Genomic DNA, 70,390 nt, shown 5'->3' on the forward strand with positions numbered 1-70,390 from the left:
ACAAATCGATGTAACGGCGAGCTGTGCAAACAGGTTTCGTCGCTTGTGGCGCGCGCAAGTCACCGGCTGGAAATGGGGAGAATGGAGCGCCCTTTCCACCCCCACCTCCCCTCCACCCCCTTCCCGCTTTTCCCACTCACCCCTTTCTGCGAATGAGTTGATGCTGGTCGAAAGGGATTCGATTCGCTTCGATTCAGCCGCCAAACGGGCGCTTGGTTTGGGTGAGTTTTTTTTTGTTGCCACCCCAAGGGGGGCTAGGTGGGGGTATTGAACCAGTTACACGCTTCCGCCTCTCACCCCGCCCCCCCCCTCTGCAGGTGGAGGGGTAGGTGTTGCTGGCGTACTGCCACAGTTCCTGTTCCCGCTTGCGCTCGCCTTGCCTTTTAAAGTGTGCAATCGAGCGTTTTATTGCTGAAAGGCCTTGATCTCGTACCACCGCCGGTGCTGCTACCTTCTCCCTGCTCTGCTTGGCGATTGACCACTCCTTACTCCCCTCTCTCTTGTCTGCTGTCCAGGTGCAACTGAAACTGAAAGTGTAGAACGGCCGTTTGAGGTCGTTTACGGTTGGTTCGTTTCCTTGTTTGCGCTGCGGGCGCTGGTTTTCGGGCGATTGGTACGAAACCCGTCCGCAAGGGGACCACACTCAGTGACGATGGGGAGTCGTTGGCGAGGCGTGCGGGGTTTTTCGGTGGTAGGGAAAATAATTTTTTAATAAAGGGCACACAGAAAGAGGTTTTTTGGGATAGTACGTATTCGTTTCTATTTCGCGAAATTTTAGATCAGATATTTTTGTATGTTTGTTTTTTTTTTCTTTTTGCATCCTTCTCTCTCTTTCTCTCTCTCTCTATCAACTCGATCACACCGCGGAACCACCGCACACGGGTCGGCCTCCAATGCTCTGCCGGTGTAGCACGTCACGTGTGTGCGTCGGGAAATGCGTCGCTGCTTCCCGGTGCCGGGGTGGCGGGGTGGTGGGCCGGGGACAGGAAACGGGAAGTGGCGGGTGGAGTAGGGAGGACATCTACATCTTACACAACGCTTACATATCACAAACAGGCAACGTAACGCTTACTAACGGCTAACTAACGCACCCGCTACCGGAACAAGGGAACAAGCTGGACGTGAGGGACCAGGAGGCTAAGGGTGGGTGTTGTTGTGGGGAAAGGCGGGGGGAGGGGCTAGGACCTTTAGACCTTGTTGAAGGTGTAGCTGTAGCCATCGGGGGTTCGGTTCAGCTGCAGCTTGCCCGGAGGCTGGAAACGATGCGGCGCGGGCGTCGTAGTCCAGGCCGGAGCAGGCTGAGGAGCTGGCTGGGCGTAGTGGGGCTGAGGGTTGTACTGGGGCGCGGGGGCAACTGGAGCCGGGGCAGCATGGTAGTTGTGGACCGGGGCGGGTGCTGGAGCAGGTGCCGGGGCAGAGTACTGGTTCTGGCTGAAGTTGGGGTCGTTCCAGCGAGGATCGTACTGACCGTCATCGTCGTAGCTACGGCCTGAGTTGTACTGCGGCTGAGGCTGGTACTGCGGCTGAGGCTGGTACTGCGGCTGTGGGGCGGGTTGTGGGGGGGCTGGCGGGGCTACTGGCAGATGGTCGCCAGAGGCCTGGAACCTACAGGGACAGGAACAGGCATGGTGTGGTTGAGTGTTGGCTCGGAAAATGCTGAGATGCTCCAGAGGTATCATAGACCCTCCGAGATTCCAGAGACTCCCCAGAGACTCCCCAGAGACTCCCCAGCGAAAGGGTTCTAGAGGTTCCAAAGACCCCAGAAACGGAGTACCTACCCATTCTTGCCGGCGACGTACGAGATAGTGCGTCGTTGGCCAGTTGGGTCGACGTAGCTGTACGAGCCGCGTCGGTTACCGTCAGCGTCCGTTTCCTCCTTGAAGTCGGTGCCATCCTCCTGCGTGTAGGCAGCCCCGAACTTGCCATCCCCAGACAGATACCGCTGCTCGCTCAGAATGGCGGCCGTCTTCGGGTCACGGTGGTAGCCTCCGTTGTACTGGGCCGTCGCGGCGACCAGCAACGTTGATAGGAGAACCTGCCCCGCACGATGCGTGGTAGAAGAGAAGGGGATGTTACAAGGATGTTTGACATGCTGGCGCCTACCTCCCCCGGACGAGAGTATGATTGATCGAGGACATCCGGAGGGTGACGCCCTGCGAAGCGGTGGTTTGCGAAACTCACGAATCGGAACATGGTTGGAAACAAGGCACACTTGGCTCGGTCACTTGCACGGGCTCTCTTCAAGGGGTAAACTGCGGCTACTTTTGGGCGCCTTTACACACTCACAGCACACGCACAATGTTCACGAACTCGAAGGGATAGCTGGTGACCTGATCCGTTCACGCGGTTTGCGGAAGCGATCAGAGTCGATTGAACGCGAAGAAAGAACTGACTCTACCGGGCTGGGCTCGGTAGCTTATATACCGGCCTCGTGCTGCGTGTGGTGGGCGGTGGGGAGGAAGGGAGTAGACAGTGGTGGTGGTGGTGGCCAAGGAGTGGAGGTGGAACCACCCCACGACAATGGCACCATGAAGCAAAGCTCGCAAAAGCTCCCGAGAGACGGAGACGGAGCACAACGGCGTTCGATGGTTCACCTTCGCAGGGCAGGTACCTCTACGCTCTCTACCAAACTCCGTTGACTCCTTCCGTGAGGGTAGAGCAAGTGTACAGCTACGAGGTGGAGCACGCGGTGCAGACCCATCCACTTATCGCGTGCTCCAATCGGGACTCATTTCGGGCAAACCCCGCAGCCAGAACGCGCGACTACTCATCGATCAACGCGCGCCAGAACCTGAAGCAGGAAGCAAAATGGAAAGTACATCTTGCAAGGCACGGGTCGGGTTTCAGGTGGCTGCTCCCCAGGGAACGGCGAGAAGCCTCCACAAGGTCGTCTGCACGCGCCTGCTAAATGTCAGGTCGGCGGGCGTACCTGCGAAAGGATCGAAAGGCGAACGTCCAGAAGTCGTCTGAAGGTCACCCACCGGGGACTGCAGTTTTTGGGGGTTAGTTCTCGCGAGTAAGAGCCACGAAAACCGCGCCTCATTGCGTCACCGGGCGAGACCCTCCCGGCAGACGAGCAGCGAGGTTGCATCACGAAAAATCACGAAAAAACGCAAGAAGTGGCTTTCTTACGCATCCCCGGCAGCAGGAAGTCACGGTGCGTTGCCCAACACGAACCCTTCGCGGTATCATTCCGCCCCGATCGATCGACGATGGGGTTCTCGCGAATCTGGGACACCCGATCGGACCCAACCGAAAGGGAACGGTAACCGTCGGGCGGTTCCGTGTTCCAACCCAAGCCAGGTGGGCGAAAACGGGGCCACCAAACATTGCGACACTACCGTGAAGGTGGCCCTTTCGCGTGCACTGGCAGCGAAGTACCTTCACCAGGCTGAAGGGCTCGACGTCGCGCCAACTCATGCATGCCATTTGCTCGTTTTGCTCATTGGCTCGTGGGCGTATCGCACCGAAACCCTCCGGACTCGAGCACTCGCGGTTTGGAACGCATCCCTACGGTCACTAATTAGCGTGATTGGCGCGATCGCCGCTAGATGGCGCTATCGTGACGCAACGCAGTGGACCTCGCCCAGTTGATCCAGTTTCCGTTCCGGGTGACCTTGACGCAAAACCGGCCAGTCCTTTCCCGAAAACGACCGTAAGACCGGTCCCCAGCCATAGACCGGACACGATCGAAGCCTTGGGCGTCGACAACCGGGCCCCGGGTTGTCACGGAAGTTTGCAGCCCCCCATTCCGAGCGCTTGGTGACCTTCAACCTTGTAGGGCGGTGTGGGCACACGAACGATGCGATGCGCCAAAATCACAACCACAACGCCCTCACACCGACCATTTTGCTTGCGTTCAACCCACCCAAATCGACAGCTGCGCTTGCTTTCGCTCGATCTGCGCCATTATTCACTCAGTCAGTCAGTCAGTCACGCAGTCAGCCGAGGTTCATTATCCTGCCGCTAGGGCTGCTAGGGCTGGTAGGGCTGCCAGGGCGCCAGGGGCCCAGTCGCATCAATGGCAGCCGTTAATCCGACCGTTGCCAATAATGGGTGCCTCGCACGGGCATATGCTTCGGGGCGGAAGCGCAAAGCGCAACCCCTAATGGCGGCCCCGAGGGGTGACAATCGCGAGATTGTCTTCCTAGCTTTTCCGGCACCCCTTTTCATTCCGTTGCGGCTCTGTGTGTGTGTGTATGTCGTCCGGTCCGAAGGGTGCCGGGATTTTTTTTTTGCTGTTTTTTCGTATAGAAAGCATTGCTAGCATTGATTTTCCCCCTCTCGGTTTGCAGAACAACAACGGCAGAAGTCAGCAAACATGCGAGGCGCTGCGCCAGAACGACGCAGCCGACGCGGAAAGATAATCCTCCGGGCTGCGAGCTCGAGGGAAAACCGGCTGCGAGTCGGCAGTGATACGGATGCGATCCGGGCTCATCGCCGCCCATTGGCATATATATATATGTATATGCGAAGGGTGCGCCGGTGAAAGGTTTCGGCAGTCGGTTAGTTAATTTTGCGATTGCCCAAGGGCACCCGGAGCGGTTTTGGTCGCGTTGAGAGATTGCCGCATTAATCGACGTGCCTGGGCTGCTGCTTCTGTTTCATTCTGTCGGATCTCTCGCTTGCACGCGCTTTAGTGCTTCTAAAGCGCACGGTCGGCTACTCGGTGTCCTTTGTTTGCGTACACACCGTCGCCATATTGGCGCTCCTTTTCGCACACTCGTTTGTCAGTGGACACGATGGCGATGGCGATGGTGTACTCGCGACTTCACAAACATTTCCTGTAAGACATTTTTGCTTCTTCTGCTCCCGACCCAGAACATGCCACACCAGGCAAAGCGGCGAAAGTCAGCCGTAAAGGCACATTTTGGCAACTTAACGTTGCCATCGAACCGGCACGGCAATATCCTGCCCCGAACCGAAGCCAGGACCATGCCAAAATCCGGTACCAACACACGCACAGCTCGCCGAAACCCCCTGGGCATAGAGATCCTCCTCGACAGCTGCTCCTCCCGCCAGCGAACGAGGGTCGAGGATGGTCTGCTATTTGCCGAACTTATTACACGCCGAAATAGACTGCGCGCACCGCATCATTGCAGCTCAACTGAATCGTCCCGTAACTCAAGTGGCTGCCGACGTTATCCTGGTACGTCGGTACGCATCAACCAGCCTCGCCAGGGTACCGTGACGCAGCGAACAGAGCTTCCCATCGGCATAGGGTGTTCGAGGCACATCCCGACGGTTGGTCTGTGATTGCGCTCACAATCTTTCCGGCGAGCAAGAGCGCGTTCCTGCTCGAGCTCGCTACCTGCATTAAGGCCTCCCGACAAGCTCCACTGCTCGTCAATGGCTTGCTAATCCCCTGGCCGGTGAAACTCAGACCCGCCAGAGTTCCATGAGGCTCGCTGTCTTTGGGTTTCGGTGGCTTTTTACACTCGATCGCGCTTCGTGCACGGCCAAATTGCGTCCCAGTGGTGTACGAAAAGGAAACTCAACAACGCCACGCCACACACAAGGGGTGGGAAAATTGAGCCAAGCTTTGCCAGCTGTGCCAGCTTTCCCGCAGGACTACGCGAGGAGGTGCGAGACTTCCCGACCGATCGCGCTCAGGACACTGTTTTCTGGGTGCTGATCAATATCGGACCGGCACCAGCTGGTCACTGAGGTGGCCTAAAAAAACATGTCAAGTGCGGGATGCAAGCTGAGGAGTTGACACATCCCGAGTGCGGCTGTCACAACACCGACCGGGTGACACCTCGGGGCAACCGTCCGTCACGCGTATGTCGACTCTACTTCGGCACCTGTTTCGACGCGACGCCTTGCCGACGTTCACGCTCGTGCTCCACATTTTCAGGGTTCACCAGTCGCTTTCGAATTTGGATTTTCCAAATAGCGCAACGCCCTTTAAGGCACGCTAATAGCGCCGCGGGTTCCGCATTGCTTTGAAGCGTTCGTCACGCCTTGCCAAACATCGACTTCGTGGGGGCTGTGTGCGTCGACTCCTCCACCATGGGCGCGTTTCGAGGAAATGAAGTTATTAATGAGCCGTTCGGGGCTGTAGCCGTTATGCCACGTTGGTTCGTGTCTGCCCAGGTTGTGGCTCGCGTGTAGAGACCTCGCTTCTCGACAACCGATTGCCCACTCAAGCGGGCTTGGGCAACTACTGGCCGTCTGTAAGCGACCGTCTGGTAGATCTTGGTTTCGATTTCGCCGCAGACTCTGGGATGGCCAACACCACCTCCAGAATGCGCGCGCACACAAACAACACCTCGGGAAAGGGAAAGTCAGACGAATGGCGCGTTGCTCCATGCGATGTTCGAGAAATGGGCCACAGCATGCAATAGGCCGCTGGTTTTGGCGTAGAGCGCGTTTCCAAACGGCACGAATTTTTGTTTTTTCGTCGTTAGTCCCACTCAGGCGTGGGAGCAAACATTGGTTTGTCGTTCGAGCATTCCCTCTTTGAATTCCCGTTGGGAATCGCGCTATTCTGGAAGGGCGCGGCCACTATGCTGCTATGTGGTGATGATGCAGTACTCGACAGGAAGGTATTGCTCATTCCCATACACTCCCGCACGTCCGGATCCAATTCCCAGCGTGCTCCTAAAAGGGGCCCGTACGGTGAACTCGGGGAAAAACGAACGGTGGAAAAAAAACTGCTACAAAACACACGAATTTCCCCCTATTATTGCCGACGGTGGTGTACCGGAAGGATGACCGCTGATGTTGCAGCTTCGACACCGCGTTAGGGCGCAACCCCGTGAAGGGCTAACTGGCTCGCAAACAGATCGATAACGTGGAGGCGTAGACTCAAGCACGTAACCACCGGGTGCCGGGCTTCGACTTTCCGGTGTTCCGTCAGGTGCCGTCAGGAGGTCAATTAAAACCAAATGCCATCCGATTGACGACCATTTCGACGTGGCCGGAAGCGCGTTTTCCATTCACCGAACGCGATCGTCCAACTCCGATAGATGCGAGGGTGAGTGACCTCTAGTTGACCCCTCGGTGGCATCCTTCGGTGGTTTGGTTGTGGGAAAAAAAAAAACCCCGTCCGATCGCTGCCCAGAAACATTTGGTGTTGCGACAGCAGGTGAAGATCGCACGGGGTTGCATCTCTAGAGCGGGGGAAAAAATCGGTAACGGAAAAATAGGGGGATGCGTGATCACGAGATACCGCGATGGAGACCCTTTCAGGGGATTCACACGTAGGGCACTTACAATTGCTTCGTCATTTGTATGTGCGTGTTGTTTTTTTTGTTACTTTTAATCGTGCTTCAAATTCCACCCTCGACTTCAACGCAACAGCATTCCAATATTCGCACGAAATTGTCGACCAAAGGGAACGTAAGAATAGCATGCATTCAACACCGGAAAACGGGTGGGAATGTCCTCACACATACGCGCACAAGCAGACAAACACTCGGAGCGGTGTAATTAGCAAAACCTTACGCCCAATTAGTGATCCTTTTGCTTTGGGTGTGTGTTTTTTTTTTCGTTCTTTTTTTCACTCTCGCTTTATCGCTCTTTCTCAGTTTGGAAGGGCCCAGGTTCGAGACCAGCATCCAGCCGAAAGTCTTAAAGGCAATTTTCGCTCTCATTAGACCGGCCTAGGCCAGCGGCTAAGCCGGGCTCAAGCGCTTCCCCGGAATGCTAGAGGCATAGGTAATGAGAAAAACCGTTCAAGCCTCGGAGGATCGATCGCGACCCGAACCGGCTGCAACTGAGCCGGAAAATGGGCCCATCCCTTAATGGGGCCGCCCTTAGGCTACGCGCGGGATCGCCAAGCTCTTGAACCGATTAATTGCGCCTCTTGTCCTCGATCGAGAGCCGCAAAGGGGCACAAAATGCAAGATGTTCGAGCGAGATCCTGACGTCCAGCGAATGACGGCTTCTCCGCAGGACGCTCTTCTTCGTAAAGCACCTCAAGATGCGCTCCAAACTTGACACTTTGCACCGCTCGCGAGTTGCGGTGAGAAAAACCGTCTTGAGACGAATCGAGCCCGCACACGGTTTTCGAGCTGGTTCAGGACGAGTGCGATTTCACGGGGATTTTCACGGGGAAAACCCAAACCGCGTCTTTAGGGCTGTGGGTCGCCGCACAGCGGGATTCGCGTCGCGAAGGGCACTAGGCGTCGATGGTTTGCGAAGTGCCGTCCAAGAGGTCCATTATTAACGAGCTCCTTGAACCTTTGGGCCGCAAGAACTACAATGTCGGAGTGCTCTAATGTTGCTGGTTATTATTTGATCCTTGGGAATCACACGCCAGAGTTGCGAAGTTCGTGGTACCGATGCTGCGCAAGTATTCATCCCATCAACATCACTCAAATGTGTGTTTCTCACCAGATTCATCGCGCATCTCCCAGACCACCCGGGGTTGAGCGTGAGTAATCCTGGCAGCCCGTTTGCGTCAACGGGATATTGTCAGGCCGGTTGCCGATTGTTCCTCGTATGTGCATCCGCCCGTCTTGCTTGAGACTTCGCTAGCAACCCGGTGTTGTCATCGGTTTATGGAATGTGATAGCGCTGCGGGTCGTCCCTTAAGCCAGCGACGTCGATCAACGGCTTCGTGGTGGGTGTCCTGGCCAACCCTGATTCGGTATAGATCCCGCATGAGAAACTGGTGGTCAAATGTTCGGTTGCTTGGAGCACGAATGCAAGGAAGCAATGTCTCACGTAAAATAACACCACAGCCGTTTATGCGTCCAGGTATATCATAGACTGACAACTAGTTACTATTCGTACACATATAAAAACAGGTTCTTATTTATGTATTATTAACTATTGTTAGGATGCGAGATACTTTAAAGAGACCTAGTAACTCCGTTACGTTAAAATACGTATACATGAATGTCTTATCGGCAATGGGAATTCATCGGCCATCTGGGATTCCATTAATTTTTTTAATTGATCTAGGAACGGAAAGACCAAATTTAAGGGAATCTATTAAATTTATCGTGTAATTTCATTGAACTCAACAGAGCCATGCTTCGTAGAAATTTTCGTGGATAATGAAATATTACGTCTACAAGATAACCTACCGGATGTGGAGGATATGGGTAACATATGCTGCGCAGAGATATCTTATTTACATCTAGGCACACTATGTTATTCACTATTCACACACCCAGAACCATCTCGCACAAATGCTTTAATCCTTGTCATGTTCTCTGTAGTAAATGCGTCGCTTGAATACGGTCGAGAAATAAACCTTAAATGACTTGACTTAAATGATCAAAATAGCGAATGACTTGAGTGTCACGCAACGTAACCACGTAAATGAATTTGTGCATGTACAGTGTTATTTCGATGTAAACGAATCGAATTGTTTAGCTAACAGTGCAAATATAGTGCAAAGCTTCGTTGGTCCTAGTCAAGTTACCCAAAGTAAATGTGGCATAAAAATACGTTTACATGAATGTCTTATCGGCAATGGGATTTCATCGGCCATCTGGGATTCCATTAATTTTTGTATTGATTTAGGAACGGAAAGACCAAATTTAAGGGAATCTATTAAATTTATCGTGAAATTTCATTGAACTCAACAGAGCCATGCTTCGTAGAAATTTGCGTGGATAATGAAATATTACGTCTACAAGATAACCTACCGGATGTGGAGGATATGGGTAACATATGCTGCGCAGAGATATCTTAATTACATCTATTCAACCTATGTTATTCACTATTCACTCACCCAAAACCATCTCGCACAAATTCTTTAATCCTTGTCATGTTCTCTGTAGTAAATGCGTCGTTTGAATACGGTCGAGAAATAAACTTTAAATGACTTGACTTAAATGATCAAAATAGCGAATGACTTGAGTGTCACGCAACGTAACCACGTAAATGAATTTGTGCATGTACAGTGTTATTTCGATGTAAACGAATCGAATTGTTTAGCTAACAGTGCAAATATAGTGCAAAGCTTCGTTGGTCCTAGTCAAGTTACCCAAAGTAAATGTGGCATAAAAATACGTTTACATGAATGTCTTATCGGCAATGGGAATTCATCGGCCATCTGGGATTCCATTAATTTTTGTATTGATTTAGGAACGGAAAGACCAAATTTAAGGGAATCTATTAAATTTATCGTGAAATTTCATTGAACTCAACAGAGCCATGCTTCGTAGAAATTTGCGTGGATAATGAAATATTACGTCTACAAGATAACCTACCGGATGTGGAGGATATGGGTAACGTATGCTGCGCAGAGATATCTTATTTACATCTTTGCAGCCTATGTTATTCACTATTCACACACCCAGAACCATCTCGCACAAATGCTTTAATCCTTGTCATGTTCTCTGTAGTAAATGCGTCGCTTGAATACGGTCGAGAAATAAACCTTAAATGACTTGACTTAAATGATCAAAATAGCGAATGACTTGAGTGTCACGCAACGTAACCACGTAAATGAATTTGTGCATGTACAGTGTTATTTCGATGTAAACGAATCGAATTGTTTAGCTAACAGTGCAAATATAGTGCAAAGCTTCGTTGGTCCTAGTCAAGTTACCCAAAGTAAATGTGGCATAAAAATACGTTTACATGAATGTCTTATCGGCAATGGGAATTCATCGGCCATCTGGGATTCCATTAATTTTTGTATTGATTTAGGAACGGAAAGACCAAATTTAAGGGAATCTATTAAATTTATCGTGAAATTTCATTGAACTCAACAGAGCCATGCTTCGTAGAAATTTGCGTGGATAATGAAATATTACGTCTACAAGATAACCTACCGGATGTGGAGGATATGGGTAACGTATGCTGCGCAGAGATATCTTATTTACATCTTTGCAGCCTATGTTATTCACTATTCACACACCCAGAACCATCTCGCACAAATGCTTTAATCCTTGTCATGTTCTCTGTAGTAAATGCGTCGCTTGAATACGGTCGAGAAATAAACCTTAAATGACTTGACTTAAATGATCAAAATAGCGAATGACTTGAGTGTCACGCAACGTAACCACGTAAATGAATTTGTGCATGTACAGTGTTATTTCGATGTAAACGAATCGAATTGTTTAGCTAACAGTGCAAATATAGTGCAAAGCTTCGTTGGTCCTAGTCAAGTTACCCAAAGTAAATGTGGCATAAAAATACGTTTACATGAATGTCTTATCGGCAATGGGAATTCATCGGCCATCTGGGATTCCATTAATTTTTGTATTGATTTAGGAACGGAAAGACCAAATTTAAGGGAATCTATTAAATTTATCGTGAAATTTCATTGAACTCAACAGAGCCATGCTTCGTAGAAATTTTCTTGGATAATGAAATATTACGTCTACAAGATAACCTACCGGATGTGGAGGATATGGGTAACATATGCTGCGCAGAGATATCTTAATTACATCTATTCAACCTATGTTATTCACTATTCACTCACCCAAAACCATCTCGCACAAATTCTTTAATCCTTGTCTTGTCTCTGTAGTAAATGCGTCGTTTGAATACGGTCGAGAAATAAACCTTAAATGACTTGACTTAAATGATCAAAATAGCGAATGACTTGAGTGTCACGCAACGTAACCACGTAAATGAATTTGTGCATGTACAGTGTTATTTCGATGTAAACGAATCGAATTGTTTAGCTAACAGTGCAAATATAGTGCAAAGCTTCGTTGGTCCTAGTCAAGTTACCCAAAGTAAATGTGGCATAAAAATACGTTTACATGAATGTCTTATCGGCAATGGGAATTCATCGGCCATCTGGGATTCCATTAATTTTTGTATTGATTTAGGAACGGAAAGACCAAATTTAAGGGAATCTATTAAATTTATCGTGAAATTTCATTGAACTCAACAGAGCCATGCTTCGTAGAAATTTGCGTGGATAATGAAATATTACGTCTACAAGATAACCTACCGGATGTGGAGGATATGGGTAACGTATGCTGCGCAGAGATATCTTATTTACATCTTAGCAGCCTATGTTATTCACTATTCACTCACCCAAAACCATCTCGCACAAATTCGTTAATCCTTGTCATGTTCTCCGTAGTAAATGCGTCGTTTGAATACGGTCGAGAAATAAACCTTAAATGACTTGACTTAAAGGATCTGAATGGCGAATGGCTTGTGGTAGTGCATATGCAGTGTTGTTTTCATGCATTCTCCATTGTCGTTGCATCGATGTGCAGAGCAGCTTTTATTGGACAGCCGATTTGAAAATGAATTGTTAACTTGTACTTTGAACAAATATTTAGGAGTGCACTTTCTGGACAGATATCAAATGCTTACTCTAATGTGTCGATAATCTGTGACAATTGGGCCCATTGAGGGTCAGAGAAAATGAAGATGCACCACCATCGGCATAAAGATAGCTTCCTGAACCACTGCGCAAATCGAGCTCTACGACGATCGATACGGACGCATTTTCCCACGGCCATTTATGGGCCCACCCTTCAAACCACCCTTTTTTGTCGAAATGCGAGTCGAAGGTGTTGAAAACGCGCGCAACACAGGATCGACCGAACCGTTTCTTTACGCGCTCCTTCGCGTCAGTATTATTGCATGAACATCGCTGAGACACAAACAAATCCATGCACCGGTTACACGGCTGCCTCAACCTTCATCAGTGCGTTGACACCGACTTGTCTCTCGCCGGTAAACCCGACACTGTCCTGGCGAAAGTATCACGTTTCCGCCTCGCCTACAGCAGCATCACCAGCATCCCACGACACAATAGCGCATCCTGCGGCAGGAGCACCCGCGTGAAATGATGCCAGATTCGCAACTTCGTGACGAGCCAAGATGGAAAGCCGGGAAGCCGTCGCCGTTCACGGCGGCTTGGCGATTCCAATGTTCGATTTTTGAGAGTGTGCATGCGTCGTGCCCGAAGGGACGTTATTGCGCTTTTCCCTCCAATCAGAGTTGAGGTGATTTGGACAGGTACAATTCCTAAGCAACGAATCTCAGCGCAAGCGTCAAGGTGATCGTACCACCGTCTATAGCAGTGTCGGCAAGGCTAGGTCTACGAACGATTATCTCATTCTGTAGCAAGGAATCAAGGCAACCCTGCTCGAAACGGACTTTTCAACAGCAAAGCATCCTTGATCATTTTTCATGACTCACTTGATGAAACTTGATGAAAGCTGTGTGAAATATTTCATGAAACATTTCACACAAAAGCTTTCACGAAACATTTCACGAAATGTCCTACGAGGTTTGAAGAGAGCTTTACGTGTCATCATTGTGACAAAAGAAAAGATACAGAAAAGAACATCCCATTCATTTCGTGTTTTAGTACGATTAGAAATTATCCTAGGACTTCGAAAGCTTACAGGTAGCAAAAACGTAAATTTTATAACACTGCTGAAAATAAAATCGGGAACTACATCAACAATAAACAATCGGATATGAAATGTTATCAAAGAGGAAAGAAAAACAGCAATGTATTTTTACACAGAATTTATTACTTAAACAGATATAGTTGTTTTCCAACAATTCCAAGTACACGACCATGCATCATTCGCTCTGCCCGCTTGCCACGCGCCTACCGTTAGCTAAGTCCATGGATTCTGGTTTATTATTACGTTCAAAATTTGCTTTCTGTTAGATCCCAAAGGGCCGACGGCATTTGCCGATCGGACAAAGATGTCCTGTCTCTGGGGCGGCTCAGGCGGCCCAGGCGACAGCGGATACAAGTAGATAATGGATATAAATACGTCTGGTTCTGCCAGCTAAGCAGGGTACAAAGTAACGCCGATCGAAAGCAGGCCGATAGGCTTGTGCTATATATCTTGCAGTTCTGTGTCTTTCGTCTCCATGGCGCTGTAAGATAAGCCATACCACTACAGAAACCGATACGAGGCTAGGTTGTTGTAAAGCAGTCGATCTTGTCGTAGAGATCTTGACGAAATACGGAAACTAAAGACGACACCCATAGTGCGGTAACGTTGAATAGAGTGAATTGATACATTGTACATTATTTGTGCTACAATCAACCTCGATCCGTTGATCTGTTTCTGAAAGGTATTGCGATCGCTTCATATGAAATACTGATGATGAGTGGTTAAAAGAAAAAGCGCTATGGGCGTTCTTCCTTCCTTACACCATCATCAGTAGCTAAATTTTAAGTAGGCCTTTCCTCGAAGTTGACGCATCGTGTTTCCGTCTAGCTATTTATTCGCATTCATTAGAAATGTGATTCATAACGTAAAATTTTGAAAGCAATGTCATACATTCGGCCAGAGCCTAGCTCGCATGGAAGAAGCTAACCCCATGTTTTGCTTCGTACTTTCTATCTCAATATGATATTATAATTGATTTATAATGAATAGGTAATAACACCATCGGCTGCCTTATGGGCATACAACAGAAAGAGGTGAAACATTTTGTAAAGAGACATTGATACACATCTGCTGTAAGTTGTTTGGATTATTTCATGTTTTAAGTATTTTGATATCACGAACCGTGGACGACAAGCGTGGGAACGATCCATTCTTAATTCAACTGGGCCATCGGGAGCCAGAGCACAGCATTTAGGTTGACATTGATTCTAGCTCAGGGTAAGAGCCGTTACAGAATTGGCCATGTTCTAGAGTTTGGGAAACCCGATCCTAGGCCTTTTATATTTATTCCACATGATGTTCACTTCTATCTTCCCTCGCCTAATGCGGTTGTTAGGAATAGCAGTCTATCTTTGGATGAGACACACATACTCTCTCCCTTTATGTATATATACCTCTCTTTTCATCAATCTCCTACGGAGCCTGGATCTAATGCATGAGATCAATACAATGCTCTTCATTCGCCCGGCGTAGTACATAAGAATCTGCGCTTCTCATCCACATTTGTATCGGCACACAGTTTAATTGGATACGTGTACTTCTGGACTCACTAGTAAATGCCAGTAGTGGGCAACTATTGCCGGGCTCGATGTGACAAGCGACCTGACAGTAGGTTTCATGTGTATATTCGTTGTGTATTTCATACTCTTATATATACTATGCCCTTCCAGCGCTACCGCAGCAATCAGCTTTACAACTCCAAATGACGTCAAACGCACGGATGGACTTAGTCGTATAATTTGCACATTTTAATTGGACCTTAGTTGCAGTGCTCGTGCGCCTTCGCGCTCTACCGCGCCTTAGTGACATTTAGTTTTATGTAAACAGCAAGTAGAACATGCGATTCCGTTCCTTTCGGAATCCGTGGAACAATTTTTGAACTGCTCAAGCAGACAGGTGTAAATAAACACAAACAGCGTTCGTTAAATGTTTTCATTTGTTTGCATTACATTCTCATTCATATACTTCAACAAGTAGTGGTATATAGTTATATTTCGTTGCCTATTTTCTTTAAGATTTGGTGAAACCGATCATTTCTGTGAGCATCTCCAGTCGATTTAAGCTCTGCGCTTGTTCTCTTATTGACTATAGTAAGATGTGTTGTTTCCTCTCCTACCGTGTTGATTGATTTAAATCAATTTTCAAGTGCACATTTGAAACACATTGATTATTTTTAGTTGGCTTGTTTGCCCAGTAACTATGCTAATGTGTTTATTTTAGTTATGTACATCAACAGTGCAGCGAACTGCGGCCTTCCTTCAGAGGCGTTCGCATACGGACCAATACCGCGCAGTGGTCCTGCTTGTGTGTTGCACATTCAAGTAAATCTACCATACCTCAAACACTAAAAATCATTAGCTTCGTTTCTTAGCGAATCACAAAATCGAATTTAAAAGTTATGTAACGCTTAGACAAGTTCGCTATTTGTAACATTAAGATTTAGTTGCACACGACAATAACTAAACATTGTTTCTCTTGCCTAAGATTATAAGTTTTAGCTTCTGTTTCGACGTTTGTATTACTCTTTTTAAATGTGTTGCGTTTATCATATCCCCCGTGCTTGCCTCAGACACCTGCAACGGTCCAACTTATGCAAATAAATGTACAGCAGTTGAGGAAGCTGTCTTTTGTTCAACGTATTGTATGGCACAGTGTTGGTTCTCTCTTTTAGCTTTCGAGTGCCTCGACATTTGGCAAATATTCATAAACTGATTCGTTGAACTTCACCTGTGGCTTGAATGTGTGTTACCTCTAGTAGAACAATTGGATCTTCTTCTTTACTGGCCCGCTTTCAATTGACCACGTCGTAACGACATGTCCTACCTTGCTATGCTTAGCCAAGACTTTCATGACTTTTTAATTACTCGTAGCTGGATAGTCAGTCCTGCGTACGGGGGGGCACAGACGAAATTCGATACCGATACTATCGTGTGTCTGTGCTGCACAATTGGACAAGAACAATTGGATGCATTCAAAATATGACAAGAATAGCGTTAAAAGATATCGTATGTGTGTACAAGTTCCAATAAAAGCACAAAATTCTGTAAAAAGATAAAAAGTTATCTGCATACATAAACTTATGTATGCAAGTAAAAAGGGCACGGAAACTTGCACAATGCGATTCTGATTCACTCTTGTTCTATTTTACAATACTCTGTATTTAAAATAGGTTACAAAACCTTATTAATCAAGGATAGAAGGTTGTCAAAACCTATCTTCCTTTAAAGCCAGAAATATTACAATTTAAATATAAAAACAAACACAAGGTAGAAACTCGTATTGACTATCAATGTAAGAACTGAGAACACCAAACACAAAAACAAGAAAGAACACCAACCAATATTGCACAAGTTTGAAGAGAAAAAAATACTGCTATTGCAATAGTACGAATTGCATAATCCAAGGATAAACGGCAGCAGATAAAGCCGTCAAACGTTTTTGTGTTCATATTCAAACGCAGTCAGAGCAAACGAGAGTGTAAAACACCATAGCTCAGGAGACCCTCTCACAGTACTGCTCCTGTGAACCCGCGCGACGGAGGATATGATCACGACCACGAAACAGAAGCGACAGTTAAGCTGGTTTCAAGTGGGCGCCGGACGTTCCGGTGCCTAACTAGCAGTAGCTTACACACTAGCGATGTCTTATCTACGATCTGCACGATCTGTCTCAATCATCAAAATGCTGCTGCAGAGGGGAAGGCGATAACTCATAGCTTCCTAAGCGCCGATTTCGCGGGGCGAAACATCGCGGCTGGTCCGGATACGGATCTACGGACACCGGCGTTCAGGCACGGCTTCACGTTGTGGGCTGATACTCAGTACTGCGATGAAAACATGCCGATGTTCTCGAGCTCAAAGTCGGCCACTTGTCCGTAGTTGGGCTGGCCGTAACTGCACGCCAGCAGGCATAGTTCCATCAATTCAGGGCAGGGGGTGATGATTCAATTCCCGGACCAACGATACGCACGGGATTACGCATTGTGAAGCGCACAATCAGGTGTAGAGGGGGAAGGTTTTGTATTGTATGTGGAAATGGGCCAAGTGTCGTTGTAGAGTTTCGTGATGTAACGAGTGGTTTCAAAACAGCAGGAAAGATAAAGTATAAAACATTAAAATGATTCACCGTCATATAAATTATGGCATCAACAGAAGAAAAAGCCAGATAAGAGAATAAAAAAAGATATAAAAATAATACAGATAGGAAAACTAAACTAATGAATATGTAAACTATACGCTTCGTGACGGCGCATGTCGTGAACCGAACATAAGACATCTACAAATCGTGTTGGTGTATGATGTAGCAAGAGCCGTGAATGTTAGTGGTGTGATTAGTAAATTTGCATCAAGTATATACGTCCCACGACTCGTCAAACCGCTGCAGAGAGATGCACATTCAAGTGAGATTACGAAAAACGACGGCCTACAGTAGCGCTACGCGCCTAGAAAGCGAATCGTTTCTGTGTTTAGGAATCCCGGAATTAGAACCTCGTGCTATACTACACTAAAATCCGCCTCTACGAATGTCTTGCCTCCTGTTGGCTCATGTAATCTATCTGTTTTAAGTCTCCCGACACAGTGCGCTGTCTCCTGCCATCGGTTCAGCGCACTATATCACTTACATTAAAATCGCTAACTTACTATTTGTACGAAAGTACTCTTTTATATCATCGGTACGGTATGATGGGTCACATACACGGTGACAGTTCCTCACATTAAAAAGCCACCACTAGGCTCTCCTGCCACCATGGACACTTATGGTTAAATTCGATAACAGTCATTTTCAAACTTCTCCACGATATAAGGTACGTTGAAGGACGAAAGCTCTCTCACATCCGTTGATATAAACATCACAATAAAGTTTTTTGCCTCCGGTTTGTCTTCGGGGTGTTGTTTTTGTTTGTTTGTTCGAGTTTCCGGTACATGGAGGATACATTATTTGCTAACAGCATTTTGCGCCGGGTAAGGCGAAGAGAGAATTGGTTGCATATTTAGTATCAACGGGTTACATGCTTCCTTTTACACTCAATTGGGTACAGCAAATAACGGGTTTTGGGGAAAATGGGGCTCCGGATAGGGAAAGCTTACAGTTCTAAACATTACTATCAAATGGTAACAGTGTTACATTGCACTAGGATCGCTTATCATATAGATTACGGCTCATCTGCACGTTCAACGTATTCTGGTACTTTTGGATCATCGAACAGTTATGGAAGAAACACCAGAAACATTTTTTGTTGCTACAGTTTCACGATGGATGTACACCATGTCGCATGTGCTATATGAAGGAAAATTATCTTTGTGATGGGGTGTTCCAGATCGTGATGATTAGACGGCTATGGAAACACGTGATAGGACAGATATAGTATATTTGTTCATGGCTTCATCCTAGCATATCAGTTATCAGATGATCCGACCCGAAATTGGCTCCATCGACCAATTGTAGTACACATAGCGACTAATGGACCTAGACTAGTAGCAATCCGATGTAACCAACTATGGTTGTTTTTTTTTTAAGTCTACCGTTTAACAGTTTAAATTCATATATAACACGAAGCAGACATCAACAATACAACTAATGTAGAATTTGTGTATTCGACTTCCTAACAGAAGCCTTTCCACCGAACAAGGGACAGCAGTGCGTTAGCGAGCGTTCTTGTACTTGTGCGCGCGTACGAGCGTATGTGTAATCGCTACATCTGCCTGAGTGGGTGTTAGACCATCCGATAATGGATTCGAATCTGGTGTTCTGCCATCGAGAGCATTTCTGTTTCTTTCCATTCGATTTACATCGGTTTCTGCGGCACATGTTACTTGCCGCGTACATGTTATCGATGGGAGCCTCGAGCCTACTAAAACGGGACCCAAACCTTGGTGTCCTTGGGAAGGACATGCCGCCAAAACTTTTCCAAAATCTTGAAATGAAGTGCGCAATCTCGGGCGCGTTTGGTACACTCTAGCAACCATGCAATTTATTCAAAATATTTTCAAATCGAATATGGCATTGAACAATCGAAGATTCGTCGCTCGTACTAAACATTCCTTCCACTCAGCTCATTCTTTTTTTCTCTCATACATACACCCCAAACATGCAGACACACGCCCATCCAGGCCCCTCTAGTACAACACTAACCGTGCTGGACGATGTCCTTTCCGATTCACATCAGCCAAGGTGTGGCAACAACCTCTGACTGAGGAGGTGTTTGCATCAACCGCACGCTAGTAGAGAGCAGGGGACAAGAGTACGACAAGAGTACTTAGACGTGACCCACACAGCGTCGCTCAGCATTCACCCATTCTCGTCCTCACGACGAGCTGCCATTCCAGTTGTTGTTACTGTCCACACCGTACCAGCAAAGATTGTCCAGAAGTATCTGCTCAGTGGTCATCGGTGGTACGGATGCAGTGGAGGCATTGGCAACAGCGCCAACGCAACCACCAAGTACGGTCACATCGTGCAGATTGGTAGGTGTCTCCTTTTCGGCCGAGACCTCACTAGGCTTCGGTACAGCAGGTTGATGGTCACCCTCACCGAACACCATGCTAGTGAAGGAAAATGCCGTAGGCACGGACGGTAGCGTCTGCTGACGCGGTTGCTGTAACGGCTGCAACTGATGCATCCGGTGTTCACCACCGTCGAGACTACACTCGCCCATCGGTGCATCTTCCACGGTCTGGTGGCTGTGGGGTTGCAGATGAAGGTGTTGCTGTTGCTGCTGCATGTTAGGGCTTGTTGTGGGCATCATCGGCCGATGGGGGCTGTGTTCCATTAGCTGACCGACGGTGTTGCTGCAGTTGCTAGTCGTCGGCAATGGGCCACTGGCGGGTGAAGGCTGGATTTGAGCAACATGTGGTGACGGTACCATGCCAACATCCGGCTGCACGAGACCGTCTGAGCTTGAGTAGGGCTCAGAACAGGCAGCGTACCGGTGTTGACTGGTTACGCTGGCTCGACCACTAGAGACCCTGCGGTCCGTTTGCAAGGACACCGAACGGGTGCGATTCGAGCACATTTTCGAGCACGGAAGGCGGATGGGATGCGACGTGCGGACACCCACGCACATCGTCAACCGTCCGAAGAGGAGAGGAAGGAAGGAAAAATGAGAAATTAATACCACATTTCCCACGTGCGCTAGGCTTTCGTTTTTTTGTCATAAAAAAAAATGAAGCCGAAGGAAGCGTTTGCCTTTGCTGGTCTGATGCCTGATTTTGAAGAACACCTACGATAGAGTGGATGATGTTTCACTGCCCTTGGGGAATGTCTCGTATTCGTCTCTCAAGTTAGTTTATGGTTTGAACTAGAACAAGGGACACACATACGTACACAAAGCCAAGCCACGACAAACAAGCGACGGCTGACTGGGAAGGTGTTGGATGTGTACCGCAGTATGAGTGATTAATGAAGGCTTCTGAAACAAACATAAAACACGCAATACACACCCAGAACATCGTCATAGTGTGACAAAATAGAAGGGAATCTGATTTTAATCGTATGCGCGTTTAAAGGATGTCTGTTCTTGTGCGAAAACCAGATCACACTATAAGTCGTCTACATTTAAAAGAACACACATACACACATATACAGACATGTCCAAGCGATGTTAGTGGCCTCTAACAAGTACAACGCTAGTATTAATCATTCAATCCCTTGTGTTTTTCCATCAAAGTACACCGACTTTGCGATTGTAGATGAGCGAAGGTACCAGTATCCTGACAGCTATGAATATGCGTCAACATCATCTATCATGGAGAAGGATTTTGTAGAAGATAACTGATACAGCCTAAAAGCGGATCACGCATTAGTGAATTTAGGTCCCAATATACCAAAGGGATTCTTATATTTTGAACCAACCCTTCGAGACTACTAGAGTTAATTATATTTAATTGAAATAAATGTTAAATTGGATTAAAATGCCTATGATTATTTCAATTAAAATACGCCTAACACGAGGCGAATAAATTTAGGCTCCCATTCTATAATATTTTTACGAACGATGAGATCCGCATAAGCTTGCATCTCTATTTTAATTTTAATTAAAATAGACAATCGCCAAATAGCAATCCCTCTTGAGAGCAGTTTGAGAAGCTGACGGCACCGACGACTGCATGTGATCTCCACTTATCGTATCCTACAATTATCATTCCTATCTAACGCCACGACGAGCAGCTATTGAGTTAAGCACACCATTTCTCTTCTTCCACCCATCAATATAGATAATTTTACAGCATTTGTAGCAATATACACACTCGCACGTACACTTAGGCGTACACAGAATCACACCACGATGCTTCCCACTTGCTCTAAGCAAGCACAGGATGCTAATACAGATCCTTCCTAAAGTGATCCGGTACTACAGGGTTTTTTTACTAGTATATTCGCTAGATCGCGAGGCACGCTCTCACACAACCGCTAGAATTTTCCTTTTTTCGACTACTTCCACCTCCACCGCTTTACAGCAAAATCCATATGCTGGTACAATCTCGTATTTCAAGCACACTTTGCTTGAATCTGGGAAGGTAAATGGATGATTGATGTATACCGTCGAACATCAGCTATTTTTCATTAGTTGCTAGATGTTCAATGGCGTGCGAGTTCGTTCGTCACTTCCTTTGTGAGCGGCACGCCATTCTTTTCTCTTCCCTCTGATAAAACCAATTCCTGCGGAATCGTATCGTTGAATCGTATCTCTGATAAAACCAATACGCACGACATCGTTGAATTTTTAGCTATATGTTACAATAATCGTTATGTAGTAAGACTCCGTTTCGCACACGCACACTGCATCGCAATTTGCGATTCAATTGAAATTTATATGCTTGCCCTCCGCTACGACCTGTGGCAGGATTTCGGGCCCTTTAAGGCGCTTCCGTCTACATTCCTTCATTTGGAGAGACTCGTGTGTTGCCGCGGAAGAAGCAGAGGGAGCAGAGTTCGGTTGAATCCTGTGCATGTTTAGTCTTAATACAAATTTAATGACTAGAGGTGCATTATCGTACTGTTTTGATAGCTGTAAATGAAGCAACATGAGAACAAATCTTGTTAGCGATAAGGCGAGTGTGCTCATCCTGGCAACTAAACATCCTTTATGGCTGGTAAAAAAAATTATATTACAACATTTTCGATCTTCAGAACACAGCTACAGCCACTGCATGCTGCAATCGGAGTACGTGCCTTACATCTTCGGTGGAAGGTGCACGTATCAACAAAAAGTAGCAACAAAAAATAAATAAAACCGACGTAAATGTGCTATGAGCACAACGAAAATTCATATATCTTCCATCATTTTAAATCTACATTCATATACGTACAAATAAATTGTATTAAAATCAAAGCACTTATCAAATGAAATAAATACTAAAAATAAATGTTTGTATCGACTTCCGACACGCATGGGTGTAAAATACAATCTACGAAACATAAATAAACATGTGTTGCTATATCCGTAACGTTATCAAAAATATAAACAGTATAGCAAATAATGCAAAAATAAATGTAATATATAAAAAAAGAAAGATGTCACTAACTAGCCTGAAACTCCAATTGTAATACATACTACCTCAACAACTAACATATTTATATCACACATATAACCAATTTTGAAAATACAATAAAATACACCACACAAAAAACATGTTGGAATAATAATGAAATAAAAATTTTAAGCTAATTAAAAATGAAGGAGTAGGCTAAAAGCAGTGACGATTAAATGTTAATGAAGGATGCGTAACTCATTCACCTATTATACACCATACCATGCAAACGAACTAATATTAATGATAACCCATTTTCTGAGGATTGCACAAGTTGGCACATTATATCTCTGTCTGCTTTGATACGCGATATAGGCCACAAGTGTCGCATTACAAAAATGCTGATAAAATATTACCTGCACACTATATTCGGATCTGAAACTTGAAAAACCAACAATTTTTTTCCAAAAATAGGTTATTAAATTTAGGTGCGCACTATACTCGATAAAATACGGTGCTTCTGCCAAGAGCTATAAATATGCGTGCACTAGCAAGAAAAAGCAAGCAGAAGGGAAAGACATGCAACAGTAAGGGAAAAAGTAACGAAAGGACACTAACCCGCTCGTGGGCGTATCGCGGGACGCGTCTGGCGATTGAATATTGTAGGACGGGGTGTTCGGGAAGCTGTTCATCTGGTTGTTGGTCGGGCCCGGCATCAACACAGCACGCACCTCCGATGCGATGTAGTTCTTATTACGAGGTGGTCCTGCTGGTGTGGTGTACCGATCGAACGCATCGTGCTTCGGCTTGTTCGGGTATAAGTAGAACAGATCGTCAAAGTCCCGGATACGATCAGACAGCGAACGGGTGGAAAAATCCTTCGCTGTGAACGGCTGAATGTGCAGGATCTGAGGCTGACCATCGTTGCCCTCGTTCACCCACGCGATGGTGATGCCACCTGAAAGCAAAAACCCAAGAATCAGTATCCGTTTCGACATTATCCTTGCAACACCTTCTCCATACCTAGCTCACTATCGGAGAAACGCAACAAAAAGGTGCCACGAGAACACTTCAGCAGATAGTCTTCGGCCTTCGACTTGTGTATGAAGCCAATGATGCTACCGTCCATCCACGGGCCACGTAGATGCTCGCGTGTAACCTTCATCGCCGCGTAGAACCAATCCCAGAAGGTGAACGAGCGATCCGGGATTGGTTCCTTGCAAAACTGCGACCACATGATGGTCAGATCGTTCGGCACCGGGAACGGCAGGCTGGTCTTGAACGCTTTCTCGCACAGGAAGTGCATGTTCTCCGGCGTCAGCGAACGTCCGGTTGAGGCGCGGAATTTCATGTTGAGTGCTTCTGCAAGCTGGTTCCAGCACACCTTGTCTGGGACCTGGAACGGGATGCGGTTGATGTCGGCGAACGCATTATCCCACGTGATGGTGGCCCATGACTGGGGCTCCTGGTTGCCGTGGACGATCACCACTACTGGCAGGGAAATGGTCCACACCTAAGCGATGGAAAATTAATGTCAGGAATTAAAACCTAATGTCCTTGCCATGAATGAGGTACAATACTAACCGAGAACACTAGATCGCCGTGACCGACGGCAAAGCTGGACTGGAACAATAACGCGAACTTTTCATCCATTACACACTCAGTGCCTTTTTTCTCGGCACGCTTGATCTTCTTGAGTTGCATGTTTCTAAAGAAAGTAAATGGCTCCAGATTAGTTCGACAGATTCCACACGCAACCCGCCTGAAGATGACGCCAACCACTCACCTGAAGCTAACCGACAACTGTTTGGTAGTTTCGTTGTACTCCAGATTGCCGATATTGTTCATGATTTCACCGCATGACTGCTCGGACGCTTTGTTGGTCTGCTGTGTCTGTTGAGCTTGGGCCTCTGAAGAGATCACGCACAAACGAGAGAAAAACAAGTAGTGTAATGAAGCTGAAGTAATGTAGCAAAGCAACGACTGTACTTACCGGATATAATGGAAACCTTCACCTGTGGATTCACCATCTTGATGTTGAGCGTGTTACCGACGAGCAAACGCACCGTGGCAGCGAACCGTGTGTTGGTCTTCATCACCTGCGGCGGTTGCTTCTCGATGATGAACGTGTTGGTGATGAGCGTCTTCAGAAGGTTGGTCACGTCGACCATCGCCTGCGGCAGTAGATCCGGCACGTCCTCCTGCTCGACGTGCAACTTCGACTTGTTCTTGATCGCGAGTCGGATCTGATCCTTGGTGCCCCAGATAATCTCTGCCAGGCTTTCGCACCATGCCTGCACCGTATCGAGATTGCTGGCGCTCATCGTCGACGCACCATTTCCGGCGAACCCTTGGTTGATCTTCCACTGCGACAGATACTTGTTCAGCACCTTGCTCTGCACCTCGTCCGTGATGATGATCGTCTTGCGGAAGCCGTCAACGAGGGCGAGTCGCTTGCCAGTGCACAACTGCAACCGATCGTTCACCATCTTCTGGTGTTGGGTGAGCTGGTTGTGGGCGTGCGCCCGCATATCCGCGTTCTCGATCGTCTCGAGCTGAGCCCGGTTCTTCTGCAGCTCGTGCACCTCCAGCAGTAGGTGCTCGTACTCCTTCATCAGGTTACGGTTGTCATTTTCGTTCGTGCGCACCATGATCTGCAGCTGCTGGACCGCATTAAACACCTCCGTCACCTCGGGATCCTGCACGTTGACGCAATCGTCCGGATAGGCGACACACTGACGTTCCCGGTGCAGACAGTTCATCAGGTGCTGGTACAGTTGGGAAGGATTGTGCGAGAACAACTGGCGAAAGTTGCGTGCCGACTCGTTCAGCCGGATCTTGATCGTGAAGTTGTTCTCCGGCAGCGTGATGGCCGTCCGCTCCAGCTCCATGATCATCTGGTTCAGGAAGTTCGCCGCATCCTGCTCGTACAAGGCTTCCTGGTCGTTCGTGTACACCGGCACGTTGCTGCAAGACAAATGACCGTTAGGGAAAACCACACCACCTTCGTCATCGTCGTTGTTGACGGCGATACTTACAGCAACCGGTCTTCGATCCATTCCGCCAGGTAGTGACGCACCTCGATGGGGAAATTGCTGCCGTAGATGAAGCGGATCTGCTCCAGAATGGGCTGCGGGAGCTGATTGACTCGGGCCCACAGCGACATCTCTGCTGCTTCACGTTCCTATCGCACTCGCTAACGTGGCCTGCACAGATACCGGAACTTATGCAGGAATACTCGTGAAACGGGACTGCTCTGTTGCCCGTCCGCTTCTTGTTGTTTGCCTTAGTCCCTCTTGACGTCTGGTTCCTAATTATCGTCGAGTGCAGCGCTCTAATGATGCAAGGCAGAGGGTGTAGTGACCGGAAGAGAGCAAAGAAACGCAAGATCAGACCAGTTCACACTTCGAGAGCAGCAGGTTCAGTGATTTGACGTAACGGAAATCAACCCAACACAAGCAAAACGCGATTGTGCATCGATGCACTGGAGCACGACTTCCCGCACCTACTGCGAGTCTGCCAATACTTCACAGTCTGCCAACGATACGCTGGTGGAGGAAGGATAGATGACGGGGCAGCAGCAGCTGATCGTAAACCGATAAGTACTGCATGCAAGTGCCATAGTAGACGCCGGTTTTCCTCAACCGAGGCCAACGAATTACTGCAAACTGTTACGCTAGACTTCTGTACACCCCAACTAGCACTTCAATGGAGGTACTCCGTCTCATTACCCCAACAGGTCATTGTGAGTGCTTTAAATCGCTTCTCTGGGGGTTCCTACTCTGAAGAAATGGGCCACGAAAAGGTCAAAAACTAGAACCTCTCAATCACGAGTACTTCATTCGAACATCTATTCATTAAACCCCCAGAATGAAACTGCTTGTGTGTAGTTCCTGCTGCGTCAGAGTCTTGCAGGCCATTCTCACCCCTCTCAACTTGTCACTTAATGAACACCTCCCTCTTCCTCCTCCTCCCCTCCAGAGCAACCCCTCCCACCCAGTACGCCACATTTCCAGGAAGCAAAACGTTTAAGCTCGCTTATTGAGTGCAGCTCTGTGGCGCTCTTTCAGCGAATCGCTTGCGTTCAGAGTGAGCCCACAATGGGGTGGCTGTCGTGACCTTCCTTGTGTGCCCTTCACCGGGTTTGTTCCCATTCATGCCTTTCTTCCGCCCCTGCGCAACACGTTATCCCTTCTCGCGGCCATCACCAGACGGGAGAAAGTTGAAGTAGAACTTTCCCACTAACGGAAAAGCGAACGAGAGATGACGATGGTGTCGCCCCAGCTGGGTGGAATGACCGTGAAAATGCAGGTGTTCGCGAGCCGCGCCCCACACGAAACTTGTTCCACCCCCACTGTGATAATTTCCACGAAAACTGTCAACAAACAGCTGTCAAAAACTTGCTGTGGGAGAAGAAAGCGCTAGTTTATTGCGGCGAGTGTGGCTTTTGAGCAGTAAGACAACCGGAAGCAGATGTTCTAAATCATTTGGTATCCATTATTCGTCCAACATGTGCCGTTTTTGACACCTGCGCTTCCAGAAACTGAGAAACGCCTGTGAAAAGCGCACCCTACAATTGAATCACAACTCCAACATGCATTCTATACGACCTCAGGACACATGCGAGATCTCGTACAGGTGGATAGGAAACCCCACGCATCGTTGGCCTTAGGAAGTTGTTTTGCACGCATTCGCATAAAAATAACGAACCCACTGGCTTAGTCAACCATTACCGGGTTAAGACCACCGGCCGCAAGACGACGTGGCGATTTATGGTCAACATTTTCCGCAACCACACGTCTTCAGCGTACGAATAGCGTGCCAAAGGTGCACTGTGGTGAGATGTCGCCAAAGGGGCGAGAAAAAAAGGGTTCTAGTCAGCACACGCGAGCGAGTGGGTGGGTTAGGGGTGGTCGAATGAATCGGAAGGGTGTGCTTCAGGGTGGTCGGGAACGGCCATGGAAACATGCAGGCAATAGAGCAGTGGAAAAAGGTGAACTCCGGTCGCAAGTCAGCAAAAGAATAAATAAATGTCGCGCCTTCAACCCACCTAACACCCTTCTGCGATGGGGTGGGTTTTCTGAGTGAGTGTGTATGTTGCAAGCTCCGCTGACGGTAGCCTTTTCTAACTCCAACTCCACAGCCGTAGCAAGCTGTAAAAAATAATGCACATAAGCCCGCTTCTCCATCTCCCACTACGTCACCTCCTGCAATAGAGGGACAAATGGAAAAAAAAACAAAAAAAAACCTGTCCCAGAGTTCTCATGGACGACGAGGCAGTTCCGATGAAATCCGCGATCGTTCGATCGAATCGCAGCTCCTTTCCTGAGCCTTCTCCTTTCCAACCACCTTCCAGCCCTATTCCCATGACCTGTGGGTGGACTCTATCGGCTCTCTCGTTCTCTCATTTCCTTTGGGTATATGTGAGAAAACAGGAGAGATTATGAGACCGAATTGAAAATGTACAGGAGGCTTTTTAAAAATGTACACCACGTCGTCCCTCTGACGCCGCTTCCTGCGATGGTGCAGGAGGAAAGGCTAGAATTTCCAGAAAGATTCCAACCCACACACACACACACACACAGTGTGGACCCATTCCCTTGAGACTGACCCACGTCCATCAACGCGCAAGGCACAGGGAGCCGACTCGTGGGCTTCTCTAGCCTGCGTGTCTGCATCCATTCCCTAGTTCTTTGGTGAAACAACCGGCAAAAAGCAGGGAAAAGTGCGCTTGCACAACACCCTCTGACCCCTTTTCGCAACGACTGCACAAACCAGCACCTGAAAAGGGGCAAAAGCAACCACACACACCCACACACACGCAGCCAGCAGAGGGCAAAGGGCCACATATGGCATGATCGCACGCGCGCATGATTAATTGGGCAGATTGCTTTTACGCACCCCTGAAAGAGAACGAGAGAGAGAGAGAGAGAGAGAGAGAGAGAGAGAGAGAGAGAGAGAGAGAGAGACGAGAACTGCAGTGGGGGCCCTGGTGGTGGGTTTTCCTTTCATTTTCGAGGCCCCATTTTGCTTAGAAAGCACGTCCGTTTCGTCTTTGGAGCGAAAGAACCCACGGCTCCCTTCAGTGTTCGGTCGGTTTCAATGGGCAGGGCGGGAGATATTAAATTTCACGCACGCAGGGAGCACGGGAAAGGCCCGTTTACCGTATTATGATTGCACATTACCGGCGGCCAGCTTTTATCGTGGCCGAGAGGATGGTGCAAGTGGAAAAAGGAGCTCGAAGTGCAAACGGAGGAAAATGAAATCGCCAAAGGGGTCAATATACCAGGAATTGTTTACGGCAACCCCCCCTTCGAAGCGTACGCTGGGGTGGTGGGTGGGAAAATGGCTGTGATGGTGGTGGTTGTGGGGGGAGTAGGCGAGTGTGAGCTCAAGCACAGCAATACATAAATGCGTTAAGGCACGTGCAGCAGAAATAGCACAGGCTCGGTGAGATATGCTGACCAATCGATAGCTAAGCTAAGGGTCGGTGGGACTTGACGGAAATAGCACCGAAAGGGAAAGCTCTGGGTGGGAAAGCCACAGGGAAATGGGTGGAAAATGGAGGGTATTAATGGACAAAAAAAACGAGAGAAACCACGCAAGGGAAGGTTCTTTTGCTAACCGACAAAAAAAGGCAATAAATCTCGAAAAACAAAAAACAATCCAAAGCTTACAAAGTGACAGCTGTCAAAGGGCAAGGAAGTTAGTCACCGAGCCCCGAAGGATGGTGTGTTTTTGTTTACAGTTTTGTTATGCGATCCCAACCCCGGGCCATCCCCGGCTAATCGCGAGTAGGCCACCCACCCACCCTCGGTTTACAACTTTCAGTGTTAAGCGGGGCCAACGGACCGGCAAACGGCAGTAACGGGCTTCGTGGAAACGTTATCAGGCCACTGCTCTACGTTATCACCTACACGCACGAGGACTCCTCTGCTCAGGGTCGCTCTGGACCGATAGCATCGCTGCGATAGCCGGTACCGGAACACCTTCCACGCTTCTCACCATCAGTGGCATCCACTCACACACACATACACAAACACACACGAGTGCATTCAATCATGCAAAGAAGAGAAGAAAAAAAAACATTCGCTTTCCCTGACGTTGCGAACATCTGTCAGAGGTTTGCGAGAGGAGCGCTTTTCATCGCGTTTTGGGTTGGAATTTTCATCAAAAGGATGGAAGCTCCCGCAACCAACGCCCTTTGGGGGTATTCTCCGGAAAAGCCTGCATGCGCACCCCCGGGGAAAAAGCGGACCCTACGAGAAAACCCGCCCACGTCTCGTCACTTGCTCTACTCCTGCCCGCAGGTCGATTGCAGTCGATTACGACATCATAATTCACGCTCTCTTGCTCTAACACTCTCGATTTCAGCATGTGGAAAAAAAGCTACCAAAGATTTTGATGATTATTACAGGCAAACAACAAACAACTAATGGCAAAACAATGACAGGGGGCTGTAATTCTTTCGCGCCTTAGCATGGGCAGGACAGACGGATGGAAGGCTGCTAAAAATATAAGTAATTAAATAAAAACAACACCGCGCGTGCACTCTCCAGCCACAGATGCGACGAATTTTGGGAAAAGCGCCACAAGTTGCCTTTGGGGGGGAGCGAGCGAGCGAGTGTATGTGTGTGTGAGAGAGAGAGAGAGAGAGAGATAGCGCAGAATGGCTCGCAAAATTTATGAGTGTCTGGGAGATAATAAAAAAAGAGAGTCTCCACTGCTGAACCTGGAAAAAGTACAACCTGTTGCGCTTTGCGTGGGTGTGAGACAACGCATACAGAGAGAAAGAGACCGAGGGAGTCAGAGAAAAAAAAGGGGAGAAAGAAAAGGGAGCAAACCTGGCGAAAGGTCGGATGCTGGCAGGTGACCCAAATTTGAACACATGTGTTTGGACACGCGCTTGTTCTCTCTCTCTCTCTCTCTCTCTCTCTCTCTCTCTTCTGTAGCCTAGCTAAAGGAAAATGCCATCGTCCCTGCAACAAGCATAATGGTGGGTATGGACACAAAAAGTGTTTTCCATGTGCACGAAACATCGCACAATCGCCCACAAATAACTTCCAGCCCTTTTCAACGAGCAAGGACCAAGCAAATAAAACAGAAAAATGCCTTAACATGGTCTGCCCAGTGCCGCATCGTCGTAAAAAGGGCGCATGCTTCCCGGGGGCGAGTCTCCATCAACGCACACACACACAGACAGAGACAGAGAGTGAGATGGGAATTTCGGAGATTTTCCTCCCAACCACCCACAATCGTCCTTAGATTGTGGAAAAAGCCCACCCAGGCGTTCATCTTCGCGCCATCGTCAAGCGTGGTGGAAGGGGAATGAGGTGGGGGGGGGGTGGTAGAAACGGAAGAAAGGGGACGCAAATAAATCAATAAGAAACGAAACGGAAAGGAAAAGTGCACAACACGATGCGTCTGACAGAGAGATAGCGAGAGAGAGAGAGAGAGAGAGAGAGAGAGAGAGAGAAAGAGAAGGAGACACAGCTCAGCTGACATGGAAATCGTCTCCCAGGGAAAAACAAGCAAATCAGAGTTGTTATTTTTTTGGGATGCTATATGTAGGAGAGAGTGAGGGGGAGGGAGGTGTGGGAAGATGATACCCCACTTCTTGTCACCCTTTCCGCTCGCCCTGCTAGTAATTAGGTCGGCTTACGGCCGAAACAGGACTCAGCGTTGCTAAGGATACCGGGAAAATAAATCACGCCCTAGAAGCAGGAAAACTCCCACTTTCAGATGGACAGAATGAGGAAAGTTGGGGCCGGAAGAAGTCGTCTTAGTTTACTGCTTTAAATTATAAAACACAAAGAAAAAGACCCTGTACAAATTTGCTCGCGAAACTAGCCAAAACGTTTGTGTTTGTTTTTTGTTTTTAATGTAATGCAAGCAACCCTTAAACCGAGGGTAATTAGCACCCACCCACCTGGACGTCAATCGACGGAACTTTTATCCTCCAATCTTGCTTTCTCTCTCGCTTGATGTCTTTTTTACGGTGGGAAAGTGGGAGAGAGAGAGAGAGAGATAAAAAACGAGTGATGTTGGTCACCTCGTCACAGAGATCTCGAGATAATTATTAGACGCGAACCGAGTATGGTTCCAACAACCATAGGGCTGACTTATCACGCTTCCGCCCACCCCTACCCACCCTACCCCTACCCACTCTCCCACTCTCCCATCCACCCCCTCAGCCCTTGCATCGCATCGCGAGGAACGGCACAATATATATATACACAAGCCATCACGCAGCGCTTGCAAACATAACCGCCCTTTTCGAGCTAAGGGCTGTAGGGTTGGATGTGCTCGCTCTCTCCCTATGCCTCCCTCCCTCCCTCTCTCTCTCTCTCTCTCTCTCTCTCTCTCATTTTATCTCTATCGTTGATGGCCGGGGTTGCGAGAGGCATTTGATAGCAGACCGATCCGATGCTGGTGATGTTATTTTTTTTTGTCTGTGCCATAAAAAACGGCCCCCTGGCCGTTGCTAGGGCGAGCGCACTGCCCAGAGCCTGGGTGCTGGCTATCACGCACTTCACACACACACGCACACACACCGATGCACTGATGACACCACATCGACGTCACAACGCCATTCGGGAGCTATCTGTTGCTTCCGTGTCCTGAAAACCGCCAGCAAAGGAACGCCCTCGTCCTTCTTTTCCCTTTTCCTTGTGACGTGCAAATAAGCGAGTGTAAAGAGCGGGGGTAGGAAGGAAACATATTTAAAAAAAAACCACCCACCCACACATAGAGGTATATAAAAAAAACCTTCGTTCTCCAGCGATCAAACGCCGGCGGTGGGACTGATGATCGAGCAACTGCCTGATAGAACGAAGTCGTGGAGTCGTTCTCTTGCAACGACAGCTCCCTTCCATTTCCCTCACCACCACCACCCCTCCCCCCCACCCAATGGGTGCTCGCACTCACACTCATCATCTTCGCCCTGGGCTTTATCAATTATGCAAATTAAATCGCATTTTAAATGCGAACATCTTAGCACACCAGCCTCGGCACGGAGAGCGAGAAAAAGAGAGATAATGAGAGGGTGGTGGTGTTCGTTTGACTTTCCGGTTGGTCTTTTTCACATATCCCAACCCCCCCCCCCCCTCTCCTTCCCCGTCCCCTCTTTACCCAAATCACCCACACACGCACACTCCCACAGAGTTACATTCTGCTGTAACATGAAAGGGCAAAAAGAGCCCTGCAGAACAGTAAGGGTAGAAAAATTTAAAAAAAAACCTGGAGTGAAAAAAAATCAACACCACCACCACACACAGCAACGTGTTGCATCTGTGGGGTGTTGTTTTACTGCACAGTTCGGCGCCCCGTCCGGCAGAAAGGGTGGGCCCTTTTGCGCCCTATCGCCTAGCTAAAAGGATGGCGGAATTTGCGCGCCATTTCTTCCCGAAGGGAGGTGGGTGGGGGGGGGATAGAAGAGGGTTCACGAAGGGAAATAACCTCATCACTTTCTCTCGCTCTTTCTTCTTCACTTTCTGGCCTTCGAAAGTCGCCGGAAGGGCCACTATCATACCGGCTGGAACGTCGCATATGCAGCTCTCGGTTCTTCGGGGTTCAAGATGTGATGCACATAAACCCCAGTGCAAGGTCTCGAGAAAGGACACGCTCTGTTGATAATATAATCTAGCACCAAAAGAAACTTCCGCTTATACAAAAATAAACCAACGGCTGGGAAATGCAAGGGAAAATTGCAATAATATTTCACGGAAGGAATTTTAAAGACTTTTTGGACCATTTGCACTGATTTAGGAAATAGAAACCACCTCCCCTCACTCCTTTTATCTCCCCATAAACCCTTTCCACCCTCTCATCAACCCCTTGGGAAGGGGATGATGAGGGGGCAGTTTAATAACAAAAACACGACTAACCCCCGGGACGCTACCTAGGATTACTTGGCCACGCACACACACGCTGAGGCACACACACACACGCACGTGAACTTTGATGGTACAGGCGGGGGGTTTTTCACTGGCTTCGCACGCACGCGACACGCATCGTTATTTTCCAATACGAAGGGTGGCGCGAAGAGAAAAGCGGCGACGAACGCACCCGGCGATTTTCCGACGATTTTCCTGGGCCGACCAAACGCTGGAGCAAGAGTGCGAACCCCGGGCCGATGGAGCCGCCTTTATAAACGTTCCTTCAGTGCAGGTGTACTCACGGACACTCACGCCACGCAGCTGAGCAGCCGCAGAGAGAGCCCACGGTCACTCACGCAAAGCCCTCACAATGGGCACTTCTTTGGGGTGTTGCTGGCAAAAAATAGAGCCTTTCGAGATGATTCTCATTTACTTAATGTCTGAGATATTCATAGTGAATAATGTGACTAATTCTAGTGGTTTATCCAAAAAAAATACTCAGCTCTGTCTGTTATTTGAGCAATGTTAACCGTAATAAATAAGCCAGAGAACACCGAGCCTCATAGACAGGATTGAAGCTTACGATTCTTCGGAAAAAACTAGCAAACTATTGCGACTAGATCAGAAATCCCAGTGGGGACAGTTTCTGATGTGGACGTTTGTGTGTGTGTCTGATGTGTTCTGAAGAGTGGACGTTTATTCGTAAACACGAAGTGTACGAAAAGTTCCAATAGTGTAAAGGCACAAAAAAAGTTGAAGCTGAAAAGAGAGGTTTTTACCACAATCTTTTTGAGTGTATTTATATGGGGATTGCTATTTTTGTGATTGACCTCAAACTAATATCAAAATTCGGACAACCCGACATAATCTCAACACTTCTTTGCATGCTTTGTTGACAAAAAATTTCGCCAAAGCTGTACGACGTTCAAGCCCATTGTGCAAGACCACCAAAGTGAGTGCGTGAGTTCCTCGCTCCAATAAACTGACGTGCGTGCGTGCGTGCGTGCGTGAGAGAGAGGAATGGGGGAGGAAGTGCGCCAAAGAATCCAAAAGAGTGCCCTTTCGTGGAAGCACAGATTGGAGTGCGTTTTGAAGAAAATGAAAGAAAAACTAAAGAACTTTCCTTCTTACTACGCATTTATTAGTTCTCTCTCTCTCTCTCTCTCTCTCCCTTTCTGTCTCTCTTATGCACTTAGAACTTTTGAAGGATTTTCCTGCCCCAAGACGGTCACCGGTAGTGCACAAAAAAAAGAAAGAAAATCTAAAAAAAAACAAAAAAACAGCATAGAAGGGCCACCGTGACGACGTCACGAGTTCCGTGGAATCGTTTGTTGTTGCTTTAACGCTTCAGTGCTTGTAGATTTATATTTTGACCATCTTGGGGCAGGAATGGAAGAGTAGGCATAAATTGCGGCCAATTCTTCCTTCTGCCCACAAAATACACCGGGCAGAACAATTTACACGCTTTTTTGTCCACTTACTACAAACGGACGAGCGCTTTGCTTTGCTTGTTGTGTTTGTTTACTTCCAAACGGAACGAGAGCGGCCGGGGAGAATGAAGAAGTCCCCTCAGCGGAAGGTGGAGATGTCCTTTCGAATGCTTTGATCCGGGACGAGGACCTTCTCCGGACCAACTAGTAATTAAACGTCGCGTCGTGGTTCGAAACGCAGATTACTGGGTTTTTGGTGAAGCTAATTGTACGTTTCGCTGTCTGGAGTCTTCTCTAACCATCCCCTAAAGCCCCACAAGGAAAGAAGAATGATAGAACACAGCAAGAGGAAGAGCAAGCTTTAAAGATAGAAGCTTCCTTCGCCGACGTCGTCGATTTCTCAAACGAACCAAATGCTAACGGCGATTTAATATAATTTACTCGATCGGCGTAAATGAGCGTGCAGCGTGGTGAGCAGGGCAGAAACAACGAGTAGTTGTTAGTTGGGTATTATTTTCCACCCAGCACGACAAAGTGTCGATGAGTTTTCCCGGGGGTTTTCCCGAGCTTCCGACCGGAGTCGACAGTTCAAGCCTCGGGGGGCCAATTAGCGAATCCTACATCACACACACGCACACGCGCGCTTACAATCGCAGGCGCGTGCACACGTCAAGATCTCCTACCCACCTCGCATCCTTTTTCTAAATGCGTGAACGCATAACGGGAAAAGCTGCGTGGAAAGTGATGAATTTCAGGTAAGCTAACTGGCTGGCAAGGGATGAAGCGGGAAGAAGGGGGGGGGGGGGGGAGAGGGGGTAAGAGGAGGAGCAAATAGGAAGAAGAATCGATGGCCGATAAATCGAGCGCAGGTGGTGGAAAATGGACGGTAAAAGAAAGAAGAGGAGGAAGACTTTTTCCGGGAGCTGGCTTCCGACAGTTGCGCTCTCGATTTCCCGGGGAAACTGGCGTACGACTGGGCTGAGCTGTTTTGAATGGTTGGGGGAAGTGCCGGGAAGCCTCCATCTCCTTTCTCTCCTTCCCCACCACCCATCCCTCCAGCCCCGTCCGGTCCTGTACCTTTCACAGAAAATATTTACACGCGCTCCCATCAAGTGAGTAGCTCAATGGCCACGCGTGGAAGACGAAGTGAGAGAGAGCGAGAGAGTGATGGAGTGCAAGTGAGAGAGAGAGGGAGAAAAAAAAGCCGACGAAGAGAGGGATCGGTGGCGGTTGCCAGGAGACCACAGCAACCCACGCGCGACGCGCGAAAGGAAATGAATTTTGGGAAACCTCCCGCACCCTGGGAAACCGTTCCCAGGACATGGATGGAGGAGGTGGGGACAGGTGAGAAGGAACGCCTGTTGCTATTCGCAACCGGGAGAACAAACAGGCTCCAGGATATTTGAACTGCCATTTTCCTGCTTCCCCCAGGATGCTTCGCCCGCGCATCCTGTCAATTGAGAGAAAGCGAGTCCTATCAGAACGAGAGAGAGAAAGAGAGAGCGGGTGGCTCAAATAGGAGCCTCGCGGAAAAGTCGCCCTCCGGATAGGCAACAAACACACACATACACACACACGTACAATCACACAAACACGTCGTATACATAGACAGCAGGCTGGGAAACCGTGTCCTGGACGCGCGCCTGGGATTGTAAGGCCGGAACCGGCGAGCGAGAGTGAGAGAGCGAGTGAGACAGAAACCCTTATCGGGCTCGAGAGCTCAGATATTATTTTTAGAACACGCTTTTTAATGGGAAAACCATCGAACCTTCGGCAAGGACTCTGGGCACCAGGGTGAGAGGGCTGTGACAGGGGTGAGAGAGAGAAAGAGAGAGAGAGAGGGGTGGAAAAGGGAAGACGTAGACAACCAGTGGGGCAATTTTCCTGCGGTATCTCATTATTAATTTAAAATCGCTTCTCCTGTCGGTTGGAAAATGGCACCAAATCAGAAAAAAAAAACAAAGGAAGGATATTGGAGGGTTAAGAAGGAAGGAGGAGCATTATTCCGGAAGGGGGTTTCAATTGGTGGTAGCACACACGTAAGGCGGAAAAATCCACATCCTTTTCCCCACGATCGAAAGTACGGGAAAGCTAGCTAGGAATAATTAAGGCCAATATCTGCTATTTTGTGGAAAATCTCACGATAAGAGCGAAATAGACGGAGTTGGGCTAATGAAAAAAAAAAACGGACTCTGAACGGGTCATCTTGCACGTGCAACATTAGCCCGATGGATAAACGCCACTGGGCCGAAATTAAATTCCTTTAAAAAGAGGGGGGAAAAACTGGGATCACGAGAGAGGTGTTTTAAGGACATGAAAATTACATTTGCCCGGAAATGGCTTGTTTGTTGTGGCGAGTGAGAGAGAAAGAGAAAAGGCGCGAAAAGGACCTCATGGCGTCGTTTTTATGCCACCCTTCGATCGGCTTCCTCACGCGGCCAGGTACGGTTTCCCAATAGCGCGGAAAAACCATCGGAAAAGTCGCTTCCGGTGTTCGGTGGAGAAGAGCCAGCTTGTCGGTTCTGTCACGGATTCGAACGACGACACGGGCGAATAGCAAGAAAAAAAAGGGAATAAAACCCTCTGTTCCTGGTCCTTAGCAGATCCTCCTGTTTGTGTGACGCTTGCAGCAAAGCTCCTGGAGTGCCAAAATAGCATCAAGCCACCCAGCAAGCGGGACAATGCTCCGGAAAAAGGTGAAAAGCCCGGGAAAACACGATTCCGGTTATACAGCGAGCACAAGGATCATTCTCTTTCTCTCCTTTTTGCTGGGGAAAACGAGAACATTGCAAACAATAATGCATTCAAAAGCATGCAGAAAAGGCAAACGATGGCAGTGTAGCGGAGCGATGGACTCTTCTGACTGGAAAAAGATGATCTCATAGTTCGGTGCCGGTTTCAGTTGTCGTTTTGCGGGATGGATCATTTGTTCTAGGCAAATATTTTCACTTATAGCACGAATTCTGCTAAGCTCATGTCTGAACCGTATACTAGCAGGTAAACAGCATGTATTCATATTTACAAGAAATATAATACCCATAGACTGGTATGTATACTCCCTTTTGTGCCATAAGTCAGGAGTCGATTAGAAATGGGACAGAATGTTGCTCTTTTCATAATTCTGAGAAGTGTAGCAGTAAACACAATCGGGCGAACTCAGTACCATAACATAAGGCGAGCGGAAATACCACGAGCATTCGTCTTTGACGTCGGGCAGATGCACCGTGTGCATCGGAAGAATGCAGTGCTAGGTGCAGCTCAATTTAAATTAAAAAAATAAAATTACCTCAACAGGGGCGCCCTCAGCTTTGTGTGGGTGTTCTATTTGGGCTCGTAAATTAATTTTAATTCGAATTAAATGTGACACATCATGGACGTTTAGGGATGACAATTGAATTGAAAATCATTATCGCTTGCGGCAGGATTTAAAATTAAAAAAACACACGTTTTATCGTTGCGATTCGACACTATGCTAGACGTAACAGAGTACTCAACACTTCCGAAATCAGCTACAAGTGTTAGAAAGGATGAACGAAAGACATTTCGAGATGAGATAAGTGAGATGTGAATGAAATGGTTCGAAACTGCAACGGTTACAATGATTGATTTTGGAATTTGAATAGCCACAAGAGTAGGCTCCAACTCGAGTATAGCGAACCCTGCCAGGTCGGACAGAGCTGCTGGTGGTGAAATGCTTCTAATACCAGCAGTACAGCAACAACGTGCACACGTCAGCAAACGGATACTAAGAGACGGTTTGCACACTACGCCAGGGCGCTCCAAAAGTAAACATAGCTCGCTTACATAATTCTTCTCCCCATGATGCGCAAACGGAGGGATGGTTGTTTTTTGTGCGCAGATTTTCTCCCAACACGCCCTGCCTCACACCTTGTCCTCGAAATACCACCTGAACATATGTATTTATATATATTTACCTCACATTTTCAACTAATTAGGACAGATGTCTATCGGCGCCAGATCGATAGGAAATTCAATTCAAGTAGCAAATTTATTCGTATGATTTTTTTCTGAGCAAACTGTAATTCCAATTCTAGTACTTAAATGTTCCTTAAATGTTGAACACAAACGGATGACTGAGAGATTTATTCGTCTTCCTTCGGTTGTGACGTGAGCCGCCGAGAGCTAGAAAAATCTCCAAACCATGCTATAAGGGAGTAATGGCTTATTTTATAATTGAATCGCTCTCTTTTATCACGTAGCAAGATGAATGATTCAGAATGCTTATTGTTTGATTAGAATTATAACTCACAAAGGCCCTCCAGACCGTTGGCTGGTAGTTGCACTATCTGAAAACATTGAAACCGCTGACGCATAAGTGTGTCAGAGATATACAAACACATCGAACCGCTAAGATAGCAAAAATCGCAACAATTCGCCAAGTGGCGCAATGATTCAAGCGAAACAAAGCCCATTTTTTCTTCATAATTTATGTTTATGAGATTTAAATTGCAAATAAATAGGAGAGCCATCTATGTTGGTAATCAAACGAAGGTATTTTAAATTTGCACCAAGAATCGTAAGCTATTTGACTCACATATAATACTTTTCCAACCATAGGAAACTGATGCAGATCTTCTATCTAGTACGAATTCTCTCGCTTTTCGTATTTTTCTTCGACGAATGCGTGCTGAACGCATCAAAGGATGCTCCTGTATTCGAATCTATTAACTCCAGTCGGACGATAATTTGAGGTCAAGTAGATCAACGATAGAAGAGAGAAGTAAATTTAAATGAAATATAGAAAGCAACCCACAAAATGGGGCCTTTCCTTCCAACGAGCCACGGAAACAAATCCCGCACCACGATACCCTTCAGTCGACGGATCCTCCCCTGCTTTGGGGAGCTAGCACAATGTAATAAAATACAAAATCAAACACACACAAAAAATAAAGCAACACACGCCGCAACCGAGCACACGAGCGCATTAGAAACACAAGACTGCTGTATAATGGAGACGATTGTCTGTGTCTTATCCCTCGACAACGGATGATCCCCTCACCGAAAGGGCTCGGCCGAGGATCGCTGGAAATGAAACACCGTCCCGGGGGTGATGGATGCGGAAGACCCAAAGACCCTGGGCGGCATGTTGGTTGTGATGTTTCGCTTCGAAAGCCGGCTTCCGGGCGGGTGAAGCCCACCGCCCTAAAATATCAGCTTCCCTTGCCCTCGAGACCGCGCTAGTTAAGATAAATAAAGCCAAGGGCCGAGACGGGGCGGATAGAGAAAAAAAAGGGACGAAATACAGTCACCCACCGGTGGGCGGAAAATGCGTTACATGCAACGGAATGAAGCCGAAAGGGACCGCTAATTTTTGCAGGACATTTGGAAGCAAGATGTACGCGTGGTTTGAAAATTGCGAGAAAATTTCTCGCCTCGATTCATAGCACGTGCTCAGGGTAAAAGCGGCTTCGAAGGGCATCATCGGATGCGTCGGCCAGAGACGAAGATGGCACGAAAAAGGAGAGAAAAAAAAACCCACCGTTGCACGCCAGAACCCTGGGTTGCCGGGTCACGAAGGACCCCAAAAAGGGAATGGTCCGCTTAACAATAACAAAAGGCAACGATTGAAATAGACGCCATAAAATGCTCCTAACCCAAGCAGGGCCAGCAGGCAGGCAGCCAGGCAGGCAGACGTGGAGAAAGAGATGGTTGGGGCGCGTGAAGGAGTGTGCGAACGGGTACGCGCGTGTGTGTATGTGAGTGGGAGAAGGAGAGACACATCAAACGGGGAAGAAAACGGGTCGCGCAGCAGGAGAACGAACGTCACAGGACGACGGATCGAGAAAGTCATAAAATCGGATCTTTTCAGAGTGAGACAGAAGTCATAAAATCAAACCTTGAGCGGGAGGCGAAAAAATGTGGAAAATCACACACGCCCGCACACACGGAGCAGGCAGAGAAAGGGCAACGCAAGGATGGAAGAAATGAAGGAACAAAAAAAGTCCCACCATAAACAAAAAGGGTTCTTCTGTTTTGAGGAGTCGCGACTCGGCGTGCTAGGGAGTAAGGGCGGTTGGAAAAAAAAAGAATCAACAACCGTTTTGTGTGTCCACAGGAGTATGGGTGGCTCTGGGATCGGGTTTCATCCCAATCGTACCACTCACACCAGCGTCTAAAGCAGCGCAGAATAATTCCCTGCTTGAAGTGGCTTAACTTCGTGCTTAAATTCATTACGACAGCATAAAAAGCAGCTCAACGCTGGCTTCTAAGTTGCAAATAGAACTGTCAGAAAGATGCAACACCCTCTTGAACGCCTCCTTTACGAAAGGGATGAATTTTTAAAAGCAGCGATTTGAAAAACACGTTCCAAAACGAGCTGTTCGAAAGGAAAAAAAACTCAAACCTTCAAAGGGAGACCCTTCAACAGCAGGCAACTATTTCTAGGACGCTGCCTTCAACATTCCGTCCCGTTCGTTCGAGTTGGGTGAAAATCATTCCCAAACAGGCTGACCAGAAGGTCCTTACGTCACGCACACCCTCGCAAGGATAACGGACGAGTATTGCACGCACGTGTGCGCTAAACTTAAAACCAAACCCTGGCAAGTTGGGTGATGAAGCTCGCGTAATCGAAAGGGCTAAAAATAGGCAGGGCTGGTGTTAGAATTTCCGACTCGCGGAAGTGTCCACTTACCGGATAATCTTGCGAGAATATCCTAGCGTTCGAACAGCGCACTATTCGCTTTGCGCTTGCACGATGTAAGGGACGAGGTTCGTTGGTTCCTTTGGCGGTTCGTTTGATAGACGCGGGTGCTGGTTCGGAAGGGCCACGGGCTTCGGGAAAGAAAACGGACTAGCTGGGCGGTTTGGGCCCTTCGAATGGAACAACTATCAGGCGCGTTTCGCTGGAATGGTTGATTGAAGCCGCATTGTTGAGGCGGTTGATGAGATTGTATGTGTATGGGGACGATGTGGAAGTGCGGGGACGGAGTTGGTGGATTGGAGATGAAGGGCATTCGCTCGCTGTTAACTCCCACCCCCCACCCCCTGGATGCGCCAGAGATGACTTCGCGCGCAATCGCGTGTATTTTTGAGCCCCCCCACACGGTTTGTTAGCTGCGGGGTGGAAATGCGAGCGAAAGAGATAGCAAATCGCGCAAAAGGAGAGCGAAAAGCCGTCGCCGGATGACAAGTTGCCACCGGGGCCTGCTGCCACTCCTAAGCCAAGTGGAGCTGGCATCTCTCACGCACACACTTTCTCATATCTTACCCGCACTAATCGCCACTAAGCCAACCACGCCACCGACGCGAGTGACGTTGGACGAAGGGCCCAACAAGCCCGCATTTGTCATCAAAAACTAAAAAAAAGCCCTTACAGCGGAATAAACAAAAATGCGCGCACACGCACCACCAGCCGAGACACACAGGCACACGCATGCACCCACCACTAGCGTGCGTGCAAGTGCGTAGTTCGGCGTGCGAAGGTGCCGTTGTGTGCGTGCCGATGGCGCTGTCAAAAGCAGCTACATGCGCCATTCGCCAACCACACGATCGACGGGAAATCCCCAACGAGTGCGCCACCGGAAATGACTCCCTCTTGCCCCATGCACCCACCCTACCCTTCCGGGTGCGCTGGTAGAAGCCACCGGAAAGGCGCTTCTTCGTGAAATCCGTTCCGGCGTCATCAAGGCGCGCGTGAGATTTTGCACCCTTCTGCCTGACGATCGACGGATCGACGACTTACGCACATACGCGCGCGCACACACACATGCATGCGTGCATGCCGGTGTGTGACGAGCTGGCGATCGCGGCCAGTCGAGGATCAATGAATGGAAGCGCCCTTTAACGGGGCATGCAAGCTGTTTAAGGATAGCGCACGGTACGATAGGTCAAGAGCGGGTTTGAAAAAATTGTCGCCATTGCTACTGAAATGGGGGCATGACCCCACAATTAACATACGTTGAAAAAAGGGCTTCTATGGAGGCGAAGGGAACGCATCTTACCATCCATTCATTCTCACCCCCAGGCCAGACGGTTTCTTTATTTCTTTTTTTTCTTTTTTATTTCTCCTTCTGGCGCCCACAAGTTGAGACATACCTACTTTAGCCACCCCGCTCGTGGAGCGCTTGGGACCACACGCACCATGAATTCACACAACACAATTACACACACGCACACACACGCTCACACACAAACACACACACGTAGGCACACGCACCGACACGCACGCACCGAAGTACTGTTCCTGGGACACACAACACGAAAAACACGCACGGAACAAGTGTACATCTGGTGTGAGCACAAACACAAACGTATTTACAAGCGCGTTCGAGAACACGGAGGCTGAATCCGCTTCCGGTGCAGTGCTCGCACTCGTGAGGCTGCTCACGGCAACACGCGAAACCGATATGACGACATTGTTTTTCCTTCGCCCTTTGCCTGGTCCGCGGCACGTTCTCGGAATCCGCCTCGCCTCGGCTGGGCACCCCCACCAGCGCACGCACGGGATACCCGAGCGAGATGGCACATGTGGTGTGTGAGCGAGATCGCCGACAACCGATACCATTCTCCGACTACTATGATATATTGTTGTGCCGTTTCTAAAGGGATATTCCACGAATTGCTACGATGAGGCGCTAACAGGGAGCGTATCGTAACGAATGAATCAATACAGTAGCGTAGGTGTGAGAAACATTGAATGTGCATTTACGCTCTCGCTGATAGACATGAATGGGCAAACAGGGCGAAAGCATAACACCAAAAACCGTTCTTTATTAAAGCCTGCACTATACTGGAATGATTTTTCACGCTAATTTATATTCGCTTACACACCGTTCGCAATAAAAAAAAGCCAACAATGTAATGTTTAGTAACAACTCAGTGCATGGCTCGTGGATTACCTGGTATCGGTTGCTTTTACTGGCCCAGTGCATGAAAACCTTCACTCCAATCGTGATGTTCTGCTTAATTTTTCAATAAAGCTAGAGAATTTGTGACTGCTGTTTACCTAGGGCAACTAAACCCTAGCACCTGGAACTTTTGCTTCAGAATGTCGCTCTACACATAGCCTTTTACTCGCTTTTTTAGGTCCAATCTCGTTAGAAAAATGCCTACGTTCCCGTTGAGCGGGCGAAACAGCCGTCTAGAGAGCCGGTTAAATATAGGTGCACCTCGCAGCTACTGAATGGTGCAGCCATAGCTGTTCGCCTCGGTGCTCTCCATCTCCTGCATGATTTGCGCCGACCGAATCGACTTGATGTGCTCTGCTTCCTCCATCCAATGGACTATCCGCTGGCGCAGTAGGCTTTTCTGTGGCGGTGAAATGTCCAGGTGCAGTGCTGGGATAAGCATGCCAAGTGCGGTCGTATAGCCATCGAGTGCTGTATCCAGGCGGTTCTCGGATGCATCCTGATCGGCTTTACAGGCGGTTTGGAGGGCCATAGCAAGCGTTTCGAATTTCTGACCCAACTCGACTAGCGGATCAGATCCGGTAGAGGCAGAAATCGGTGCTTTGGTGACATCTGGCGCGTTTGAACTAGTCGCTGCATTATTCGATCGATCCGATGATCCGATCGACGACGCGTTCGCTGAAAGCGCGACTGATGGCTGGCTTTTTGCGTAAATATGCTGCTTCAGTGTTTCGGCCCGATTTAGGTACGTTTGGACGCGCTGACGGAGCAGTTGCTTTTTGGCCGGATCCTGCTCGGCTCGCGTGATCGGCACGAAATACTGCAGTCCCTGGCAGTACGAGCGGTAGGCACCATGCACATCCTGCCGCTGTTCCAGCTCGATCGCCTCGTTTATGAGTCGTATGGCTTTTTCCAGATTTTCTTCGCACGCCACATGCTCGAGATCAAGAAACGGATGATCGAAGAACTTCTCGAACGTGATCCGGTTCGCCGGATTGCGCTGCAGCAGCTCGGTTAGAAACTTTCGGCAGTCGGTTGATAGGACCGGATTTCCTGGAATGGTGATCGGATCATTGTTGTGAATGCGCGCGGCCAACTCGTGCAGCGTGGTCGAGCTGTATGGGGCTTTCCCGAAAAGGCACTCGTAGAGAATCACACCAACGCTCCAAAGATCGGCCGCGGGGCCGTATGATTTGCTGAGCAAAATCTCGGGTGCCATGTACAACGGTGAGCCCTTAACGGCCGTGTTCTCTTGGTTGAGCTTCAAACGCTGCGCGAATCCGAAATCGCCCACTTTCAGCGTGCACGTGCCGGCTTCCTTCGTGAGCAGCAAGTTAGCCGGCTTTAGGTCCAGGTGGCTGACGTCATTTTCCCGCATGTACCGCAGTGCCAGCGCCAGTTGTTGCAAAAACCGCTTACAGGTGACCTCTGGGAGCATTCGGTGTTGCTTAATGTAGGACGAGAGGTTGCCACCGTTGCAGTACTCCATTATGATGTATATGTTCTGCTCGTCCCATAGAAAATCTCGCATCTCGACAATGTGCCGATGTTTCAGCTTCTTCAGCAGGCTTATTTCGCTAATTATGTTGTCCATGGCTGTATAGGATAAGTTGCTCTTGGCCACGACCTTAACTGCAAGAATCTCTTTAGAAGTCTGTAGCAGGAGCAACAAAGGGAAGAGAAAACACGTCGACAATATTACAATTATGCTCGATTGGATGAGGCAATGCTCGATTGGACGTACCTTTCGCATCGCTCTGTATACTATTGCGTATGTTCCGCTGCCGAGCCGCTCGAGCAGCTTGTATTCCGTAATTTTCGATTCGCTCATGGTATTGCAGTTCGTGTACCAACATAACTATTCCAAAACCATAACATTTAGCAAATTTTCATCTGTAGCGTAGGCTACTATCACATTATTTACGTTTGCCAAATATTGACTTGAATGAGCTGTTATAATCATAAATTACGCATATCGAAAACATTCACTATGTTTTCACTATGCGTTGTAGGACACATGATCTCATACCCTGATTTAAACTACATCATTTTCTCGCCTACAACAAAAGAAAACGTCCACAACAAATAAGCAGAAACGATCATCATTAATCGAAACATAAGGTTTTTTGTGCTATGAAACTAGACCAAAACAATTGAATATGCAGCATTTGACGCAGAGAATTGTCAGCCGGGATTTAAAACTTACTGCTGTCAATTCCGTATTCGTGTTAAATTCGAAATCATAATTTAAATAATTTTCACGTGTTCATATTTATATCGTTCTGTCTAACATATGTAAGAACGACCTAAATAATAAGGTGTATAATATGTACATTGGATGAGAAGTAAAAAGGCTTCCATTAAACGTTTCCTATGTTTGAAGCTAAATGAAAATAGCAGTATGTTAGATATTGACTTTTTTTATATTTTATTAAAAAGCGTATCAATGCAATCATGATCAGATGACTTCTATAAGTCTAGTGAACGAATCGGACCGAATATTGTTTACAAGTAGAGCAATGTTGGCTATGAGGGCATCGACGCGCACTACCTTGACCATTTGTCATCGTTTATGCTTGGAAATTTCTCGTGTAGATATATTCAATAAAAAACTTCAACGCCGGGTGGTTTCATGAACCTTAAAAGCCCTTCAAGTTTAACAAACGAATACTAAGGCTTGCGCTGAGGCAATAATCGACAATGTTTTATTTAGTATCATCTTTTTGAAAGACACCGCGCCCTCATTGGAACAAAATTTGCATCGATATTTATACCGCGGGATATATACGTTTCCGCGCGATTGCGTGTTCGCCTGTTGCCCTTAGGCGTTTCCTAAAATACTCCACCCTACTGAAGTGACTAATAACGTAGATTCATTAAGCTAAAATAGTACATGTTTGTGCAATGGTTTCGTAGCGCTGGCCTGGCGACAAACATCGGTCGCATCTCGTTTGCCTCCGCTTTGCGGACAAAACCGAAAGGCAAGGCCAGCAATGGCACTTATGTTGTTGGACGATTCACGCGGATACTCCCACATACATACACACCGACAGTCACACACACACGCAAACACACACACACTCACACATACACACGCGTGTTTAAATAGTATTGTCGTGCAGCCTGGTGGGCTGGGTATTCATGAGTAATATTGGAGGGTTGCCCGTGGAGGGTACCCTTCACGCGAATGGCTCAAGTTCGGTGGCATTACCGGGCCTGGCCGCTGCTCCGCATGTGTATGACTTCCCGGAGTAGGTGCTTGATGTGGTCGTAGGTCGCAAAGCTGATACCCACGGCGATGGGGCCCTTGATCCAGTTCATGCTCAAGCCCTTATAAAAGCCACCGATGAGACCTTCCTCCCTGCGAACCGTGAGGACGAAACGTAGTAAAAAAAATTGCAGCTCCAAGGCACCGGTTCAACACTTACTTGTAGATCTTGATCAGAGTCCTGCCGATCGTGAGGTACTGGTCGGCACACTGAGCCGTTACGCCAGTCGTTTGCATACGCCGTCGTACGATATCCAGCGGGTAGCTGGACGATTGTCCGATGACGCCTGCCACCGCCCCAAACGTGAGCGATATCACAGTGTTTGGCGATTTGTCTCCCGTGCGTTCTGAATGCATATAAAATCAAGCAAAGCAAGCGATTAGTTTACACGTGATCAACCGACATGCGCTTAGCATCCGTACTGTAATATTCGTTTTTGAGTGTGTCGTAGGTGAAGAACGACGTGCCAGCGTACGGGATGACGCCCAGGATGGTGGCCCAGTATCCGCGGTAGAGCGTACGTGGTCCTTCGCACTGCCAGATCTTTACAAACACCTCGCGCAGGGTTTTGTAGCCAGAATACTTGTCTGTCACGGCCATCCGGGCTCGGGCGAGATCGAGCGGGTATGTCAGTGACTGGGACGTGATGCCAGCCAACGAACCCGCCAGAAACCGACGTACTTCCGTGCTGGACAACGTGAGGGAACGAGAGCAAGCAAAAACAAGGGTTAGAACAACTGAAAAGTGGAATATGGAAGGCATCAGAATGAGCCCGGATTAGACATACTCGGAATGCAGATCCACCTGCAGGATCTTTTTCCATTGCTCGTGAGCCGTGAACTGGATGGCCGAGTACGGTATGATGCGGGCCATTGTGGCTGAATTTCCGCGCCACAGCGCCAGGAAACCCTCACGAACGTACGTATTTCGCAGGAAACCGAGTGCCGCTCGGAAGGTGTAGGGAACGTCTTTACTGCAGCGCCAAGTGTGTGAGAAAGAGAGAGAGAGAGAGAGCAAGACAAAGAGAATAAGCGAAAAACTACATCACGTAGAGCAACGGGCAAGGTCACAAACTTGATTTGGAAGTTGATCTTCGTCCGATCCAGCGGAGCAATGGTCGTTTTTGCTAAGGCACCCGCGGACGCACCTGCGATCAGGCTCGTCAGTACCACATCCCGGTTGTTGAGACCGTCCGGTCGAGCCGGAACCGGTTCTGGCGTTTGTCGATTGCTTGCCATTATGTCTGTAAATAAAAACCAAGAAGCAAAAGCAAATTAGCATGCGAATTACTGCTCGGCGATGGGGTGCAACTTAAGCGGGAATGGTTTGACAAAATCTCCCGCCAGCACACGGCCACCAGGGACACAGCTGGCTTCTCGAGGACTCGCTCACCAGAGCTACTGGCCGGCAGCAAAGCAGCGGACATTTGCTTGACGCTGGTAGCCATCTTGAACTCGTTTGTGGGGTTTGATTGCGATCAGGTGCCGTTTGATAGTGAGCCAGCTGGTGTGGGGAGATGGCACCGATAAGGCCAGCGAAGGCCCACTCCAATGTTCAGGCTACTCTGGTTGGAGCCCTCTCTGGTGGCCACATTCGAGCCACGAGCGAGAAATGAACCGCAACCGTGTGCTGGGCTGGTGATTGCAGATTCCTTCTCCACGCCCTGCAAACGTGTCGCGGTACCAAATTAGGTTCCCGTTCCGGTTTCCGGACGTTCCGGCGTGATATCTACCTAACTTGCTCACAGAAACCTGCGCTCACAGCATCCTTGACTTGGGCGATCGCTCGGCTGGTGCATCGAGCTGGTCCCAATCCGTTACACGTAAACAAAGCCGCCGGGGACAGCTCGAACCTGTTCCTGTGGTCGGTGCCGACGACCTTCACGGTTGCTGTTGAATCTGTAATTGCGAGAGCGTGATTGAGCGGGGTGGTGAAAAAGCGGGTGGATGGGTTGGTGAAAAGAAAAACGCAAACAAAAAACCAACGAAACGGAACGCACGAAACCGAACCGAAAGGGTGAAGGGCGTCCGTTTTTCGAAGTGAAACTGCCAACGGCCCCCGATTGACCCTGATATTAAAAAGATACGGCACCACTCGCGAGGTGCGTCTTACATCGCACGTGCCAGACTGGCGGTGTGTGCGTGCGTGAGTGGACACATCAAGCGCAAACCCACGGTCATATTTCCGTCCACGGACGGATTACGATACCGCGACCACGGCGAAGGTCAAATTCCAACTTCCTCCGGTTCGCGGACGCGCGCACGCACACACCCAGACCCGGGGGGAAAGTGGTGTATTTTTACACATGTGGCCCTTCGCGGGGACGTTGTTGCGTTGTTGTTTGGTTCCAGCGCAAAATCAGACACCCGACTTGTTGGCATTCCTTCTCTTTTTCTTTTCAAATTTTCTTCTCCTTATTTTGTTGGCTTTATTTCCCGCACTCAAGCGTGCCCTTCCACTGGCATGGCGTGCGGCCAACGAACGAGAACGGGAGCGGAGAAATCGGCCACATATCCACGTTTATGGCGCTATAAATAACGCCAATCAAAAATATGCTCATCGCAGCAGTGGGGAGGCTCGATCAACTGCGTCATCGAGATCGTCTTGGAGAAGGCCGAAGGATCGTTTTATTGAACCTGTTGCGCACTCTCTCTCTCTCTCTCTATCACTCCGTTTCGCGAAATAACGATCCCCCGCAACGCGATCCGCTACTTCCGTGTCACATTTTTCCGGGCGGTCCCTTTGGCACGGTATTTTAACAGCCGCTGTAAATGAATGGGCCCCGTTTCGAGGTCGCCAAAAGCTGATTACATAAAGGCGCGCCCGGTGAATCTTGCAAAAAAACAAAAACGTGCGAAGGAATCTAGGGCAACAACTCGGGGTTGTTTGTTCCGTTGGAAAATCCGGGATCCACTGGCCGGCCCTGGGTTTGACGGTCGTACAAACCTTTGGTTGAATGAAGCACGGATTTTTGGAGTGTTGTTAGCCGAACAAAACTCGGGAAAACCACGGCAGAGTGGGTTGCACTGGCCACCCGTTACTCCGTGAAAGGGTGTACTGCTGGTGTCCGGGTGTGTCCGCGTGGATGCTGCTATCGCACCGCACTTGACACACTCTGTACGGGTTGCGACACGCTTTCCTGCTTATCAGGAGGATGCGAGCAGCAAAAAAAGGGCAACCTCAGCCAATCTGTGCTCCAAATGCGGCAAATACAACACGGGCCTCTACTATGTATACACGGCTGCTCGTGCGTGCTCTGTCTCTGTCTCGCACCCAACGGTTCGCTTATCCACGGCCTGTCAGTCAACCAGACGATCCGCGCGCCGTGTTTGTCTACTCTGATTGAAGCTGCGGAATTGGCCGGCATGCATACCGTCGTTACGTAGCGGTAATAAAAACGATTGAGAATAAAAAGAAGCTTTGCGTGCGATCGCGGCAGCGTGTTTTTGCGATTCACCGTCCGATACGGAGTTCGATCCCGCCAGCTGATATGAACCACGGGCTGAGTTCGGTTTCCACGGGCGTACGGGACAAATAATAAACAACGTAGCGTCAATCACGGTGCCCGATTCGGGCGTATTGCTAGGTGGCAAACTCACGGGAAATTCGCACAGGAACTGCCACGACACGGATACGCCAGACAGATGAGGTCTCGCGCCTACAAGCGAACGTAAACGTAAATAGAACGCACCCGTCCGCGTTCCACTTCACTTGTACCGACGACACAAAACGGACGACAATGTGTACTGCGAATAGTGCTTGCTGTGGCTGCTAGATCGTACCGCTGTCTGACAGCTGATTTTGACAGCCGCGCGCTTGCGTGCGTGTGTTCGCGAATGTTTGGAAATGTTGCATAAAAGCCGCCTAACCCGCCGACGTACCGTTGGGATTAGATACACGGAAAGAAGGGACTACAAGCGTTGATAAAACTCTAGCTATGTATTTTATAAAGCCCACACCGTACTATGAACAGATGGCTGTAGTTCTATAACAACATGTAACGGTCCCAAACACTCGCTCATCGCCGGTGACGATCTGCACCCTACTGCGATTTGTCTGGTGCCGGTTCGGTTTTATCAGCCACGCTTTGCCACAAAGTCTTAACTGCCTGTAAAGAAAGAAAGCCCAAAAGAATATACTAACGGCAGATATAGGGAGCTTCCGTGATGAGCTGGTGTTTTACTCACTATAACGAGTGGCAAATCTTTCCGCTCTTGGTCCGAGACTAGGGCCTTGTTGCGCTGCAGCGAATCCCACGCCCAGTGCAAGCCGATCAGGGATGGAATCATAACGATGGTAACCAGATTTCGTGTGATGAACATTTTAACCTTGGCCATGGTTGAGTGTCGCAGGTGGTGATTGTTGAGGAAGTTCGACTGGACCAGATGCCAGTGCCGCAACGATCAATTGAGAGTTTATGTTCCAATGAAATGCTGATTGGTTTTTGTAAGCTAACAAAGAATCATGCATCAGATGGTATTTAACTAGGATTTCACAATTTTCTTCAACACCGACCACTTTATGCGTTCCACAATTTCATGCACTTAGGTACGGTTAGAAGAATCAGGGATTCAAAATAAACATACCTGTATTAATCGATTAATGGTAGTTTATGAACTATAGAGAATAGCCATGTGAGTTGGTTTTCATCAATACACGGTAGTAGATTATAATTTTGTTTGTGTTTTGGATAGAACCATCCCATGTCGCTGTCAGATTTCTCTTGTGAAGACATCCGCATGCAGAATTCAAATCCATTCATATTTTCACGCTTTATACTTCAAACTGTAGCGAGGAAAATTGGGTTTTGTATACAATTAAACTATTGAATTTTTGTTGATATAGTATAACAATTTTCACCTCCTATGTTAAATGCACATTTAAATAAAAATTGGCCATTTACTGTTGTAAAAAGCTATTGTCATTTTTGATCGTTTCTGGACAACTGTCAGGACAATTTTTATTGCAGTTTTTGGTAACTGCAAAGGTAGCTAGCATTTTTACGATATTTACCTAAAATATACAGGGTTAAATAACTTTCTCAATAACTTAATAACTCACAGGAAAAGTTATATCCTTGCCCAAAATCTTAGAACTGTTAGGAAGGCGAAGCATACAATATTCAAAATCATTTTCCGATACAAATGAATACGCGAACTAAGCCCGAAATGAACTTACATGAATTATTAAACCTAGGAAAAGTGGTTAGAAAGCGTAAATTTGGCTGGTATCCAGTTGTTGTAATCAAACAGATAATAAAATGCTTTATTTCAACCAAACAAGTGTTATCTTATATACGCTGCACTGCATGATAATCATGTAATACATAAATCTAGCTGGACTTTTGAAATATGAAGCTGTTTGCATAGCAGCATGACCGCGCCATCTACATGTGAATTTATGGACTGTTTCGAATAAATCGTTAATACAGGTAGTGATCGTTTGCAGCAGCCTATTAACTAGAGAAATTTCATTATTTGAAAATATTTGCCATCGATAAGCTGAGACAATGTGTCGCGAAGGCTCCAGCGGTCTTTGGGATCACAATACCGAAATAATGGTCGAAAGGTTGAGCCTTGGGAACGTGTGTACCGCCGGAAAGTGGAAGCTTACTCTACAATCACTCCCGGCAGGATGGAACGCATATGCAAGCATGGTATGGCCCGGTGAACGACACCACAATTGCACCAAAGTGACGTGCGGTTATCGCCTGCACCCGGTGATCAAGCATGCACACATAATTGCACGAGCCTCATGCGAACGGCAAATCGCAACCAATCGAAGGGCCCACGATCGGATGCCCTACCATCCCCTCCCGCCCTCCTCCTCTTCCCTCACTCCATTTTGAACGATCGACAGCACCGTGGGGGGGGAGGAGGGCAGCTTGGGTCGGGTGACGTTTGCGGTCGCACGAGACGAACGCACGTGGCGTTGGAGGCGCAATTTGGCGGCCATGTTTGATCGAACCTCTGGCGCTGGGAGAACCGTACCCGGTGGATGGATGTGGTTAGGTGCACGGAATTCGGGTTGCACTTCTTCCCACCCGCACAGTACCGCGCACCCTTCACCCTGCGCAGCCTTGCAAGCGATAGGCTACGGTATGGGCCCATCGAATGTAAATAATATCCTCCAATTATCGCAATTAAATTAATTCGACTCCAAATAAGCCCGCGATTGTCGTCGTTGTCGTCGCCGGAGTTGTCGCCGGTGCTGGTCGAGGTTGTCGTCTTCGAGAGAAGGGATATGCGAGGCAGGGTCGCATGTTTTGCACCGACAATCCCATTTCCATGCAGCGCCAGCGTAATTGCTGGCTGGCGTGCTTGGCCAAAGTTTTATCCACCTCTCTACGTTCATGTGCGGTCTTGAACCATTCCCAACAGCGTAACTACCTCGCGGTCAGGTGTTTTCGGTCGATTTGCGCTCCATCGTGTATGTACGAGCACAGTAATAGAGCTATTTTCGGTTTACGTACGCCACCAAACCTGCAAAGCGTGTTGCGATCGAATTGATTTGTACGCGTTTTGGTACATTGTTTGGCAGGTGCGAGGAACCTTGGAGTTCCTTGGAGACATCTCACCTGAGAGGACAACCTGCTGGAAATGTCCACTCCCAGTGAAGCGACTTCTTACCGTCTCGTTTCGTCTCGTTACGCTAATTTGTTGATGTTGACACGCACTTCGGACTGCAAGGATATGCCACTGGAGAGCATTCCACGAACATCGGTTAAATCGCCTCCACTAATCACTCAGCACTATTCGAACGAGTCTTGGCAGCCTGTCGTCTAGGACCTTCGGTGGAGTGCGAAACAATGCCCACTGTACACCAATTAAGGACTCCTGTGACGTACGGAGGACATTCGCATCATTACACTGCCTATAGCATGTAAATTGCTGTTGAAGCCATTGTTTGTTTTTGTAAGAGGCAGAACAAGCGAGTCGGATCCTTGTGAGTTCTAGCGTGCAGCTGTGCGTGTATTTGAATCCCAATTAATACCTGTACTCGGTTGGCCATATTTTGCCATAGCAGTTTGTGAGAAGAATGCGTTATGAATGGATTATAATCCATTAGAAGCTCATGCTCATGAGGCAGAGGACGTTCGTAGCTGCTTCAGAGCATCCGGAAAATAAGCTTCTTGCTCTCGATGCTTCTGGACACACTTTACCAATGCTCCTTTCTGTGTGTTTGTGCGATTTTCCTGCATTCGACCTAGACAAGCGAATGTCGAACCCGAACGTCGACTGCAGAAGTACAAGGGCGAGTGTTTGTTGAAATGTAAATTTCACCCCCTCCCAGAAAAGCACACAATAAAGCTCCCCATAATGCTTCCCCCCCCCTTTCCTCTTCTTTCCAGCCACTTCTTCATCAGCCCTTTCACTGCCGAAAACGCGTCCGAAGGCAAATAGTTTACCAGCGCTCGAGCTAATCATCGTGCGAGTGGCCAAAAAAGGGCTGCCTGGAGCACCTGGCTTCCCGGACCACCTAGGCCGGAAAAGTCAAACAAAAGCACCACCTCCACCAACCCTTCCACTCTCCCCTACCTTGCCTCAAACAACGCATCATCCCATGGCGGTTAAATGAGTTTGCGTGTGAAAAGCGTACATGCGGCGTGGTCGCCAGTAAACGTCGTTAAAGCTATTAGCAAGAGTACGGCTGCTTGGCCCGTACTGCCGGTGTGGCGGTATGCTTTTAGTCAATTAGTCACACGACGACGAACACCCCAACCTTTCGGCCTCGAGTGTTCGAACATCGAGGGCTTCTTTATGTGCAGTTTAAGCGACGTGTGTCGAAAATTTGTACACCGCTTTTCGGGTGATTCTGCTTGGCTCGGTTCGCTATCAGTCTGCGTCTCGGGAAACATGTTCAATGTAACACAGATCGACGCCCGATGTTCGATACACTCACCGTATGTGTGTGTGTGTGTGATCCTCCGCTACCCAACACCCCAGGGACCCAGGGTTGAAATCAGGACGAAGGTCCCCGTTTGAAGTCCTAAATTGATTAGCCATTTTCATTTAATTTCTCCACCATAAATTGAAGCATCATGAAGGATCTCATGGGGTTGCAAGGGGAATGAATGGGTGGGAGCATGACCTACCCCCCTCCCCAACGTCTCCCACCAACATCTCCTTTCGTTTCCACACTCTTCGTTGGATTGTTTTTTGTTGTTGTAAGAAAATCATCCTTCGAGTGGTGTTTTAAAAATAACAATCGCTTCCGGCTTCCGGTGTCACCGCCCTGTACCCCCTCGAAAGGGCGGCACAATCAATCCAGAGACGGCGAAAGCGAAAGCACACCCCCACCAACCCACTCCCCCCGTGGGAAAAGGGTTGGATGCAGCCGCACTTTGACAGGCTGGGAAAATCCTTCTGGTTTTTCCTCGTCCATCGCACCACCACCGCCGTGGCCGTTTGTCGATGCTGATGATTGGTGTTTGTGTACTTTAACGGCACCTTTTCTTGCCCCCTACCCTTCGGAAACCCAGTGGCAGGTAGGGGGGGGGGGGGGGAGAGACTAAAGCTAACGCGAAACGGAACGCCACTGCATTGGCTTTCCCGGGTGGTTGGGAAAATGGCACGTTCGAGGAGGCAAATCGCTGGGGAAATTTAGCGCCGATGCAAGCGAGCACGAGGGCTGTGGGTGGGTGGGAGAATGAAAAACGGAACAACGAACGGACGGGATGGTGAGGCAAAAAGAAAAGAAAAGAAAAGAAAATGCAACGCAAAGGTTCGCACGAACGATCGCGAAGCTGCAAGGGATCCGTCTCGAAGGACGCCACAGCCGGAAGTGCGCCTGGTGGTTGATGACCCAGGGTGGGGAAGGGAGAAGAGGTGAATGGAGAGCACAGGAGGCGGATGATGATGATGCTGCTGAGTGGCGCGCGTGTGCGGCTTCCGAGTGCATTCCGCGCGCGTTTGATGTCACCAGCGGATGGATCGGTGCCATTTTAGCGGGTTACTGGAAGGGAGCGATTGAGGCATGAAAAGAGGGGGAAGGGGAGGAGGTAAAGTTTTCCATTTGCAGCATTCGAGGCCTCTTCCTGGTGTGGGGAGAAAATGCGCGAGCGTAAGAATAAGATAAGCCTCACCCGGGCGGATAGGCTGCTTGGGGTGAGTAGACTTGGAGTAAAAAAAAAAAAAAAAACAAAAATACCAGAGGATGCATAATGCAAAAATATGCACTTTCCTTTCCTGTCCCTTCTCATCCAGCCATACTACACATCCCTTTCCACGCAACTCGTTGTTTCTTTTGTGTGCCCACTGCCGAAGAGCCGATGGGCAAGGTGCTGCATTATGGCGCTGCAGTATCAGTGCGGGGGTGTTTGGGGTGTTGTTTCCATTGAAGCAGCATTCTCCCCACCCACCCTCGCATCATCGGGAAGATGCCAACAAGTAATGGCAGGCCCGGACCGGGCCGTGGGCAGGCAAACAAACCTCGGTGGAAAAACAAAAACCATCCTCCCACGTGCACGTGCACATGCACGCGCTCTAAGCGCGCTCGGGAGAGAGCGGAAAGGGGTGGATGGTGCGAGGGAGGCAGTGCGAGAGGAGGTCCGTGCCCGGGAATCCATTAACCAGATGAATAGCTGCCAGAAATGCAATCCCGGGCAAGTGCAGCCCAGGGAGTGCAGCGGTGCAGCTGGTGGTGGGAAAAGTGGAAAATAAAACACACTAGGGAGTTTGGTGGGGGCGTGGGGCTGGAGGGAGAGAGGGAGGGAGGGGGGGCAAGAAAATAACATCCCCCTTCACCAACCCCCACGCTGCCCCTTTAGCACACATCGTGAATGGGAGTCCCATTTCGTCCCGTCGTCCTTCTACGCTGATGAGCCCAGGATGAGCCTATCGAGTGATGGGGTGGTTGGTGGAAGGAAGGAGGGGGTGGATGGGAGGGGGGAGGGATGGATGGTGGAAATTATTTCCGATGCCTCCGGCTCGGCACCAACGCTGCCACACTGCCCAATGGCATTGGGGTGGCTTTTTTTTTTCGCCCCTGTGCTCGAGCATGAAACTGGACAAGGGAGGGCGAGAAGAAAGGCAGAAGACATGGCCCACCCTTCCTCACGTGGGCACCCTGCGGAGGTTGGAGGGTCGCTATTTGCGAGGCGCACGATTAACCGCTTTGTTGATGTTTAAATATTTAAACCTGCTGCGGAACTGCCTCGATGTCGAAGGAACGCCACTTGAGAAGGTTGGCGATTATGGGCGTTCTGCACACCCGTGGAGAAGGGAAGGGCGGAAGAGGCAGGGAACCGGGACGGGTGTAATGGTTGCATTTCCATCCGCTTTCCAGGAGGAAAAAGGTAATTTCTTATCTCCACGCTGGGACCCGCTGGGAGCTTTCTTCTGCTCGTGCTGCAACGTGTTGAAAGCAGTTCGAAACGTGTCCTGATACAGCTGACAGTTTGTCGAGGATGCGTGCTCTCGGTCCTGGGTAATGGTGGTTGATACAAGTGGAAAAATCTAAGCCACACTTTGGATGGAGATATTCCATATTGGCTCACACATCTAGGGGTCTAACAGCAGCTAAACCAGCTCATATGCTATCAATTGTTGAATAAAGGAGTTTGAAATGTATCCTGATAAGGCTACTAATGCTTGACGATTGTTCTGGTTTTCTGTGCTTTAGCCGCTAGGAGACGTTCAGCAACTTGAAACATATTAAGGTTCCCTTTAGGAGGCAATTCAATCATTGGTAAACTCTTCCGAAAGAGTCACTTGGAGCATTTCAATTCCTTAAATGTCTACTGGAAGCTCAATAAAATGAGATCAATTTCGCGTTGAATACTGAGCTATGGCAAGGAACGATTTACCAATTTCAGGGGTTCTAGAATTGTTCAATTGGGCAGCCAAGTTTCTGTTCACTTACAGTAGCAATTATAAGTGGTGTTCTACTCGCACCAAGCACACATTTTCTCGGTAAACCTGCATCGATGGAAACCGAGCAAATACTACCACTTGTTCACGTGTGTGTGTGTGTGTGTGTGTGTGTGAGTTTCAATAAAAAGTACCAAAAATTGTTAAATACCCGGAAGAAAGCATGAGAGCTTTATTTCTCCCCGCAATTCCGTGTGCGTTCTTGGAACAGCCAAAGTTTGTGAACTTTTCCAAACCCAACCCGGCCTGGCTAATATTTATTAATTACTTCCTAGAAGCTGTACCGTGAAGCAATCGTGCAAAGGCTTGCAAAGGCCCGGCTGCCCTACTTGCGGTCCTTCTTCAGCTCCTAGCAGCCGATCCCGGCCAAATCGCTAATAAAGTTTGATGTCTCGCGTACGCGCGCGCGCACCCAAGCGCGGGTTCTTGCACTAATTACGTTATTTAGTACACATAATTATACGCCAAAGCGTACTTACCGGCCGGGTGCGTGTCCTTTGGATTCCGATCGGTGGTCTTTCTTGCTGGTTGTTTTCTTTTTAATTGTTGTTGAAAAAGCCAACCGCCCAAGAAGGACGTTTTCCTCGAGCTTGAGCGGCCCAGCTGCGGATGCATTCCATTGCAGCAGGTTTTCCCGTCCAGGCCAAGCATGTCCTTTGCCTCTGGTGGCCGGGACAGCCAACAACAGCAAACAAGAACGGCCAAAGAAAGCGCCCCGGAACGCGAGCAAAGCGAGTAAACATCGGCCAGCAAAAACGGTTGGTGCATAATTTATGCGTCCGCATAAGAGCGCGCTCAGTTGTCGCAAGGTCGGCGGCCCTGCCACGATGGGGTGGTGTTTTCTAGGGGTGTTTTTGGGTGGGTGGGTGGCTGGGTGAGAGGGTAGCTTCTGTTCTAACCCAACACACCGGATCTCGGACGCGCGCACAGCCGAAATTAGCCAACGATGGTGGCCGTGTTTGTCCTGGGGAAACGGTCGATGCAACATTACGAGTGCATGATGGGAAGCGCATCGTCTCTCTGTGTCAGTTAGGTTGGTTGAGGGTTGTAAATGGCGCCCCATTCAACACCCTTTTCCTCCCAGGGGTTCGAACGAGCCCGGTGAGTGTCGGTGGAGCTCAATCTCGGCTGGTTTTCGCGCGCTCTGTCTCTCTCGCGATGGTCAAATGTGGCCGGGCGTGAGCAGATGTCTCGCATCTCGGACGTGTGGGCGCTTGATTCGGTTTCGCGATCTGCTATCAGTGCATGGTGGGAACTGCTGGCTTCACTGGCTGGTCAAAAAAAAAAGCAACGTTCTAGAGGCTAGACATCGCCATTGAACGTGTGGCGAAAGAAAACTATGACCGAAAAGGAAGTGTCAAAGGCGTGTAAGAAAAGTAGTCGTGTAAGGAAGCCATCAACAATTACTATACCCTCCTTCGAGAAATATCTACAGAACAGTTTTTCATCAGCATGGCTGGCCTGGATGGTAGGAAAAAAATGCTCTTGAATTCAAGGAAGATGACATATATGCGAAAGAAACCCCTTATCAGCTTGATATACACTAAGCATACTTGGAATAATTAAATGATTGAGAAAATGTCGAAAAATAGTTGAACAGGTATAGGACTATACAGTAGACATAATTATCCGCTAAGAATCTCCTGCAGTATGTCACACATGAGGACTACACAGAGATATTATTGGGAACAAGGAGTTTATTTAATAAATTCTGGAACTCGACAGATCCTGGATGCCGTTTTACTTACGGAAGTGCGACAAGAAAATAGTAAGAGCTCTAAGCACTGCTATACTAACCTACAGAGATATTGGCGATTAATATTCGTATCGTCAAAGCATTATGCATGAAGATGACTCATCAGTCCTCTTGCCATCCTCAAACCCACGAACCTAGGAGTTGTCACTAGAGCCCACATCGAGAATGCATCTCAAACGATCGTGGAGCGCATCCGAACGTTTCGCAGATAATTCGCTCCAAGAACCATCGCCGATCGAACCGTTCAAAATGTGCCCTTCTACTCTGGGCTGCAAAAATCGTGCCCTTCCGAGACACGAGCATCGAAAATCGCTCCATTGGACACGTGGTAAATGGTGTCTGTCCCGCGCATGGATCCATGAATTGGAGCTCATCCGGCTCGGGAAACTCGGCCACTCATGAGTGCCCTCGGAGGAGCCGGCTCCACGCATGCGACTCCGTGCAGTTCAAAATTATCCCCCAAAACGTATTTGAACCGAAAATCGGTTGAACCTTTTTTCTATCAATCGTCAACAATGCAAATCATTCCGTGCAAGGGAGGCAAAAAAGGCATCAAATTGGCGCAAAAATAACGCATCAGGATGCGATTAAAAATTGGAACCGCACTGTAACCAGCGCAATAGAAACAGTTACAGGGCTTTGAGCTTCGTACCACGGGCTCCGCAAAAGAACACACGAGATTGAGAGCTCACAGCAAAGTCCGAAGACAGAGAGAGAGAGAGAAAGAGAGAGAGAACACGAATCGTGTGCTTCATGCTTGTTTTTTGTCAACTTCGAACAGTCGATTACTCGACATGTGCTAATGGGACAAAATGGCATCAAATCTCGAACCGCCTCACTGACGAACGGGAAACGTTGCGAAATTCGGTGCGTGAAAAAGGCACGCGTCCTTGACACATGCACACATTCTTGATAGACCCCTCAACAAATCCAAGCTCCCAAAAAATCACACGCGCCACCTCACGCGTTCGAGACGATTTACACGTCCCCAGCCGGTGAATCGTGCCAGGTGAATTAAATAATTAGCGCCACACAAAATCTCCCGAAAACTCGAAAAAAAAAAATTACGTTCAAAACCTACGAAGCAGCATATTGGGGCTTTTGCCTTCCCTCAACACCGAAAGATTTAAACCGCGCTCGCGATCAAATGCCACCCAAGACAGCAGCAGCAGCAGCAGCAGTAGCACCATCATCGTCATATCACCGATGTCGAGGGTTCTGGTGCTGGCGTCTCCCAAACACCTCCTGCTTGGAAGGGCCCTTTTGCGCGCGTCACCGTCACTCTCCACAAACCACCACGCGGAGGGCTGGCAGCAGCTCGCAGCGCGTGCTCTCTCATTTCTCGTGCAGCCGCTGGACCGCACGGACGTGTTGTCCCGGGTGAATAAAAAACCTGCTCTTCGCGGGTGCTAAGCGAACTCCGTCAAAACCAAAAGGTACAGATACAGTGTGGCCGTGTGCTGTGTGGTTGTGTGCAAGCAAAGGTGGGCTCATAAGCAACGTTTACTGCTGGCTGGAGGGAATTCATGGGTCGAGAGAGTGTCTACCAAGCTGTAATCGCAGACACAAGGCAGCAGTGGAGCTTTTTTAGTATGTGCTGCAGACAAAACACGATCGAGTGTTCTCCCGGGAGTGCAGGTTCGATCGGGAGTCGATCACGAGAACGCACGGGAGCGTTCGCTTTCGGGTACATTCTGGAGCGTGTTCGGCCGTCAGTTGCTGTGGCTCGGTTGACGTGCGTAAAGTAGTTTGTATCGTCCTTTCGATGATGTCTAATTAATATCCCGCAGCTCGGTAGCTCGAGGATGTGCGTGCAAAAAACCAAAGACCAAACACACTTGCACGCATCGGGACAAGAACCCGTCCGCACCCGATCTCGCCTGGCGAGTGCAAGTGGTTCCGCCGGAAAAGGAAATTCGTCCCACCCAACGTGGGGGAGGGTGGACAAACAATGCCCTAAAATGGCAACCCTTAATGGCGTCCCGCAAGTGCGCCTTTCCGCTTCAACCGATAAGCGTACGTCCAGCCGTTAGTGAGCGATTACTTCGTCCGTCCGTGTATGTGTGTACGTGTGTGTGTGTATTTGTGTGTGTGGGTGTGTGTAGTCTAAAATACGCCCCACACCGACGGTCGCGACACGATTGAGCCCTTCGTGGGGCGTTTTTCCACCTGTTTCAGTCGTTTCCTTTTTCCCCTAAAACAACAGCTCGATCGCAATCGGCCCGAGTCGCGATTATGTTTTGATTTCGTTCCGATTTGATCGTTTCTGTTTGGCTTTGTTTGCCGCTGGTGTGTGGCGAAAATCCCCACCCACATACGCCCGCGTTGGCTGTTTTTCGTCAATTTGAATCACCCTTCGATCGGGGCCGATTTTCATTCAGTCGATCACTCGATCAAACTCAACAGACCAGAAGGTTTACGGGGAGGCGCCACCTCAGAACCGACGCATTCCTTTCGTTTGAAGTGCGTGTGTGTGCCCGCCTTTTCCTTCTCCGTCTCTGTCTCCCTCACACTCGAGCTCGAGCAAACAGACTCTGCTTCCGATCGGTGCGGGTTTCGGCCAGAAGTGGTTGCGGCCTGTGAGACGTGTGCCGCCGATCGACAGAAGGTGTCTATTTGTAAAACTGTTTCACTTTCGATCACCTCCGACGGGCCGTGTGGTGTGCGTTTTTTTTTGTGTTCAGTTAGTGGCCAAAAATCGAGCCGCCAGATTCGGGTGAAGGGCTTTGGCGCTTGGACCGCGATTGAGCTTGTTTTCAAAATGCATTTTTGATTGGCTCAATGTTGGTTTAATCCCAAATCGAAGGTGTTGAGCTGCTTTTGATTACAATTGACGTGGAAAAACACACACACGTGTGCGCGAAATGACGAAACTGCGAAAAACTTCCAAGGACGAAGTCAACCACCAGGCGCCTCCAGGTGCCGTTCGTAAACAGCTCGTGTGTGTTTTTGTGACCCTTTTCACACCCAACCCCTTGCCCGTTCTCGCCAACCCCTTGCCCAAGTAGTTTTCCGCCGATCAACACGATCAACCGGAATGCGGCTCGTGCAATCAACCAACGACTGGTCTTCGATCAACTTGTACGTGTCGCAGAAGCTTCATCGGCAGTCTGGCCTCAAAAAGGTAAGTAGTTTGCAGGATGTCTGCTTTACGGCTGGGTCAGATTAACGCTGTAAGCTGTAGAGCAGACTAAGCGTTATGTTGGGTGGGGAAAATTGCAACATAAATGAATGGAAAACCTCCCATTGGCGGGACATTCGTCTCGCATAACGCGCTGAGGCCATTGTGGATGAAGCCTTCCACCGGAAGGACTCGCCGGGGAGCACGAAATCCTTCCCTTCACCCTCCCCCCCTCTATCATCCCGTTTTTTTTGTTATCCTTCCAACTTTGAGCCCGAACCTGCTTCCGGGCATCCTGGCACGCGTCACGTCGGTGTGGTTGGCATAAAATATCGTGCCACCGCCATCGGCCCTTTTTTGTCTAATTTTTTTTTTTCGGAAGCTATCGGAATTTCTTCCCCTCCCTCCGGGCTCCATAAGCCGCTTCTCACCCGTGCAGGATGAGAACGTGGGAGCTCACGAGATGGCAGAAGTTCTGAAGCGCACCCAAACCGGTTCGTACGCCTCCGTGACGTGCCTTCGTGAGTTGGCAGCGGCATTAAAAAGCTGGAAAAATGGTGGGAAGAAGAAGACAACGAAAAACCTCCGACATGACACGCCGTGGGGACGGAACACCGGCGGCGCGGGGGCGTTGATCGGGGCAAATGGAAAGGAGGGGGAGGGGGGGGGGTGAGGGGGTTTGCGCGGCAGACTCCGAAAACGATAGCTTGTAATAATGAATATATAATCCGGCACAATTTCACTAATAGAAAAGCAAGGGCCAACAAAAAAAAAGAAAGAGAGCCGGGGGGTTGAAGCCAAGGGGTGGGAGGGTTGAAAAAGGAAAAAAAAAATGGAGAATAAATACGCCAAAGCGAACGTGCAAAGAAAAGTTGCAGGTTTGGTGTTTCATTTTTAGGTTTTTTGTTTCCTCGACCACCTTCGCCTCGCTTCGCCTTCCTCGCTCTCCTTGGGCGAGGAGGTTTTCCACCGGAGAAGGTCGGGAAAATGTCACCGTTTGGTGGTTGCGCTTTTCCCCGGCGAGGGATCGTGCTTTGTACGCGCGTTGTTTCGCTGTTCATCGGTCAGCGGTGGAGAAGCGGAGCAGAGGATGTACGGGAGAGGAGAGGGAGGGGGGATTTGTTAAATGATTCTAGCTCCCCCCCCCTCCCCTCCACCCCACTCCCACCTCTCACTACCCTGCAGCAACCGAAAGGGCTCGATTGTCCCATTTTATAGTCTCCGTTGCTTTAGTACGCCAGAAGAAAAGGCCGACCATTACGCAAAAGGCCTTTACTGAAACACCAAGGGGGGAGGGGGGAGGGGTGGTATGGAGAAGTATTAGAGAAGGGAAGGGAAAGGGATGAAACAGGAAATATCAAAATAAAAGGGAGAGAGCGAAAAAAGAAATGGATACACAAAATAGAGCACAAACCTAAGCAGGCTGGTTTCTGGTGCACTCTTCTTCTTCCTCTTCACGACACGCACACATGCACACAAGCACACTTAGGCATGCATGCACGCAAAACGGGGTTTCACCGAGTGGGAGGCTTGAATTGAGCATTTAGCATCGTCGATTGAGCGTCTTCCGGGTGGACGACGGACGTGAAGAGAGTGAGCGGGGGAGGGAGGGGTAGAATAAATTGCTGTTGCGATTTCGCTCTCATGGTGGTAGGCCGGGGGGGCAAGAAAACGCCTCGAACGGAAAAGGCGGAAAAGCCTCAATCGAAGCCAAATCGAAACCACTTCGATGCACGCCTGCAATGCAATGCAGTGAGTGAGCGAGATAGCGAGAGAACAATAGCCAGAAAACGTTCCATGTTCGCGTGTGTGGAAAACTACCACCTCTCTCTCCCCCCCCACCCTCCCCCTCTACCACCACCCTCACAGCATTTTCCCACCCATCCATCCCACCAGCAATCGACCTCGGAATCCTTCGAAATCGAACCGTGCCGCATCGTTCGGGTCGCTTTTCCGACCCAGCGAGTTGGTAGCGAGTTTTCCACCCCGTTCTAAGGCCCACCGGAAAAAAGCGAAGGGATGGGCCCACGCACCCAAGCGGGTGAAGTGCCGCCCACGCGAGAAAACTGCACCGCTCCGAAGGGCGCATGTATCGTTGCGCTGCAGCCCACGAAAATGGTTCGTCAAGCGTGGGGTTGGGTGAGTGAAAAATAAAAAAAAAAGCTCGAACAACAGCCCCTTCCTCCGCTCTTCCCCCCTCCCCTCTCCCCCCCACGGTGAGCGGGCTCGAGCCACGGAAATAGACGCGCGGGAAAAAAAAGGCCCAAAACCCCCGGGAAAAGCGCCACTGACCGGACCCGAGTGCCGTCCCTTTCGGCTCGTTTTCCCTGAAAGCCTCGAGCGCATTAGTTTATGCGTTATTGCATTACACCGTTGGGGCTGATTGGATTCATTATTGGGTGTCAAAGGAAATTTACAATCGAAATGGCAGCTTTCATCTTCGCAGATGCCCTTTTTTTCTCTCCCCGCGAGGGTGGCCGATGGGCTTTCTCGCTCCCGTTCGCCACTCTTCTCCTCAAAATTGTCTTCGCGGTGTTCCCGGAAAATGTCCTGCGAAAAACGTACACCACCCACGCACACAACGAGGCACGATTCGATTTCGAACACCCATCTCATTCCGGAGCCGTTCGGTTGGTGAATCGAAAGATTGGTGCGTAATTTTTCTCATCACGATAAAAGCTTCTCGTTCTTTGCGCCATTTTGAGCGCGCCGGCACATCCGCTCGTTAGTAGACATGTCTATTAAAAGATCCTTTGGTGGAGGAGTCGACGATAAAATATTAAGTACACCCTACCATACCAGTGACAATTGTTGAACGTTAAACACCCCAGCCCCGTTGTGAGCGAGTGCGCGAATTTAATCATTTTATAAGCTCACGAGTGAGGTGTTCTAGATTGATGAAAAGTGCGAAAGAAAAACGAACGGCGAAAACTGCAATTTTCACATCAAATGTGCCTAAAAGTGTGTGCTTCAAAATGGTGCTGTGCTGTGTTTGTTTGAGGAAAAGTTAAGAGCCTAACCCAATGACTGAGCAGTTGATAGAAAAAGTTGGTAAACATTTTACTCTCCACGCCCCCTTTTCCCTCCGTCGCTCTAAAAAATAAGGAAAAACTCACCCCCACATGCGACATGCGAGCAAGTGCGCCAAATAAAGCCCATTCGCTTCGACGAACGGCACAACTTCGGCACATCCTTCGCCGTTCGAGGGTTGTTGCGCTTGGGAGAGCGCCGTTTCGCCCGTTCGAGCGCGTTACACTTGCACTTCATCATGCCTATTAGTGAACTATTGCTATTGGGTGCTTTCCAGCCGACAGGGAAAAAGCGACTGAATCAAAATAGATTGAGTGCGCAACAGCGAAAAGAAAGCAAGCGAACAACGGAGAAAAAACAACCTTACAAATGGTTTATCGCTCTTTTATGCATGTTGCTTGGGCGGGAAGGGACTGAAAATGGGTGGGAAAATGCCGTGGAAAATCGATGGCATCAACTACTAGATAGTGCTCCATCTTCTCGGCACGCCCCGGGCCGGCTTAGGAACGGTGTTTGTCTGCTTGGGTTTTTTTTGCTCTCTTGTTGTTGTTGCGTCTTGCCAAAGTAGCAAAAAAAAGCTGTCATTTTGTTTTGTTTATTGCCGAAAGCACCCCCATCCGGCAACCCCGTCGAATAGGGAGGAAGGGAAAAACAACAGCTAAACTAGATTTAAGATTTCAATAACGGGGAGCGAAACAACAACAACATCAACCCGCTTTTGCTTTCGCACGCATGCACACATACACACTCCCCAACAAAAATCCCATCTGTCATAGGGTCAGTCGTGGAAAATAAAGGGAGGAAAAGTGCCCGAGCTGAATAACAGTAAAACGTACACGAAAAAAAGAAGAAGCGAAAGACACATTTTCCCGAAACCTTGGCCCTGGCGTTCCCGGCTCGTTGCTGTGTGTGTGTGTGTGTTTTTCATTTTCTTCTAGTTTTCCTAAGCCCGCTGTTGCGTTTTCCATCGGACATCAGCCACCCTTAAATGACATGGCCGGCAACGACGACCGGCCACAGGGTGACTCCGCGGCCAAAGTGTGGTTAAAGATATCCCCCTCCCTCCGGCCTTTCCCGTTTCCCACACCCCCACCAGCTTCCTATCACCCGTACGATTTTATGGGTGTTCGTCTTTTCGCTTCCCTCGAGCCCGACGGGGGTGACGAGGGGCCTTCAGCCGAGATGGGGGGGTAGGCCGTAAAGTTTGTTCGCGAAATGACCAATATTTGTGCCGCGTGCGAAAAAGCGATAAAGATAAATTTATGCACTTGCGCGTTCCCTCTCACCATTCCATCTCACACCCTCTCCCGCGAGCTGGTCACGAGGCCATCGTGCACGATCCATCGCCACCCCCTTTCTTCATTCCCCTTGAAATCCCCAACCGGACTCAGTCACGTGCGGGAACAACTTCAGCTCCCGAACGTTGCGAGGCGGTTTTCTTCGCGCGCGGAAAACCCGCCGTGGAAAACCTGCTCCAGCTTCCTCCAGGGGTGGGTGGCGGGTGCCCGACACGACACGACGAGTCGTAACTCGGCTTTTCCGGGGGTGCCGAAATTTTTCGGTCCCCGGGAAAACTCACCCCATCGGCATAATCCAGTCGGGCGTTGCTTCGGCTCGGAAAATGGGTTACGTGAGGGGTGGTTGGTGGAGGAACGGGTGAAACGGAGGCAATAAATGCACCGAGATTGATCACCCGTTGAAGGATGCGCCCGGGCAGATAGGGATCTGCTTCCCTTTTTGGGGGGTGGTTTTTTTCTTCTTTTTCACCCTTCTTTTGGGTTTCAGAGAGTTTTTTTCATCCTTCAGGGCGGGGGGGGGGGGGGTGTTCGCCGGGTGGCTCTCCGTTAACGATTCTAAATGGCGTTCCCCTTCGTCTCCTCCCGATTACCTCACCAACCTTCGCTCCGGGTGTGCGAATGTTGCGAAACGTATATTAGCCACCTGATAAAGTTGTTGAGTTTGGCCGTGTAAATTGTATCGTTCCGCTTTTGTTTCATCCCTCGTTTTTTTTTCTATCTACATCTTCCTTTTTAATGCCTCTTGGCTCGTGTTCCTCCTCACCGGCGGCACCCTTGATTTAAGGGTGTGAAAATTAATACTAAGCACCCAAAAGGGGAATGGCACGGAACGGGGACAAGGATTTTAAACCGGCCCTGTGGCGGACGTGAGTGGCAAGGAGTGGGGACGGGGGGGGGGGGGGGGGGGGGACAAAAAAGCGATAAAACGAAAACCGGAAGATAAATTATAAGAAATAAGAAAAACATCACGTGGGCACCCGTTTGTGTGTGTGTATGTATTTTTGTGCTGACAAACTTCACGATTAGCTGAAGGAATTTAGACTGATGGCGGAGAAGGGCTAGAATGAATAATACAACAATGAAGGGAAGGCAACCCTACTTCCTGTGAAAAAAAAGAGCTCAAAAAGGAGCACTGTAAGGCGCCCCCTAGCGGTGGGGGTTGAGATTGGCAAAATTCCTTGCAGTTTGTGGCCTCAGCGCGCTCGGGTTATGGATGTGGGAGTCGGGAAGGTTGAAGCCACTGGAGGGACGTAATTTATTGACCTATCGGTACGCGGAAGGCACTCAAGGCTCACTGGCTTACCTAGGTGCGGATTAATCGGGGTTGGAGATTTTTTTTGTTTGATTTACTTCGTTCTGGAAATGGCGGCGTGGATTGATAAGTTCCCCGGGTGGTTTTAGCTGCATTTCGGCGAAAAACTTAAGAAATTTAAGTGTACACGTATTGCAGGATTACCACGACGTTTTTCAAGAGAGATATAATTCAATTCTAACAACCCTCACGAGCCACCCTGTGCCATCAGAGCGACCAGAGCGATTATCTAACCTCATTCGCTAAGAGCTTCTCCCATATGCCACCATTAACAATTAACATCCCGTTGGTTCGAAAAAACACGAACTATCGTGTTCGCTTTGCGCCCCTCTAGGGTTGTAGTTTAAATAGCGAGGGATGAAAAAAGCCAACCATTCTCTACTGTCCGATGAACTTATCGCCGTGCCGAAACGGAGGCTCGGGTGGCCTTTTGTTTCGTTTCGAGTCATTCTGCAAGTCACCAGTCCTCCAAACAATACCACGGGGTTGGAGAAAGAGAGAGAGAGAAAGAGAGAGATAGAGAGAGAGAGAGAGGGGAAGAGGGAGACCGACCAAAAATAAAAGCTCACAAAAAATAGTATAAAATAAAATCAGCACCACACATTCGCCCTCGCGGCCAAAAATGGGCCGAAATAAAATAGCGAGCAGACTGTGCGAGTGGGGAGAGGGGGGAAAGGGATGAGTGAAGAAAAAACAAAATGGTTCGAAGGGAGCTGCGAAAAACGAAAAGGGAGAAAAACAAAACCACGGCGCACTGCTCTAGGGGTGACTTGCGTTGGCGATGGATTCCAATAAATGTGTTGCGATGATTTAGCTGAATCCTGGCCCATGGGCCGCGGCTGGGCATCTTTTTGCTCTCGCGTACCGATCGATTCCGATTTAGCCACCCCCTCGCCTCCCCTCACCATCCCGAGGAAGGGAGCTTTTTTGTTGAAGTCATGCCTTTTGCACGCCGCACGCTGCACAACACCATCTAAGAGGCGAACCTCGCCTTGGAGGAGAACAACCAAACGTCTTGAGAGGAGTGGGAGGAGCAGGTGGCTTGTTCCTGCCCGAGAGGGATGGTGATGCAAGGGAAGCTTTCGCCCTTGTGAAGGGAAAAGCGAGCAGGGGTCGCCCGAAACTTCAATCACGGTCCTTGGGTGGGGGTGTGCAGGTGGGCAAACAAAATGTGAAGGTGAGGGAAGGGCAAGGGAAAACTGTTCATTGAAATCGAGCACAAACTGTCTCACTCGGGTGTGTGTGTGCGTGCGTGCGTGTGTGTAGGCGAAGAAGAGGAAAGAGCTTGCTAATGCTTGGCCGGGCTTGAATTTCAGCAACTATTTCTCGTTCGCCTGCGCCCTCACTTCCGGCAGCGAATGGGTGGGGAAGAGAAAGCAGCAAAAAGGTGCGGGGAAAGACTCGTGGTACAAAGTTTTCCGAGTGTCCTCGGGCCGCGCGTGCCGCTCGGCGTTCCGGCGGCGAAAACTTGCCCACTATCACTTCCGAAATTCGAGCCTTTATCAGGATGCCTCCCCCGGTGGATGAGAGGAGGAGGGGGGTCGAGGAAGGAGACTGAGGGAAGGATCAGGGATGTGCAATAATCCGTGTCAGGTCCCGCCGCCGTTGCGGTGTGCAACAAGGACGTTCTGCTGTCGTTCGAAAAGTGCTCCCGGGGTTCCAATCGAGGTGAATGTCCCTGCTGGAGAAGGGTAGGTAGGTAGGAGGGGGAGACACGTGGGGATGAAGAAGAGGGACACGTTGGGCCCTTACACCGTTTCCCATCATCTGTTCGCAAGCGGAAACAATCCA

General features: G+C 48.8%; 5 protein-coding genes and 1 long non-coding RNA gene across 6 annotated transcripts; all 6 read right to left on the reverse strand.

The window, feature by feature from the left end:
* Positions 1 to 756: 756 nt before the first annotated feature.
* On the reverse strand, positions 757 to 2,370 carry LOC128728248 (larval cuticle protein 1). Its single transcript, XM_053821869.1, has 3 exons — positions 2,182 to 2,370; positions 1,779 to 2,035; positions 757 to 1,605 (listed from the first exon to the last, which is right to left on the reverse strand). The coding sequence occupies exons 1-3, from the start codon at positions 2,191 to 2,193 to the stop codon at positions 1,188 to 1,190; spliced, it is 687 nt and encodes a 228-aa protein (XP_053677844.1). The 5' UTR covers positions 2,194 to 2,370; the 3' UTR covers positions 757 to 1,187.
* A 14,356-nt stretch (positions 2,371 to 16,726) lies between these two features.
* LOC128729190 (signal transducer and transcription activator) lies at positions 16,727 to 25,934 on the reverse strand. The gene is made up of 7 exons (XM_053822846.1): positions 25,807 to 25,934; positions 24,762 to 25,735; positions 24,555 to 24,678; positions 24,353 to 24,476; positions 23,792 to 24,281; positions 23,387 to 23,726; positions 16,727 to 17,191 (listed from the first exon to the last, which is right to left on the reverse strand). The coding sequence occupies exons 1-7, from the start codon at positions 25,932 to 25,934 to the stop codon at positions 17,116 to 17,118; spliced, it is 2,256 nt and encodes a 751-aa protein (XP_053678821.1). The 3' UTR covers positions 16,727 to 17,115.
* A 62-nt stretch (positions 25,935 to 25,996) lies between these two features.
* Positions 25,997 to 43,436, reverse strand: LOC128729103 (uncharacterized). The gene is made up of 3 exons (XR_008411054.1): positions 43,037 to 43,436; positions 41,728 to 41,938; positions 25,997 to 26,102 (listed from the first exon to the last, which is right to left on the reverse strand). It is a non-coding gene; the product is annotated as an uncharacterized LOC128729103 (long non-coding RNA).
* A 451-nt stretch (positions 43,437 to 43,887) lies between these two features.
* LOC128729122 (serine/threonine-protein kinase ULK3) lies at positions 43,888 to 45,773 on the reverse strand. Its single transcript, XM_053822772.1, has 2 exons — positions 45,687 to 45,773; positions 43,888 to 45,596 (listed from the first exon to the last, which is right to left on the reverse strand). The coding sequence occupies exons 1-2, from the start codon at positions 45,771 to 45,773 to the stop codon at positions 44,211 to 44,213; spliced, it is 1,473 nt and encodes a 490-aa protein (XP_053678747.1). The 3' UTR covers positions 43,888 to 44,210.
* An 803-nt stretch (positions 45,774 to 46,576) lies between these two features.
* LOC128728630 (mitochondrial coenzyme A transporter SLC25A42) lies at positions 46,577 to 48,697 on the reverse strand. The gene is made up of 6 exons (XM_053822259.1): positions 48,604 to 48,697; positions 48,286 to 48,454; positions 47,999 to 48,184; positions 47,634 to 47,899; positions 47,371 to 47,557; positions 46,577 to 47,303 (listed from the first exon to the last, which is right to left on the reverse strand). The coding sequence occupies exons 1-6, from the start codon at positions 48,656 to 48,658 to the stop codon at positions 47,150 to 47,152; spliced, it is 1,017 nt and encodes a 338-aa protein (XP_053678234.1). The 5' UTR covers positions 48,659 to 48,697; the 3' UTR covers positions 46,577 to 47,149.
* Positions 48,698 to 51,141: 2,444 nt separating this feature from the next.
* LOC128729138 (uncharacterized) lies at positions 51,142 to 51,908 on the reverse strand. The gene is made up of 3 exons (XM_053822790.1): positions 51,798 to 51,908; positions 51,399 to 51,662; positions 51,142 to 51,319 (listed from the first exon to the last, which is right to left on the reverse strand). Exons 2-3 carry the CDS (start codon positions 51,546 to 51,548, stop codon positions 51,254 to 51,256), a joined length of 216 nt encoding a protein of 71 aa, XP_053678765.1. The 5' UTR covers positions 51,549 to 51,662; positions 51,798 to 51,908; the 3' UTR covers positions 51,142 to 51,253.
* Positions 51,909 to 70,390: the final 18,482 nt, after the last annotated feature.

Source organism: Anopheles nili, chromosome X, assembly GCF_943737925.1.
Source record: "Anopheles nili chromosome X, idAnoNiliSN_F5_01, whole genome shotgun sequence".
Lineage (NCBI taxonomy): Eukaryota > Metazoa > Arthropoda > Insecta > Diptera > Culicidae > Anopheles > Anopheles nili.

Coding starts and splice junctions, on each gene's coding strand:
- LOC128728248 (XM_053821869.1), bottom strand. Junction 1,606..1,778: donor TACGTCGCCGGCAAGAATGG/GTAGGTACTCCG, acceptor CTGTCCCTGTAG/GTTCCAGGCCTCTGGCGACC.
- LOC128729190 (XM_053822846.1), bottom strand. CDS start 25,934: ATGTCGCTGTGGGCCCGAGTCAATCAGCTCCCGCAGCCCATTCTGGAG. Junction 24,477..24,554: donor CAGTTGTCGGTTAGCTTCAG/GTGAGTGGTTGG, acceptor TACTTTCTTTAG/AAACATGCAACTCAAGAAGA. Junction 23,727..23,791: donor TTTCTCCGATAGTGAGCTAG/GTATGGAGAAGG, acceptor TTTTGCTTTCAG/GTGGCATCACCATCGCGTGG.
- LOC128729122 (XM_053822772.1), bottom strand. CDS start 45,773: ATGAGCGAATCGAAAATTACGGAATACAAGCTGCTCGAGCGGCTCGGC. Junction 45,597..45,686: donor TATACAGAGCGATGCGAAAG/GTACGTCCAATC, acceptor CTCCTGCTACAG/ACTTCTAAAGAGATTCTTGC.
- LOC128728630 (XM_053822259.1), bottom strand. CDS start 48,658: ATGGCTACCAGCGTCAAGCAAATGTCCGCTGCTTTGCTGCCGGCCAGT. Junction 47,900..47,998: donor CAGGTGGATCTGCATTCCGA/GTATGTCTAATC, acceptor CACGTTGTCCAG/CACGGAAGTACGTCGGTTTC. Junction 47,558..47,633: donor ACTCAAAAACGAATATTACA/GTACGGATGCTA, acceptor ATATGCATTCAG/AACGCACGGGAGACAAATCG.
- LOC128729138 (XM_053822790.1), bottom strand. CDS start 51,548: ATGGCCAAGGTTAAAATGTTCATCACACGAAATCTGGTTACCATCGTT. Junction 51,320..51,398: donor AAGATTTGCCACTCGTTATA/GTGAGTAAAACA, acceptor CTTTCTTTACAG/GCAGTTAAGACTTTGTGGCA.